Here is a 72,089-nt window from a genome sequence, read left to right as displayed (position 1 = left end):
TCGCGAAGAATTAGAAGCTGTTATCAAAAACCTCCCTACCAAAAAAAGCCCAGGACCAGATGGTTTCAATGCGGAATTCTACCAGAACTTCCAAGAAGACCTAATACCTATACTGCTTAATGTATTCCACAATATAGAAACAGAAGGGTCATTAGCTAATTCCTTTTATGAAGCTACAGTTACTCTGATACCAAAACCACACAAAGACTCAACCAGGAAAGAGAATTACAGGCAATCTCACTCATGAACATCTATGCAAAAATCCTCAACAAAATACTGGCAAACCGAATCCAAGAACACATCCGAAAAAATATCCATTATGATCAAGTAGGCTTCATTCCTGAGATGCAGGGCTGGATCAACATATGAAAATCTATCAATGTAATCCAGCATATAAATAAACTGAAAGAAAAAAACCATATGATCATCTCATTAGATGCTGAAAAAGCATTCGATAAAATTCAACACCCCTTTATGATAAAATGATTGGAGAGATTAGGGATACAAGGGTCATACCTAAATATAATAAAAGCTATATACAGCAAGCCGACAGCTGACATCAAATTAAACAGAGAGAAACTCAAAGCCTTCCCGCTTAACTCAGGAACACGACAAGGCTGTCCACTCTCGCCATACCTCTTCAATATAGTGCTTGAAGTTCTAGCAATAGCAATAAGACAACATAGTATGATCAAGGGGATTCGAATTGGAAAGGAAGAAGTTAAACTTTCATTATTCGCAGATGATATGATAGTGTACTTAAGCGACCCCAAAAACTCCACCAAAGAACTTTTACAGCTGATAAACAGCTTTAGTAATGTGGCAGGATACAAGATCAACTCCAAAAAATCAGTCGCCCTCTTATACACAAAGGATATGGAAGCAGAGAGGGAAATCAGAGAAGCTTCACAAATCACGATAGCCACAAACAGCATAAAATATCTTGGGGTAAATCTAACCAAGGAAGTGAAAGATCTATTTGACAAGAACTTTAAGGCATTGAAGAAAGAAATTGAAGAGGATACCAAAAAATGGAAGGACCTCCCTTGCTCTTGGATTGGGAGGATCAACATAGTAAAAATGGCAATTCTACCTAAGGCAATTTATAGATTCAATGCAATCCCCATCAAGGTCCCATCAAAATTCCTCACAGATCTGGAGAGGACAATAATCAACTTTATATGGAAAAACTAAAAACCCAGGAGAGCCAAAATAATCCTATACAATAAAGGATCTTCTGGAGGCATTACCATCCCTGACTTCAAACTCTATTACAGAGTTACAGTAATGAAAACAGTGTGGTACTGGCATAAAATCAGAGAAGTCGACCAATGGAATCGTATAGAAGACCGAATTTTAACCCACAAACCTATGAACACCTCATTTTTGATAAAGGAGCTAAAAGTATACAATGGAAGAAAGAAAGCATCTTCAACAAATGGTGCTGGCACAACTGGATGTCAACCTGTAGAACAATGAAAATGGACCCATATCTTTCACCATGCACAAAACTCAAGACCAAATGGATTAAAGTCCTCAATATCAGCCAGAACACACTGAAAAGGATAGAAGAGAAAGTGGGAAATACCCTACAACAGATGGGTACAGGAGATCGCTTCAAATGTATAACCCCAGAAGCACAGACATTAAGGGCAACATTGAATATATGGAACCTACTAAAACCAGAAGCTTATGTAAAGCAAAGGACACTGTCACTAAGACACAAAGGCAACCTACTGACTGGGAGAAGATCTTCACCAACCCCGCAACAGACAAAGGTCTTATCTCCAAAATATATAGAGAACTCAAGAAACTAGACTTTAAAATGTTAATTAACCCAATTAAAAAATGGGGCACTGATCTGAACAGAGAATTCTCAACAGAAGAAGTTCAAATGGCCAAAAGACACTTAAGGTCATGCTCAACATCCTTAGCAATCAGGGAAATGCAAATCAAAACAACATTGAGATATCATCTTACACCTGTCAGAATGGCTAAAGTCAAAAACAACAACGATAACCTTTGCTGGAGAGGCTGAGGAGGAAGGGGTACCCTCATCCATTGCTGGTGGGAATGCAATCTTGTGCAACCACTATGGAAGTCAGTGTTTCGGTTTCATAGGAAATTCTGGATCAACCTACCCCTGGACCCAGCAATACCACTCTTGGGAATATACCCAAGAGATACCCTATCATATGAAAAAAGCATTTGTTCAACTATGTTCATAGCAGTATTATTTATGATAGCCAGAACCTGGAAACAACCTAGATGCTCTTCAATGGAAGAATGGATGAAGAAAGTATGGAATATCTACACATTAGAGTACTACGCTGCGGTAAAAAAAAAATGAATTCTCGAATTTTGCATGCAAATGGATGGAAATAGAAAACACTATCCTGAGTGAGGTATCCCAGACCCAAAAAGATGAACATGGGATGTACTCACTCATAATTGGTTTCTAGCCATAAATAAGGGTCACAGAGTCTACAATAGGTGAATCTAAAGAAGCTAAGTAAGAAGGGGAACCCAAGGAAAAACATATAGTTATCTTCTTGGCTGAGGGAAGTAGACAAAATTGCCGGGGAGAAAATTGGGATCTTGGGGGTGGGGTGGGATGGGGGTAAGGGGATATGGGGAGAGAAAAGTTAGAAGGGAAGGAGGTCGGGCCTTGGGAAAACAGAAGGATTGTGATAAAGGAAGGTTGGACATGGGAGCACGGAACCACAATTCTTAGTTAAGGGATTCACTTTAGGGTTGGCAAGAGACCTGACCCTAGAGGGGCTCCCATGTGCCCAAGCCAAGGTCCCCAGTTAGTGCCTTGGGCAGTTGAGGATAGGGAACCTGAAATGACCCTATCCTAGAGCAATACTGATGAATATCTTGCATATCATCATAGAACCTTCATCTGGTGGTGGATGGAGATAGAGACAGAGACCCACACTGGAGTACTGGACTGAGCTCCAAAGGTCCCAATGAGGAGCAGAAGGAGGGAAAACATGAGCAAAGAAGTCGGGACCACGAGGGATGCACCCACCCACTGAGACAGTGGAGCTGATCTATTGGGAGCTCACCAAGGCCAGCTGGACTGTGACTGAAAAAGCAAGGGATAAAACTGGACTCTCTGAACATGGCAAACAATGTGGGCTGATGAGATGCAAAGGACAATGGCACGGGGGTTTGATCCTATGTAATGTGATGGCTTTGTGGGAGCCTAGCCAGTTTGGATGTTCACCTTCCTAGATATGGACGGAGGAGGGAGGTCCTAGGTCTTACCACGGGGCAGAAAACCCTGACTGCTCTTTGGACTGGAGAGGGAGGGGGAAAGGAGTGTGGGGAGGGGGAGAAGGTTGGGAGTAGGGGGCGTAGGGTGGGAGGAGGGGGAGGGAAATGGGAGGCTAGGAGTAGGTGGAACCTTTTTTTTTCTCCTTTTCTCAATAATAAAAAATAAAAAAAGAAGCAAAGCTACTGTTCCTAATTTCTATATGTCTTGGTGTTAGTTTTGTACATTTCCTTCTTTATTCAACATGGTTACCTATATGTGGTTTTACTTCTGAGTTTAACTTTTCACAAAATATCTATTGGCAGACACTATCCTCAAATGCCAGTGAGCTGTGGTAGTTTTGTGGAGACTCAATTAAAACTATGTATGAAAGTATCTTTAAAAACTCTGAAAGCATACAGTGAACAATTATAATGAGTCAACTTCAATTTCAATGAAGAAAACCTAAATGAGAATGAAAATAACCAAAGTAAAATAATTTATTGTCATGAATGTAAAATGTTTTAACTTAAGTATTATGTTATATTAAAAAGCATATTCTGACTAAAATGGCAAATATTGAATTGTGTTCTTTACATAACAAATCCTGTATTAATGCAAAATTTAAGATTTTATTTGAAGCAGATATATATTATTTTCCTCCAAACATTCTTTCCTCATTCTCTCTCAGGTAGAACCCCTCCATGACCCTGCTTTCAAGTATATTGGTTCTTTTTCTTTGGTTATTATTATATGTATGAATGTATGTATTTATTCAGGTATATACAGATATATACAATTAACAGCTACAGAGTCTGCTTTTGCTGTGTGGGTGTATATAGTTTAGGATTGATCACTGAAGATTTGTGGGATCCACTAGGTTGGGATAAGATTGTGGGGGGAGGCTACCACATGTGCTGCAGAAGTTGGATGAGACTGGAGGATTGGAGTTAGAAGACTACAGAGGTAAGGATCTGCAGCTGGCCTATAGGGCTGGGCACTCTGCACTGGGTAACCAATCAGGACATTCTTCCCTGGAAGAGTTTTCTCAGTCTTTCTTTCTCAGCAATCATTTATCCCCTTATAGCTCATTTTCTATGTGTGGTTACCCTCAACAATTTCCTCTTTTCACATTAAGATGTCAGTTGATATTGCCATTGTTTCCACAATTTCTAGGAGAGAATATATGACTGCAGATATTCTGGTATTATGGATTTTACAATCTTTCTGTTCCCTCTACTGAAAAGTTCTGTGTGCCATAGATGGAGGAGCTGAGCTACAGATATATCCAATGGGTATGGATTCCCCACAATTCATTGATTTCTGTATTGAATTCATTCGTGGTTTTCTGTGATGGCCTCCATTTATTGTAAAGAGAGGTTTCTTTGCTGAGGAGTGACAACTATACAGATCTGCAGCTGGAAAAATGAGATTTAGAATGTATTGTGGAGTTATGCTGTCTATAAAAATGATGCTAGTAGATTTCTTTCTATAAATCGTAAACTTGATAGTCCTTTGTGGTTGACTAGCCTTCCTGTACCATGGTTTCCCCTCCTGCTCATTGGGCATTCGGTCCAATTAAATAGCTGTTAGTTGCCACCAACATGTGAATCCCACTTATTGTTTCTTTATGCATATTACGTCATGATGGTAATTGTGATACGTTATAGGTGTTAGAGAGGGCACACTGTTTAATTATTTACAGCCTTTGGTAGCATGTGATGTGAAATTCCCTTCTGTATTCTGTGAATACCATTGCTAAATAAAGAAGCTGCTTTGGGCCTATTGCAGCCCAGAATAGAAAAGGCAGCAATTCAAAGGAGATAGAGGGAGAGAGTAGGCACAGTCAAGGAAAATCCATGTAGCTGCCAAATGAGACAGACACTGGGTACTGGTTGGAACTGTACCAATAGGTCACAAGCACGTGACAATACACAGAATAATAGAAATGGGTTAATTTTAGATATAAGAACTAGCCAATAAGAAGTGGGAGCTAATAGGCCAAGAAGTGTTGTAATAATACAATTTTTGTGTGATTATTTTGGGTCTGGGCAGCTGGAAAATAAATGAATATCTTTAGACCACAAAATGTTGTCCACTGTCTGGGGCATGGATCTACATATGACCTAAAAATGCTTAAAACAAGAAAGAGGGCTTCTATACCCACATAAATAGGGACAAAGCACAGTTTCCTGATAGTCAATTATTTTTTCAGATATTCTCTCTTGGCACTGATCCAGAGGCACTGCTTTCTTTAACAGAGGCCTTTCTGATTCAATATTAGTAGCAAAAACAACAACAACAACAACAAGAAAAATACCAAGAAAATAATTACCAAAAACAAACAAAACAAAACAAAAAACCCATCTGGCTTCTTTAAGAAATGGCAGCTTGCTGGTCCATGATAGTTGCATGTAAAACTCTGACTCTTTAAGGAGACCAAGCACTTATATAAGTTCTGGGTGAGCAAGGGGTTACAAATTGCTTAATGGTGAGACAGACCTGCTGTGACCCTGGATCTGGGTCAATGTGCATGGCTCTCAAAGGTAGTGAACATGCTTTCACCATTTTAAACTAGGCAGACAAAACAGGCAATGTTGTAGAGTTGATCCTAGACATGTCTCTTAGCTTTTTTTTTCTAAAAAAAAGTTTACTCCTAGTCAAAAAAATAAGTACAGATGCGCCCACAATAAAGACAAGTGCAGGTGTAAAAAGACCTCTAGATGGATCAAGGTGATGGAGAAACGTATATAGGCTAGGGAAAGAGGAGAAATAGTTATGAAAAGAAGTAAATATTTTTTTAAATAAAAAAAAAGTTTAGAAAAATTTTTTTCTACATGGGAAGCAGAAAAAAAAAATCTCCTGAGTAAATTGGGAGCATGGAGACATTGGGGGAGGGTTGGAAAAAAGGAGAAGAGGCAGGGAGGAGAGAAGAAAAAATGTAGAACTCAATAAAATCAATACATTTTTTTTAAAAAAATTGAACTATATAGTTTCTCTGTTCCCCTCCCTTCCTCTCCCTTACCTTTCTAACCCCTCCCATGGTCCCCATGTTCCCTATTTACTCAGGATATCCTATCTCTTTCTATTTTGCAAGTTGATTGGATCCATGTATATCTCTCTTAGGGTCCTCATTATAGTCTAGGTTTTCTAGAATTGTGAATAGGCTGATTTTTTTTGCTTTATGGCTAAAAGCCATTTATAACTGAGTACATATGATATGTATCTTTTCGAATCTGGGTTATCTCGCTAAATATGAGATATTCTAGATCTATCAATTTTACCGCAAATTTTAAGATGTCATTATTTTTTTTCTGCTGTGTAATACTCCATTGTATAAATGTGCCACATTTTTCTTATCCATTCTTCAGTGGAAGGGTATTTAGGTTGTTTCCAGGTTCTGACTATGACAAAATAATGCTGCTATGAATGTAGTTGAGCACATGTCCTTGTGGCACAACTGAGCATCCTTTGGGTATATCCCCAAAAGTGGTATTTCTGGGTCTTAAGGTAGATTGTTTCCTATTTATCTGTGAAATTGCCATACTGATATCAAAAGGAGCTGTAACAATTTGCACTCCTACCAGCAATGGAGGGGTGTTCCCTTTATCCCACATCCTCTCCAGCATATCAGTGTTTTTGATCATGGCCATTCTTACAGGTGTGAGATGGAATCTCAGAGTTGTTTTCATTTGTATTTCTCTGATGGCTAAGGATATTGAACATTCCTTAAGTGTCTTTCAGACATTTTAGATTCCTCTGTTAAGAGTTCTCTGTTTAGGTTTGTGCCCCATTTTTATTGGATTATTTGTTCATTGGATGATAGCCACGATAGCCAAAACAATCCTGTACAATAAAGAAACTTCTGGAGGCACCATAATCCATGACTTCAAACTCTACTACAGAGCGACAGTACAGAAAACATCCTGCTTTTGGCAACAAAACAAAACAAAATCAGACAGGAGGATCAATGGAACAAATTTGAAGATCAGGATATCAATCCAAATACGTATGAACATTTGATTTTTTTTTTTGGTTTTTCGAGACAGGATTTCTCTGTGGCTGTGGAGCCTGTCCTGGAACTAGCTCTGTAGACCAGGCTGGTCTCGAACTCACAGAGATCCGCCTGCCTCTGCCTCCTGAGTGCTGGGATTAAAGGTGTGCGCCACCATCGCCCGGCTTGAACACTTGATTTTTGATAAAGAAAAAAGATAAAATGAAGAAAGCATATTCCACAAATGGTGCGAAAATAGAGCCATATCTATTGCCATGCACAAAGCTCAAGTCCACATGAATCAGAGAGCTCAATGTAAAACCAACCATATTGAACCTCATAGAAAAAAAAGTGGGAAATACACTTGAACACATTGACATAGGAGACCACTTCCTAAATATAACCCCAGTAGCACAGACACTAAGAGAAACAATTAATAAATGGGATCTCCTGAAACTGAAAAGCTTCTGTAAAGAAAAGGACACAGTTAACAAGACAAAATGACAGCCTATACAATGTGAAAAGGTCTTCATTAATTGCACATCAAACAGAGGTCTGATCTCCAAAATATACAAAGAAGTCAAGATATTGGTCATCAAAAGAAAAAATAAACCAACAGTATATTTTTTTCTTTTGAAATCTATCCAGGTCCTCGGCCCACTTTTCAAATGAATCTTTTCATTTTTGACTGATTTTACCCCCAACATAACATTGTTTTATTAATTACCTGGGAATTTCATGAAATGTACCTCAATCACACTTGTTTCCCATTCCTCCCATATCTACCCTACCAGTCCTGTTTTCCCCTCAAATTTGTAGTGACCATATTCATGGTCCAACAACTACTAGTGGCCAGACCCTTAAAGAAAACTGACTTGCTTCCCACTCTTGCCCCCAAAACATATTTCTTAGAAATATATAAAAACTAACAAATAATCAAAAAGAAAAACAAAACACACAAAAAATACAAATCAGAACTAGGATTGATTTCTTGATTATTTAGAACTTCTAAACTTAAACCAACAAGAGACCAAAATCCAATGAGCATTTTACTGATCAAAGCTCTAGTATTACTATGCTCAAATTCTGGTATTATTTCTCATCCTTGTTCTTGTCCCAATGATAGTTTTCATTGCTGTCCTTTTGCTTACATTATTCTTATCATCCTTGTTGTGTATTGTACATTAATGCGTATTTATGTGTACATGAGTGTGCATGTACATATATGTGCTTGTGAATATGTGTGTGCAAGCATTGGGAGAGCCGATGTGATCCTTGAATATAAACTTTTAGTCGCATTTCACCTTGATTTCCTGGCAGGGTCTCAATGACCTACATCTTTCCAATTAGAGTAGTTTGTTCAGGCAAAAAGTACCTAGGGCCCTCCTTTTTCCATCTCACCAGCATTGAGTTCAGTTTCTACTGTGGGATTTTTACATTTCCATTAGTTAAGTAATTTAATGTCCTATTTCCTCAGACCTAAGTTGATGTATTTTTGAGACTTATTCTTCACTATCACACAGTTTGGCTTTAAAGTCATAGTTCTTCTGTCTCCAAATCCTAAGTATTAGTATTAAAAAGGCATCTCTACTACCAAAGTTTTCAAAGTGACCAATAAAAATAATGCACTACATACTATTTCTTCATATTACTTTTCTTTCTGTATGTTCAGTTTCTTACTGTACTGAAAGCCTGAATATGGTATTAATGAAAAAAATCTAGACTTCATGGCAGTAATCTTACATAAGTGCAAAATGTTTACTTATTTGGTAAAATTTATTTATAAATTTATTCAAAAGGAAATGTTCTGGATACTTTCATGTGATCCGTGGTTAAAGAACTGGGGATTTTATATTTATATACTTCTCTTGAGATTAGGAGGAAATAAATAAAATGTTTTATGTATAAAATGAAAGGTAAAAAGAAATAATTTTTACCAATACACAAAATTTTCAGAGAACAGAATTTCTTCTGATATCATCAACTCTGTTGGCCTATAGTTCTGGTGTGCAATGGCATGGAATAATGAAAATTTTAATAAATACTGAATTTAGCATTTTAAGATTCATATTTTTATTTATGAAATCTTAAGTATTTATGATTATCAGAATATTTCCTTGAGTATCCATGGATCCCTTATAGCTTACTACTTTCATGGAAAGAAAAAGAGATTGTGTTTATATAGGGTCAAGATTTAGATAAGAATCAGTGTCATGGAAGGGAGCAGTCTATGTTAAGTATAGAGTAGAAGACAGCAGATAATTGCACTTAGAAGAGAGAGACAGAAACATATTACTTCTATCATGTCTATTAAATTCTTAAATATTGGAACCCACAAATTTGTTCTTATCTTTCAACAAAAGAACTGGCCAATAAAGAAAAATGAGGGGTGGGAGAGATAGCACTGTGGTTAAGAGTACTGGCTACTCTATTAGAGGATGTGGTTTCAATTCCTTGCACTTATCTGGCAGCTCACAATTGTCTAACTCCAGTTCCAGGCGTCCTAATATCCTCACACAGGCATGCATTCAGGGAAAACACTAATGCATATAAGATAAAAATAAATAAATCTTGGGAAAAAGGGCAGAAGATATAGATAAAGAGGCTAATATTGAGAGCTCTAACTTATTTGCATGTTTTTTAGTAAGAAAATACATTTCACCATCAGTGGTGGCACACACTTTAATCCCAGAACTTGTGAGGCAGAAGCAGGCAGATCTCTGTGTTTGAGGTCAGCTAAATGAGTTCCATGACACCCAGGGTTGTTACACAGAACAGCATACATCTGAAAAGAAACACAAAAAAACAAAACAAAACAGCAAAAACAACAACAAAAGAGAAAATACATTTCACAAATATTTTTACAGAGCTAAGGGCATGGAATGTTGGGGAAATGTATCTACAAATAAGAAATACCAAAGGTTGTTGATAATAATTCAGAATCTGAGAATATAGGAAAGGCTCTTTGCACAGTGCAACTGGAAAGATGATATTCCTGTTACCTTGCAATCCTGGATGTTATAACTATAAATACATTAAGAAAATAAAGCTACCACCTTTTGGGGACCTAGCTACTACTAAGAAGGGCAATGGATATTGGGCACATTTTTATAGATGATTATAAAATCATGATTGATGGAGCCATTTGATGGAGGTGGGTCTTGTATCTATCTGTTGCTTTCATTGGTTAACTAATAAAGAAAACTGCTTGGCCTGATAGGACAGAAAATTAGGTAGGTGGAGTAAACAGAACGGAATGCTGAGAGAAAGAAGCCAAAACAGTCAATTGCCATGATTCTCCCACCAGACACAGACACAGGTTAAGATCTTTCCTGGTAAGGCACCTCATGGTATTACAGGGATATTAGAAATGGTTTAGATCAATATGTAAGAGCTAGCCAATAAGAAGTTAAAACTAATGGGCCAAACAGTGTTTAAAAGAATACAGTTTCCGTGTAATTATTTCGGGTAAAGCTAGCCATGTGGGTGGCCAGGTGCCAGGAACATAGCCCGCTGCTCATATGACAACAGAGTGGCACCCAACATGGTGGACTAAATCCACTTAAAAACCTGAGAAGGCTTAAAAATAAGAAAAAGAGAGTTTAACGCAGCTTTTTGCTGTTTGTGGGTGGCATGCCGCAGAGAGAAATTGTCCTGACTCAGCAGCAGGAAAAAACTGGCTGTTTTAAAATGACGGCTTTCTGGGATGTGCCACCAATGCGATCTCTGTCTGGCTCCTGCAGGAGACAGAGCTTTTGATTGGAGTATTTGGAGTAAAGTATTATGACTTGCTTGATGGCAATGTGGCCTGCTGTGTGCCTGGAACTGTATGTGGCTCAGGGGCACCAAATGGCTCTGAGGCAGGAGCCACTCAACTCCACCATGCTGAACTGTGCTGGTCTCAGGCAGGAACTACCATAATTACCATAATAACAGAGCAGTTAAGGTTTAGACGGCAGGGCACAGGTGCTACCTTATTACATCTGCATGGCACAACTTAAGTCTTTAAGAAGAGCTTAGCATTTTAAGAAGTGCTCCTGGATAAAAAAAAAAATTACAGGTTCACAATAGGACAGATTCAGACCACTAAATGGATCACAATGTTGGATGAGTGTAAGTAGTCTTGAAAGAGAGAAAAAAAATATAGAGAGAATAAAGTTAATGCCCTTAAAAAGGGGGGGAGGGGCTAAAGTCTTTAAAGAGACAGAGTACAGATAGTTATAGATTAAAAGAAATAAAGAAAAATAAGCCAGGTAAAAATGGAAAATTCACAGAGAGTCTGGATTATGGACATTGTGTTTTCTTTAAAATTTTTGACTGTGAAGGAGCTAAGTACAGAGAAACATTTCATTATTTGGGCTGCCAAGTGGAACTAGAACGGATATCATGAGGGTATGTCTTCAGAATTTGGGTCTAAGGATATGATGCTTTGGAAAGGGTCTTCTTTTGTTTTCACAGAGGATGAGACTCTGTGGATTGCGTCTATCCCAATATAGTATGATAGATCATGCTCTCCTGAAAGCTTGCTGTGAACACCTTCAAAAAATTACTTCACTCAACTGCCAACTGAGATGACCCTGGCACACAGGTTATACCATGAAAGACCTAATTAACAATGCCCCCATTCAGCAGGAAGCAGTTTGGAGAGAAAAAACTGTGCCCATGTTCCCAAATATTGTTTATAAATGTTCTTTTACATTTAAAGGGGGATATGATATAAGTATGAATAATTTACATTGGTATGGAATTTAAGGTCAATTTTGTTATGTGTATATGTGTTTCTGCTCTTTATTAAGGTATTGTGATTGTAAAGTTCATTTTAAAAATGTAATATATAATAGGAAATATAGGTTGTTAATGGATAATCATCGATAATAGTTAGGCTTGTAGTCATGTTAGATTTTCTAGGTGTATGGAGATATATTTCGATTAGATAGGCATTCTTCATATCTTTCAAAGACTGCAGAATATGGCATTTAAAATATTTTAATAACTTAGGATAACTTAGAACTTTTCATGACAATGAGACATGTCTGCTCCTGGCAGCACCAATCTACTTCAAGAGGAAGATTGGCATTGAAGAGGATCCTTATGGAGTTGGTTAGCCATTTGGGCAAGAAACTGCTCATGTCTGGACTGATGCATAAACTAGACACAGAGAATCCATCAGAGAGAGGACTTCTGAACTTGCCTAAAGGTGAGATGGTCTTTCGGGGTTCCTGATTTCTGAAAGAGTCTACGAGACATTCTGCAGGACACAGCAGAAAGTGACTGAACTGTCTTTGAAATTTCCTGCTTCATGGAAAAGTCTGCTGGATACTATGGGCCTGTAGGCTGAAGATGCATGCCCCAATGGTACAGAGGAATTTTGGGTGACTGTCCAGGCAGCGAGATGTCTCTGTCATTTCTAGAGTTTTCTTATTTCTTGTTTACTTAGGTAGTATTATATCATTCTGGAGTCTTTGATGGAGTTGAACAATGGATAGTTATAGTTTTCCTTAGTAATGATAAAAGATAAAGTAGATATAAATATTGTAACTGTAATTCTTGCTTGATAACTGTTTTGTTATATGTAATTTTACTATGTTAAAGTTAAAGCCTTCTTTTTTGTTTAAACAGAAAAAGGGGAAACGATGGAGGTGGGTCTTGTATCTATCTGTTGCTTTCATTGGTTAATTAATAAAGAAACTGCTTGGCCCTGATAGGTTAAAACATAGGTGGGAGGAGTAAACAGAACAGAATTCTGGGAGAAAGAAGCCGAGTCAGGTAGTTGCCATGATTCTCCCACTCCAGACAGACGCAGGTTAAGATCTTTCCTGGTAAGCCAGCTCGTGGTGCTATACAGAAAATTAGAAATGGGTTAGATCAATATGTAAGAGCTAGCCAATAAGAGGTTAAAACCAATGGGCCAAGCAGTGTTTAAAGGAATACAGTTTCCGTGTAATTATTTCTGGTAAAGCTAGCCGGGTGGCGGGACACAGCCCACCACCACCCATATTACAAGAGCCATTGTGAGACATCTTCATATATTTGAGAAGGCTGTAATTCCACTCCACAAATAATTATGAGCCACCAATTCTAGTCAAATTCTTAACCTTGATTCAATTAATTGTCTTATAGACATAGCTTTTATTTATTTGCTTGCTTATTTTATTATTAGTTTATTAGTTTAAAAAATACCAATTCAAATTTCCTTTCCCTCCCCTTCTCCCACTCCCTCCACACACACTCCCACTCTCCCCCTCAAATCCTAACAGAGGGCAAGGCATCCTGCACTGTGGCAAGTTCAAGGACCTCCCTACTATATCTAGGTTGAGAAAGGTATACATCCAACGAGGATAGAATCCCAAAGAGCCAATATATTCCATAGAGACAAATCACAGTGCCACTGTCAGTGGCCCCTCAGTATGCCCCAACTGTCAACCACATTTAGAGGGACTAGTTAGATCCCATGGTCATTCACACCCAGTCCAGTTGGAGTTGGTCAGCTCTCAATAGCTCAGGCAAACTATCTCAGTGGGTGAACCCCACATGGTCTTGACCTGCTTGCTCATATTTTCCCTTCTTCCACTCTTCAACTGGACCTTGGGACCTCAGTCCAGTGCTCTGATGTGGTTCTCTGACTATGTTTGTATCTCTTGTTGGACAAAGGATCTATGGTGATATTTGAGATAATCATCAATCTGACTACAGGGCAAGGCCAGTTCAGGCCTATTGCTTACGGTTTTAGCTGGGGTCATCCTTGTTGATTCCTGGGAATTTTCCTAGAGACAGGTTTCTTGCTAACCCGAAAATGGCTCCCTCAATCAAGATATCTCTTTCCTTGCTCTCATATATGTTATTCCTCCATCTCGTCTATCTCTTTCCCTCAAGTTCTCAAAACGCTTCCCTTTTCCTCTTCCTTCTACCCTTCGCCCCCTTGCTCCCAATTATGTAGGGTGATCTTGTCTGTTTCTGATTCCCAGGTGGGTCTATATATGTTTCTCTTTGGGTTTACCCTATTACTTAGGTTCTCTAAGATCATGAACTATAAGTTCAATATCATTTTTATGGCTAGTATCCACTTATGAATGATTACATACCATATTCACTTTTTTAAGGTCTGGGTTACCTCACTCAGGTTATTGTTTTCTTATTCTATCCATTTGCATGCAAAATTCAAGATGGTATTGTGTTGTACCTCTGAGTAGTACTCTAATGTATAAATATGCCACACTTTCTTTATCCATTCTTCAGTTTAGGAGCATCTAGGTTGTTTCCAGGTTCTAGGTATTTCAAATAATGCTGGTATGAACATAGTTGAAAAAATGCTTTTGTAGTATGATTAAGCATCTCTTTGGTATATTCCTAAGAGTGGTATTGGTGCATCTTGAGGTAAGTTGATTCCCAATTTTCTGAGAAACCACTACACTGATTCCCAATGTGATTACAGAAGTTTGCATTCCCACCAGCAATGGATGAGTGTTGCCCTTACTCCACATCCTCTCTATAGCATAGGCTATCATTGGTGTTTTCAATCTGCACCATTCTGACAGGTGTAAGATGGTATTTTGGAGTTGTTTTGATTTGCATTTCCCTGATAACCAAAGAAGTTGAACATGTCCTTAAGTATCTTTTGGCCATTTGAAATTCTTCTGTTGAGAATTCTCTGTCTAATACAGAACACAGATTTTAATTGGGTTATTTAGAATTTTAATGTCTAATTTTGTGAGTTCTTTATGCATTTTGGAGATTAGTCCCTGATCTGAATGGGGGGGGGGCGGCAGTGATGATATTTGCCATTTAGTAGGCTGCCTTTATGTCTATTTGACTCTGCCCTTTGCTTTACAAATGTTTCTCAGTTTCAGGAGGTCCCCTTTATTTATTGTTGCTCTTTTTGTCTGTGCTACACTGGTTATGTTTATGAAGTGGTCTCATGTGCCCATGCATTGAAGGCTACTTCCCCCTTTCTCTTCTACCAGTTTCAGTGTGGTTGGATTTATATTGAGGTCTTTAATACATTTGGTCTTGAGTTTTGTGCATGATGATAAGGATCTATTTATTCTCTTCTACACGCTGACGTTAAGTTATGCCAGCACCATTTGTTGAAGATGCTTTCTTTTTGTCATTTTATAATTTTAGCTTCTTTGACAAAAATCAGGTGTTCATAGGTATGTGGATTAATATACAGGTTTTTGTAGTAAGATGTAATGATTCTCTGAATTTCCTCAGCATCTGCTATTATGCCCCCTTTTCATTTCTGATTTTGTTAATTTGGATGTTCTCTCTGTGCCTTTTGATTTATTTAGATAAGGGTTTGTCAATCTTGTTGATTTTCTCAAAGAACTAGCTCTTTGTTTTAGCGATTCTTTGTATTGTTTTCTGTGTTTTTATTTTGTTGATTTCAGCCCTCAATTTGATTATTTCCTGTCTTTTAATCCTCCTGGGTGAGTCTGCTTCTTCTTTTTTTACTTCTTCCTTGACCAAGGGGTGATTCAGTAGTTGACTGTTCAATGTCCATGAGTTTATGGGCTTTCTTGGAGTAGAATTGTTGTTAAATTCTAACTTTGATCCCAGGAGATCCGATAAGACACAGGGAGTTACTCCATTTTTTTTTTTTTTGATGACTGCTTTGTTACCAAGTATGTGATCAATTTTAGAGAAGGTTCCATGATTGCTGAGAAAAAGATATATTCGTTTTTGTTTGGGTGTAATGTTTAAGAGATGTCTGTTAAGTCCATTTGATTCCTTACATCTGTTAGTTCTCTTATTTCTCTGTTAAGTTTATGTCTGGTTGACCTGTCCATTGATGAGAGAGGAGTGCTGAAATCTCCTGCTATTAGTGTGTGGGGTTTGATGTGTGCTTTGAGTTCTAGTCATGTTTCTTTTACATATGTGGATGCTTTTATATTGGAGGCATAGATATTCAAGGTTTAGACTTCATCTTGATGAATTGTTCCTGTCATGAGTATAAAGTGTCCTTCTCCATCTCTTCTGATTGATTTTTGTTTGAAATCAATATTATCAGATATTAGGATAGCTATACTTACTTGTTTTTAGGTCCATTTGATTTGAAAAACTTTCCCCAACCCTTTACTCTGAGGTAGTGTTTGCCTTTGAGGTTGAGTTGTGTTTCTCATGAACAGCAGAAGTTTGGATCCTGTTTTTGTATCCATTTTCTTAGCCTGTGTCTTTTTATAGGTGAATTGAATTTATTGAAATTAAGCGATATTAATGACCATTGGTTGTTAACTCCGATTATTTTTTGATAGTAGTATTTGTGTGTTTCACTTATTTGGGTTATGCTGGTGTGGGTTCTCAGAAATCTGTGTTATTGTGGGTATAGTTAGCTCCCTTGAGATGAGGTTTTTCTTCTAGTAATGTCTGTAAGGCTGGGTTTGTGAATATGCATTGAATAAATCTATTTTTGTCATGGAATATCTTGTTTTCTTCATCAATGGTGAAAGAAAACTTTACTGGATATAATAGTCTAGGCCTACATCCTTGGTCTCTTAGTGTCTGCAGCACACCTATGCAGGACCTTCTTACTTCTGTGGTTTCCATTTAGAAGTTGGGTGTAATTCAGAAAGGTTTCCCTTTATATGTTACTTGACCTTTTCCCTTTGAAGCTCTTAATATTCTTTCTTTAATCTGTATGTTTTGTGTTTTGATTATTAAATGGTGAGGGGATTTTAGTTTTGATCCAGTCTATTTGGTGTTCTGTAAGCTTCTTGTACATTCATAGGGATATCCTTCTTTAGGTTGGAAAAGTTTCTTCTATAATTTTGTTGAATTTATTTTCTGTGCCTTTGCTCTGGGGTTCTTCTCTTTTTACTACCCTATTAAATTAAGGTTTGGTCTTTTCATGTTGTCCCGATTTTGTGAATGTTTTGTGTTAAGAATTTGTTGGATTTAATGTTTTCTTTGACCATTGAGTCTATTTTCTCCATAGTATCTTCCGCACCTGAGATTCTTTCATCTATCTCTTGTATCCTGTGGGTTATACTTGTCCCTGTAGTTCCTCTTTGTTTGTTTACCCAGTTTTTCCATATCAAGTATTCTCTTGGTTTGTGTTTACTTTATTACCTCTGTTTCAATCTTCAAGTCTTGAACTGTTTCTTTTACATGTTTGAATGTTTGTTCTTGGTTTTCTTGGGTTTCTTTTATGCATTTATTTTCTTCCACCTTTTTGTTTGTGTTCTCTTCCATTACTTTAAGGGAGTTTTTCACTTCCTCTTTGAATGTCTCCATTTTCATAAAGTTATGTTTAAAGTTGTTTTCTTCTACTTCTTCTGTATTGGGATGATCAAATCTTCCTTTTGTGTGTCTGCTAGTTTCTGGTGTTACCATGTCACTTTTTAGGATGTTTGAGGAATTCTGGCATTGGTGTCTACACATCTCTTCCTTCAAATGAGGCCTGCAGTGTCTTGCTGTCTTGTTCCAATCCTTGCTGTGACTGTCTCTTAGGTCTCCTCAGTATTAGAACAAGCTGTGTTTCAGGGTTCCTCGGAGCTCATAGGCTCTTAGGATATCTCAGCTCAGTATTGGAGCATGCTGTGTTTCAGGGTTCCACAGAACTCTCAGGTGAATAGGCTGATTTGGGGACAAGATGGTTTGGGGGATAGCCCAGATGCAGGAATGTTACCTGCTGGCTGGATAGAAAACCAAGGGAGATGGTGACAGTCCCCTGGTTCTTTTATTTTTTTTTTCATTTTTTTTATTGAGAAAAGGAGAAAAAAAACAAGTTTCCACCTACTCCCAGCCTCCCATTTCCCTCCCCCTCCTCCCATCCTTCTCCCCCTCCTCCCACCCTTCTCCCCCTCCCCCCACTCCTTTCCCCCTCCCTCTCCAGTCCAAAGAGCAGTCAGGGTTTTCTGCCCTGTAGAATATCTTGCATATCATCATAGAACCTTCATCTGGTGATGGATGGAGATAGAGACAGAGACCCACACTGGAGCACTGGACTGAGCTCCCAAGGTCCCAATGAGGAGCAGAAGGAGGGAGAACATGAGCAAAGAAGTCAGGACCACGAGGGGAGCACCCACCCACTGAGACAGTGGAGCTGATCTATTGGGAGCTCACCAAGGCCAGCTGGACTGTGACTGAAAAAGCATGGGATGAAACTGGACTCTCTGAACATGGCGAACAATGAGGGCTGATGAGACGCAAAGGACAATGGCATGGGGTTTTGATCCTGCTTAATGTGCTGGCTTGGTGGGAGCCTAGGCAGTTTGGATGTTCACCTTCCTAGATATGGACGGAGGGCGAAGGACCTAGGACAGTCCCCTGGTTCTTATCCCACTGGTGAGGTCCCAGATAGTGGGGCATCCAGCTGTCTGGCCTTGTGGCCACTGACTCACCTCTTAGATACCCTCAGTATTAGATCAAGCTGTGTTCCAGGCTTCCATTGAGCTTTTAGGTGAACATGTAGGTGTGAGGGCAGGGTGGATTGGGGGATAGCCCAGTGGCAGGAATACTCCCTGTTAGATTGCTAGAAAAGCTGAGGGAGTTGGGGAAGGATATCTGTTTTTTTTTCCCATTGGTGAGGACTCAGAGAGTGGAGCTTCCAGCTGTCTGGCCCTGTGGCTTCTGACTCACCTCTTGGATGCAATCAGTATTGGAGCAAGCTACATTCCAGTGTTCCACAGAGCTCACAGGTGAACAGGTGAATGTGGGGGCAGGGTGAGTTGGGGGATAACCCAGCAGCAGGAATACTCCCTGATGGCTGGCTACAAAAGCTGAAAGAATTGAGGAGCGGCCCCTGGATTTTTTCCCACTGGAGAGGTCCTAGAGTAGGACATCCATCTGTCTGTACCTGCAGCTGTTGAATTACCTCCCAAGTCCCCTCAGTATTGGAGCAATCTGTGTTCCAGGGTTCCACTGAGCTTGTAGGTGAACAGGTGGGAGATATAGCTTTTTAGTGTGTGTGTGTGTGTGTGTGTGTGTGTGTGTGTGTGTAAATCCTGGTTTTCTTGTGTGCTATATGAAAGCAATATCACTGAGATATATGTCCATTTAAAGTCTATTTAGTTTTCATTTGTGTTCTCCACAATGTTTATATTTTAGAGAGTTTCATTTTATATGTCCCATCAACAATTATCTGAAAACAATCTTTGCAGATGTCTTCAAGTGTAATGATATCTGCTGCTGAACTGTGTTAATTACTTCAACTCCCCTTGTAAAGAGAGAGAATATTGGAAACAGAGGTCTGCCTATAGTCAGGAGATTTTGTGAACCTCAAGCAGAGTACAGGATCAAACAGACTAAAAATTGACAGTCTACCTCCATAAACTAGGAGAGAAGATTTGATAAAGTTGTCTTTCAGAACAAAGAGCAGGAATTAATCCTGCTGACAAATTAGCACTTCTGGTCTTAAATGTGAGAGCAGACATTTCTGTTATTTGTGTTTCTCATCATATGCCTTTTATTAAAATAGAAGTTCTGCTATAAAGAACACTCACTGATTCTTTGGAAAAAATTCTTTAGTCTGAGGTGAAGATAAATTTGACTTTGGTTTAGTATCTAACCAACAAAGAAGTTTCATGTTGAACATAAGAATGTGGTCATAATTTACCCAGTTTTTTCTATTGTTGAGGATGGATTCTCAACACAATTCAAGGGGTCTCTGCTTTGCACTGATGATGCAGAAACTAGGTCAGAGAAGTGGGGTTTGAGTTTAAAAGATGGAATATGTGAAGAGGATGACTTTGAAGGGTGTCTGCTAAAAATTAGAGAAGTCATTGGCTTCTGCTATTAACCTTCATTTCGTGGTATTTATTGACTTGGCTACCCTCAGACCACAGCCTAATATAGACTACAAAAGTAAAAGAAAAGGAAGAAACATGAATTGAAGACAGAACACTTATCACGACATCAAGATCCACTCCATAGTTAGAAAATAAAATGTGATTTGATTTTCCTGTGTACCCAATAAGACAAAGTCTTCTGAATCAAATAAATTCTAAATCAAAATCAATTATAAGTAATGTAAAGGTTTCAGCTAGGAATGAGGTTGTTCACAAAAAAAAAACTTAGTACATAGGAGGCAGGGACTGTTATACTGTTAAGTATTTAATAGTGAGTCCAATGCTAATACAGGATAGATTGTGATTTCTGGCTCAAGTATAAAAATAACAACAGCAATCTCAAGAGTTTAGGGGTCAAATATCATCTGATCAAGGCTGGAATGATAATGACCAGTATGATAAAATATCCCTAAAGGTTCATTCGAGGCAATCATATTCTGGCAGTAACCAAACTTTCCGTAACCGAACTTAAGACATACTTCACAAAATGTAAATAATGCAAGAAGGAAACTAGCAAACTATCCAGGGTACCTCACAAAGTAACCAGGGCTAGTGAGATCATGAGTCTAATGATTTTGCTAGACCAGCATGATTAAAAACTACTTATTTAAATATTTACTCTTTTACCCACAAATAAATGTATCTTTAACCTTTTCTTGAAGACCCTTTACTTTATAACAGACAGTATCACAGAAAATCACAGTTTGTCAAAATGGAGAAAGCAACACATCATAGTGCACACAGATCCAGTAAGGATACTTACAGCATAAATATATACCAATTACTATGCAGTTGTTACAGAGGAGGGGGCTGAAAGATTATGAGAGAAAGAGGATCAGGAAGTCTGTTGAGAGACAGTGTCTCTTAAAATCATAGGGAAGCTCCATACAAAACATATAAAAATATGGCTGTTTAAAGAGTATTTGAAGGATGGCAACAAAAATAATTATGGTATCATAAAAGGGGCAGTTTTATTGGTTCCCAGCCATAGACAAAATTATAATCAACTAAGGCCTGAAGAAGGGAGGAGAAGTATTATTCTTTCCCAGGAATGAATCCCCTAACTGATTATCCAATGCAAAGTGGTCAGCTGAAAATTGAAAGAAAAACAAGACACACAAAAATGACTCAGCAGGTGATATTTATATATTCATGTTTAAATATATGAGATAATTGTACATGTAACAATAATAATTAGAGAAAAGGGCTATTGGTTTGAGAGGTAGTATGTGGGTAGACAAGGAAGAAGTTGCAGGGAGAAAAGGGAAGGTCGGTTTTGTAGTTATATGTTAACATAAATACAAAAAAAAAGAAATAAAGTATGACCTGATATGCAAAGAGCATGAACATTTTACATTTGAGTGGGAGTAATGTTTCTAATATGACACAATGCTTGGCTTCACCTTTTGTTGGAAGAAGGCTGCTTGTTGGTTCCCAGCCACTTAGTCCTAAATTAATCACACAGAACCTATGTTACACTGTTTGGCCCATTAGATCTAGCTTCTTATTGGTTAACTCTTAAGTATTAATTTAACCAATTTCTAATAATCTGTTTATCACCATGTGGCTGTGGCTTACTGGGTAAAGTTCTGGCATCTTTCTCTGGTGGGGCTAAATGGCTTCTCTCCAATTCTGCTTCCTTTCTCCAAGATTCCAGTTTACTTCCCCCATCCCTGCTTACCTAAGTTCTGCCCTATCAACAGGTCAAGGTAGTTTCTGTATTCACCAGTGGTATTCACAGCATACAGAGGGAAATCCCCCATCAACATTTTACATTTGTGACCACATATTATTTTTACTAGGATTTGTTTCTAATCTTCTCATTAATAAATTATGTGATTGTTCTCTTTGTTGTATTTTATTTATTTTTATATTTCACTATATGATTTAAATATTCCTTAAGTATTTTTCAAACATCTTTCAATGAGTGTCTCCAAACTCCTTTCCTGTATCCTGTCTCCCTGTTATTCATGGGCAATTTCTACCAGTAGTTACACTGTAGAAAGAAAAGCTAAAAGACAAGCAGAAATAGAAACTGATGCATTGAATAGAGTGAGCAAACTGAATTTCTAACAGCAAAGATAAGGACAATAGCTTTTCTTCTTTCTAAGTATAAAGTTATACTTGGCTTTTGAGGCACTTCCTTGTTTATTCTTTTATTTTATTTTTTTTCCAAATGTTAGTATAAGGTCAAGCATCAGTGAGAGGATGTTGAGAGGGTACAATGTGTACTTAGAAACAATCTGTTATGTCAATATTCTGGGTGTTTTCATATAGTGAACTTGGAATCATTGTTCTGTGGTTGGATGAGTCCACAAGTAAATAAGTCCTTAATGTACTTCATCAATTAGATTACTATAAAATGGAATGAAAATATAAGAAGAATTGAAAGAAATGAAAGAAAACACGACGTGGACTTTTATTGTTGAAAATAAAGAGAGGTCGATTTGTAGTACAGGCTTTAATTTCAATGCTGTGAGCAATGATGAAATACCAACCCTCTTTTGTGATTACTTAGAGGCATGAGAGAGTAAGTCAATAAATGAGTTAGCTTTGTATTCCATAAAGCTTTCAGAAAACGAAATTATGTTGTGCATATGCTTATGATCAACCAAAAACATGGAAAAATTCCCGGGAGCATTTGCATTTAATAGAAGAGTACAGAAGAAAGAGATAATGTTAAAATCTGATCTCATTTGACCTCAGCCTGTATGAGTGAAGAAAATTGTTCGATGTTGTACAGAAAGCCAAAGCCACAGGGAAGTGTTAAGGTTGGAGAATCTGTCAAATTTGTCACTCAATTGAAAATTAAATAGTTTTTACTTTCCAGACTTTCATAGTCAGTTGATCTTGATAGTGAGTAAACAGTTGTTTGTGGTTAAGGGAATTATTATCTCTTTTGATGATGTATTGAGACCAAACTGTAGATATTAATTTGGGAATAATAAAATATAAAGATTCAAGGACATGTAAGGTAGCAAGTTGTCAAAATATTTTCTAAGGAAAAGGATTTTGATAAGCATGAGACAAAATTCATTACAATAAGATTTTTGATTAAAATGAAGTTCTGTAATCCACATTCTCTAAATCAATTCTATAAAAAGATAACTAGGTGAACCAAAAACATATAGATTTAAGAGGAAAAGCTGAAAAAATATATGAGTATTAACCCACGAAACTTTATAAATTTGGACACTGGAAATGTAAAAATTGTAGGGGAACAAAAGTTGAGTTAATACATTGTCCTACATAGAACAGGGAAGCAAAGAGGAAAGGAAAACTTTATAAAAAATGTAGATATTTGGGACATTGAGATAAACATTGCTTATAACACATATTCAAAATATATGAAGAAATCCTTAATATCATTAGTTAAAAATAAGCACATAAAATATTAGTGGGTAATAAATTGGACATAGGTCTATAGAACATATATTTTATAATAATTCTTCTGAAAATGTAAAACAAAACTGCATAGAAGCCATAACAAACATATTGCAATGTTTCTTTGAACAATGGCTCAGTATTCACAAAAATAGTGGTGGCATTTGAGAAACGTGACATCACACAGGTGTGCTCCTTTGTCTATATTGATCCTGAACATCAAACCAAGAGATATCACAGCTAAGTTCTTGATAAAAAAAAGTCAGTGAATCATCCATTTAGTTTGAAAAGTTCCACTATCAAAGGTTTAAAAAACTCAAGAAACTAGACTTCAAGAACTCAAAATATCCAATTAAGAAATGAGGTACAGATCTAAACTGAAAAATGTTAACAGAGGACTTTCAAATGGCTGAGAAACCTTAAAGAAATGTCTAGCATTCTAAGTCATCAGGGAAATGCAAATTAAAACTATTTTGAGATTCCATCCTATACCTAATAGAATTTCTAAAATAAAAACTAAAGTGATTGCTTATGCTGGAGAGGATGTAGAGCAAAAGGAATATTCCTCTTTTTTTCTGGCAGAAGTGCAAAATTGAACAGCCACTTTGCATAGCAATATGGTGATTTCTCAGAAAATTGGGAATATATATATATATATATATATATATATATATATATATATATATCAAGACCCATCTATGTTACTCTTGGTCATATGCCCAAAGGATGCTCCATCATCCTACAAGGACACTTTATTTATGTTTATAACAGCTTTATTCATAATACCTACAAAGCAGAAACAACCTAGATGTCCCTCAACTGAAGAACGGATAAAGAAAATGAGGAATATTTACATAATGGACTATCACTTACTTAGTTCTTAAAAATATGACATCATGAAATTTGCAGGCAAATTGATGGAAGTGGAAAAAAAAACATCATGAGTGAGGTAAACCAGACCCAGAATGACAAGCATGGTGTGTACGCACTTATAACTGGTTAGTACCTTTTAAGTAAATGATGAGCAAGCCACAATCCACAGACCAAGAGAGGGTAGGTAAAGAAAAGGGTTCTTGGGGGGTTAAGAGCTTTCCCTGAGAGGAGGAAGCAGAATATATTTTGAGAGTGTACCAAGGGCAGGTTGACACTGGAGGAGGAAGGATCAGGTTGGATTCAAGGAAGGGGAGAGTGTGGAAAGAATTGGTTGAAAATGGGGGCGGGGCATGTGGAAACGTGGTGAATTGGAAACTTCCTGGAATCTATGAGGGTGACCCTTTTGGGAACTCCTAGTAATGAAAAATCCAGACTCTGAACTCAGCATCTTTTCTAGCCAGGGAAGGCTTCACTGGTGGGAATGGGTTGTGTTTGGTTGTGCTGTTGCCAAGTGGGTCCCATGGAGATTCCTAAATAACTCAGGCTGATGCTAGGGCAGTGGGCTTCTCTCTGAAAAATGACATTAAGTACCCCACTATTGAGAGCAACATCCACACACCTCAGTGAATGGAGAAATGATTGACCTGGGCCTACATGGAGCCTTTTACCCCTAATTTCTAGTCTCTTTTGCATCCAAATTTACTCTACAGGCTATAGAAAGAGAATCCTGGACATCAAACCAGCCACAAAACCCTCAATCTACAATCTGTCCTTCTTGCAAGATATGCTGGGGCAATGGTAATGCAGAACTTGTGGGAGTGGCCAACCAATGTCTGGATGAATTTGAGGCCCACACCATAAGCTGCAAATCATGATATATACTGTATGGATGGCCAGGAATTTTGGAAATCCCAGATACCTAGGTTAGAACCAAACACACCTGGCTAAAAATTCAGTGAAGGGGTTCTTAATGATATTCTGGGATACTCATAGATTTGTTTTGTATGCAGTCATCATCAGAGATGTTTTCACTGCCAACAGATGGGGGTGGGTGCAGAGAATAACAGCCAGACATGCAGCGAGGGAGAGTGTCTCATTTGGAAGTACCCATCAGATTCCTCCTCTCGATGAACTGGGAGTTTCATGAAAGAGGGTAAGGAAAGATTGTAAGAGCCAGAGGGGATGGAGGACACAGGAGAACATGGCCCACTGAATCAGCCAGGCAGGGCTCACATAGACTAATTTGGCAATCATGGAGCCTGCATTGGTTTGTATCATATCCTCTGTTTATATGTCATGGCTGTTAGCTTGGTGTTTTTATGGGACTCCTAACAGTGGGAGAGGGTGTATCTCTGACTCTTCTGCCTGCTGTTGGGACTCTTTTCCTCTTACTGGGTTGCTTTGTTCATTCTCTCTATGAAGGCTTTGGCCTTGTCTTATTGAATCTTGTTTTCTCTTGTTTCATTGTTGTCTCTTGAAGGCCTGCTCTTTTATGAAGGGAATAGAGGGAAAGTAGATTTGAGGGAGAGGGGAGGTAAAGGGAAACTGGAATGAGTAGTGGGAGAGAAAACTGTGATTGTGGTGTGTTGTGTAAGATAAAAACATATTTTCAATAAAAATAGGTCAACACACAAAAAAATATCAACAATCTGCATTGATTATAAGGGATTCTCCAGTAATTCTTACTGAGTGGTAACAGAAAACAAAACTATATGAAGAACAAATTAAAACTAATGTCTATTTTACTATGATTTTAGAATTCTAGAATGTGGGAGAACACACTCATTCTATGAGTGTCACAAAACAGAAAATTTGAACTTGGAAAGGGATGGAGATAGTGTATGGAAGAAGAACTATGTGTGATCTAGGGACTCTGTTTTGTGATCCAAAGTGCACAGAATGGCACATAGTTTCATATTTCATTTCATTCTTTGCAAATGCTTTCATTTGTGAAAATAGTAGCCTGTCATTGATATATCAGGAAACATGTTTTTCTTTTTAGAAAATATTCCTTGACAATTTTGCAAACACACACTCAAACAAATACTTACTATTCCTTATCCAATATGATTCACATCTCCACGTGAAGTTTGATTAAACCCCTTCAAGCAACAAGTCTCTTTTACAGTGTCATTTATTTTAGCTTATTTGTGGCCCTATGAGTTTAATCAGGGCTATCCCTGTGAGTTAGCTTTGCAACTAACTCTTGGACCCTAAGGGCATCACTAGTAAGAGCAAGGGGAAATGCCAGGAATTTACCTACCGCAAAAAACCTATCAAGAGAACAGAGCGCAGGAAGAATGGGTACAATCCTATATACCAGGTCCTCATCCATGTCTCCTGTCAGATAAGCAAGGTCTAGAACAGGCCCCGTGTAGGAAACTACGTTGACTGTAAATAATTTCAACAATTGAAAAGTGGGGCTTCAGAAAACTGAAAAGCATTTGAAGAGATAAGGAAAAAGATGGATGAAGAGAAGGTACATCGAATGTGTGGGAATCTTAGACAGCTTTACAACTGAAGGTTGATAAATATTCACAAAACATGGAAAACTCAAAATACAGAGTCAGGAAAACAAATACTCCATTCAAAATGGGTCTGAAAATAAAGAGTTTTCTTATTTTTCTGCCTTTTCTTTTTTAATTTTTTTTATTACTTTATCAATAATACCAATCAAAATTTCCACGTCCTCCCCTCTTCCCACTTCCTTCCTGCTCCCGAACACAACATCCCTCCCTCCTCCCGCCAGTCATAAGATAGGGCAATTTACCTTGCCTTGTGAAAGTCTAAGGACCTCCCTCCTACATCTAGGCTTAGGAAGGTATGCATCCAAATGGAATAGGATCCAAAAGCCAGTATATGCAGTAGAGAAAAATCCCAGCACCATTATCATTAACTTCTCAGTCTGCCCAATTGTCAGCCAAATTCAAAGGGTCCAGTTCAATCCCGTGCTAGTTCAGTCCCAGTCCAGCTGGATTTAGTGAGCTCCCTTTAGCTCAGGCACACTGTCTCAGTGGGTGGACCAACCCCTCATGTTCCTGACTTCCTTGCTCATATTCTCCCTTCTTCTGCTCTTCAACTGGACCTGGGGAGCTCATTCCAGTAATCTGATGTGGGTCTCGCTGGGTGAAAGTTCTATGGTGATATTCAAGATAGTCATCAGTCTAACTACGAGACCAGGCCAGTTCAAGCACATTCTCCTCCACTGCCCAGGGTCCTAGCTGGGGTCAACCCCGTGGACTCCCAGGAACCAAGTCTCCTGCCAACCCCAAAATGTCTCCCTCAATTAAGATAGCTCCTTCCTTGCTACCATATCCAACCTTCCTCCATCTCAATATCCCACTCCTCCAAGCTTTCCCAATCCCTCCCCTTCTCCCCTCTCTCTCCCACTCTCCCCTTACTCCCTCCCCAACAACATGTTCCTAACTTATTCCTGGCGATCTTGTCTACATCCAGTTTCCATGAGGATCTATGTATGTTTTTCTCTGAGTTCAACTTGTTACTTAGCTTCTCTAGGATCACAAACAATAGGCTCAATGTCCTTTGTTTATGGCTAGAATTCCCTAATGAGTAAGTACATACCATATTCATATTTTTGGTTCTGGGTTATCTTTCTCAGGATAGGGTTTCCTACTTCCATCCATTTGCATGCAAAATTGAAAATGTCATTGTTTTTTACCACTGAGTAGTACTCTAATGTGTATATGTGCCACACTTTCCTTATCCATTCTTCCTTTGAAGGGCATCTAGGTTATTTCCAGGTTCTGGCTATTACAAATAATGCTGCTATGAACATAGTTGAATAAAAGCTTTTGTAGTATGATTGGGAATCTCTTTGGTATATTCCCAAGAGTGGTATTGCTGGATCTTGAGGTAGGTTTACTCCCAATTTTCTGAGAAACCACCACACTGATTCCCAAAGTGATTGAACATGTTTGCATTCTCACCAGCAAGGGATGAGTGTTCGCCTTACTCCACATCCTCTTCAGCATAGGTTGTCTTTGGTGTTTTTGATTTTAGCCATTCTGACAGGTATAAGATGGTATCTCAAAGTTGTTTTGATTTGCATTTCCCTGATCGCTAAGGAAGTTGAACATGTTCTTAAGTATCTTTTGGCCATTTGAACTTCTCCTGTTGAGAATTCTCTATCCTGGTCAGAACCTCATTTTTTAATTGGGTTATTTAAAATTTTATATCACTCGGGAGGCAGAGGCAGACGGATCTCTGTGAGTTTGAAGCCAGCCTGGTCTACAAGAGCTAGTTCCAGGACAGGAACCAAAAGCTATGGAGAAACCCTGTCTCGAAAAATCAAAAAAAAAAAATAATGTTTAGTTTCCTGAGTTATTTATATATTTTCAGATCAAACCTTTCTCTGATGTGGGGTTGGTGAAGATCTTTTCCCATTCAGTAGGTTGCCTTTTTGTCTTAATGACAGTGTCCTTTGCTTTACAGAAGCTTCTCCATTTCAGGAGGTCCCATGTGTTCATTGTTGCTCTTATTGTCTGTGCTACTGGGGTTCTTTGTAGGATGTGGGAAGTACTCTACAACATATGGGCACCGGAGATAACTTCCTACGCATATCCCCAGCAGCACAGACATTAAGGACAACATTGAATAAATGGGACCTCCTGAAACTGAGAAGCTTCTGTAAAGCAAAGGACACTGTCACTAAGAGCATGGAAGATCTTTACATTTTCTGGTATATTCTTCAATTTCTTTCTTTAAAGCCTTAAAGTTCTTGTGAAATAGATCTTTCACTTCCTTGGTTAATGTTACTCCAACTGACTTTATGCTATTTGTGGCTATTTTGAAAGTTGAAGTTTCTCTGATTTCCCTCTCAGCTTCTTTATATTTTGTATATACGAGGGCTACTGATTTTTTGGAATTGATCTTGTATCCTGACACATCACTGAAGATATTTACCAGCTGTAGAAATTCTCTTTTAGAGTTTTTGTGGTCACTTATGAGCACTATTATATCTGCAAATAACAAAAGTTTCAATTCTTCCTTTCCAATTCAAATCCACTTGATCTCCTTATGTTGTCTTATTGTTATTGCTAGAATTTCAAGCACTATGTTGTAGAGATATGGAAAAAGTGGACAGCTTTTTCCTGTTCCTGATTTTACTGGAATTGCTTTAAGTTTCTCTCCATTTAATTTGATGTTAGCTGCCCGCTGCTTGCTGTATATTTTTATTATATTTAGATTTCATCCATGTATCCCTAATATCTCTAAGACCTTTATCATAAATGGATATTGAATTTTGTCACATGCTTTTTCAGCATCTAATGAAATGATCATGTTTTTTTTTCTTTCAGTTTATTTATATGATGGTTTACATTGATAGATTTTCATATGTTGAACCAACCCTGCATCTCTGGGATGAAGCCTACTTCATCATAGTGGATGATTTCTTTGATGTGTTCTTTGATTCGGTTTGCCAGTATTTTGTTGAGAATTTTTCCATCGATGTTTATGAGTGAGATCTGTCTTTATATCTCTTTCTTGGTTGAGTCTTTGTGTGTTGTTGGTATCAGGGTAATTGTAACTTCATAAAAAGAGTTTGGCAATGACTCTTCTGTTTTTCTTATGTGGATCACAATAAGGAGTATAGGTATTAGTTCTTCTTCAAAGTTCTGGTAGAGTTCTACACTAAAACCATCTGAGCTTTTTTGATTGGGAGGTTTTTGATGACAGACAGCTCTTATTTCCTCATGACTTGGTCTATTTAAATTGTTCACCGGGTCTTGATTTAATTTTGGTATATGGTGTTTATATCCATTTCTTTTACATTTTCCAATTTTGTGGCATATAGGGTTTTGTAGTAAGACCTAAAGATTCTCTGAATTTCCTCAGTGTCTGATGTTATGCCCCCTTTTTATTTCTGATATTGTTAATTTGAGTGTTTTCTCTCCACCTTTTAATTACTTTGTATAAGTGTGTGTAAATCCTGTTGATTTTCTCAAAGAAAGAGCTCTTTTTTTCATTGATTCTTTGGATTGTTTTCTGTGTTTCTATTTTGTTGATTTCAGCCCTCAATTTGATTATTTCTAGTCTTTACTCTTCCTGGGTGAGTCTGCTTCTTTTTTTTTCTGGAGCTCACAGGTGTGCTGCTAAGTTTCTAATGTGAGCTTTCTCCATTTTCTTTATGTGGGCACTTAGTGCTATGAAATTTCCTCTTAGCACTGCTTTCATAGTGTCCTAAAGGTTTGGGTATGTTGTGTCTTCATTTTCATTGAATTCAAGGAAGACTTTAATTTCCTTCTTTTTGTCTTTCTTGACCCAGGGATGGTTCAGTAGTTGACTGTTCAGTTTTCATGAGTTTGTAGGCTTTCTGGGGGTGGTATTTTTGTTAAATTCTAACTTTACACCATGGTGATCTGATAACACAGGTGGTTACTACAATTTTTTTTTGTATCTGTGGGTGATTGCCTTGTTACCGAGTATGGATCAATCTTAGAAAAGGTTACATGAGATGCTGAGAAGAAGCTATATTCTTTGTTGTTTGGGTGGAATGTTTTATAGATGTCTGTTAAGTCCATTTGATTCATAACTTCTGTGAGTCCTCTTATTTATTTTTATTATTTATTTATTATTCTCTATTACGTTTCTGTCTGGTTGGCTGGTCTTTTGGTGAGATAGGAGTGTTGAAATATCATACTATTAGTGTGGGGTTTGGTGTGTGATTTGAATTCTAATAACTTTTCACAGAAAGAGAGAACATAACTCAAAACATCTTATAAAATGTCCCTTTGTACTAGTCATTTGGGACTATATAATATAAAATATTATAAAAATATAATATAAAAAGATAACAATAAAGAAAACCTTGAGAGAATGTAGAGAAAAAGGAACACTTAATCACACTTGGTGGGATTGCAAAACTGTAAAACTGCAAACCACTGTGGACAATTCCTTGAGAAGATGACAGTAAATCTAGCACATGGAACAATGATACCACTCTTTGTCACATGCTCAAAGAATTTGATTTAATATCCCACTAATAATTTCTCAGTAATGTTTAGCTGCTCTATTCACAATACCTAGGAAATGGAACAAACTGAGAAATGGATAATGAAAATGTGTTACCAATGCACTAGGAAATAAGATTTAGCTGCAAATAAACACGCAATCATGACCTTTAAACATAAATGAAAAAAGGAAATATTATACTGAGTGAGGCAACCCAGATCCAAAAAGAAAATAAAGAACCACAAAAAACACAGACATCATATTTTCTTTTTCATCTGCAGTTGCTGGCTCCAAATCAAGAGATAAGTATATAAAGTTGAGTAAAAAAAAAAAGAGAGCTATCAGAATGTGTAAACGGACTATGTATAAAGTGGGGTTTGAGGATTGGGAGGTAAATGACAACATAAAGGTTCTCTAAAAATGAAAACATAATCATAGTGTCAAGTTTCCAAGTTGGGTGAGGGAGATCTTTTAATACAATAAGGCATGGGGAGGGGGAGTGAAATAACATCAAACTTGTTTGGGCAAGCTTCAAAGAAATATATATATATATATATATATAAATATATATATATGTATGTGTGTGTGTGTGTGTGTGTGTTTGTGTGTGTGCATCAAGAAGAATCAAAATAAAAGGCTGTAAGTTTTGTGGGTGTATGCATACAAGATGTTTCATTCAGGGTAGGTAGGTGGGAGGGACTTGCGGAAGGAAAGAAAGAGGGAAAATGATGTAAGTTGATGACAACTGAAAACAATAAAATGCAATAAAACAGCACCTCATATCTAAAAAACACAGTTAAAAATTTGACATTTGTGTTGAAAGTTTCTAATATCACAGATGACTGAACTTCATATATTTTGCATCAAGACGATATGTTACTTGAGTGTGATTCATTTAAATCTTTTCAATATTAACCATGTTATTTTTCGCTCTGTTGAGGATTATTTACTTTTATTTTCATTACATATCTTGAAGATCATTTAAGATATTTCCATATATGCATAGTTTCAATTGAGTAACTCCCGACAGCACCCTTTCCTCAAAGCTATGACTTATGAAGCTAGTGTCTGCCAAATTAATTTTGTAAAAAGAAAAATAAATACAGAGAAAAGAAGAAGCAGAAGAAATTATAAGGAAGTGTATTGTTTTTCTCTGTGGGATGTGTGAACCTAAGAATCAACCATGTAAAATAAAGGACAAATAGCTTCATCTGTGTAAAGTTGTATTTGCCATGGAAGATATTGCCTGAGATTTCTCCTTCTAGAAAAACCTTAGTATAAAGTCTGTCATCATACTGAGAGAAGGATCTGAGAATGCAATGTGTCTTTAGATAAGGAACTTATGTGTAAATATCCTGGGTGTTTTAATTCTGAGACCATGGAATTCATAGTTACTACTCTGTGTAGAATACTGAATACAAGATCAAAATAAACCCTTAAGGTTCATCACCCATAAAAATGATATAGAATAAAAATCAGCATCATATGAAAGAAATGAAAAAATTGGAAAAAATGTTCATAAAACAGATGGAGGATTATATTTATAACAGATACTAATTTAAATTGTAAAATCTTTTGATTCCTTTAATTTTAAGATACTATATTATAACCAAACCAAATCTCCTTACATTTCTTCCTTCAGAAGCATTTCAAAGTTCCTCCTTTCTCTGACATTATTTGGGACTTCTTTAAAAATTAGTTGCTGTCATATTCAAAATGGTGAAAATTTGACGAATATGACTGTTATGTGAGTACAGATAGAAGAAAGGGAATTGGAGTGAATGAATTTGCTTAGTGTTCCATAAAGCTTTTCAGAATATGAAATCCTTAACTAGGTTTGTACATATGTTTATACTCAAGCAAAGACACAGGCAGTTTCTTGACACATTAATGTTAGAGAGGAAAGGAAGAAGGAAGTAGGAAGTATATAAAAACTGTCCTGATTTGACCTCCACCTGAAAGATGAGACAAATTGCCTAGGATTGAACATGATGCCAAAACCGCAGGGAACTGTTGATGTTGGGGCCTCTGAGGTTATTTGTCACTCAACTGAAAATAAAGAATATTCTCTTTTCAAACTCTCATGGTTCATTCAACTTTGTGCTCTAAACCTAAGTATGGTTTTCAAAAATAATTTGTATCTTTTTATAATACATTGGGAGAAAATGTATATATTAATTTGGGAATTTAAAAATACATTGTATAATGGTAAATGTAAAGGAGAGAGTTGTCAATGGGTATCTAGAAGATTCTTTGTATTGATTTTTATTATTATTTTTTATTATTGATTTGTTATTTTATTTATTATTTTATTATAATTGATTACTATTTTATTGATTTTCTCTGCTCCCCTGTATGCCTTTGCCCTCCCTTTCAACCCTCTCCAATGGTCCCCATACTCCCAAGCTCCCAATTTACTCGGGATATCTTATCTTTTACTGCTTCTCATATAGATTAGATCCATGTATGTCTCTCTTAGCATCCTCATTTTAGGACTCACTTCCTACCTTGGAATTCATATGCATGTAAAATCATTCAGTGATATAAGAGTCCACAAAATTGAAAGAGATGAAGGGGATGCATATTGGAGGGTTTAGAAGGAAGAAAGAAAGGAAAGCGGGGAATCTTGTAATTATGCTATAATCTCAACATTAAAAGAAATAGACATAATAATAGGATAGTAGTTAAAGAAAGTGTCATGAAGGGCTGACTGATTCTTTATAATGATGGAGTTAGTAATCATTTGTTCTCAACCGAAAATATCAAATTGCTAACCGTAGGTTATGCCACGTATCAGAGAGGGAAGCAACAGAGGACAAATCTTGATATGTATGGTTGTTCCTAGAAATGAATGATAGGATCCTATGGCTAAGCACAACACAGACCTTAGTTTTGATGTGCAAAGAGGTAAACTGGGCAGGGAGGGTCCTTGCTTTAGTAAATATAATCATATTTCCTAAATGCAGAGTCCCGTCCATTTGCACATTGTACAGTTTTTTTTATGAGTGCCATTATTTTAATAGACTGTTTCATTTAATTTGTTTTCTTTTGGTTAGTGATATCTGTATTTATTGCCAGTGGACATCTAGCAACTTTTTTTTCCTATTATAAATACAGTTAAACTTTGGTGATATCTCTTGTAGATCTATACAATAGCCATTAAATTCAGTATACTGGAAGAATAAAGTAGTCAATATATTGGTAGACTTAAAGGTAGCACAGGATATATCAATACCCTTCGAGGAAATCCTCGTCATGTTTTTCCATCTTATCTTCTAACAGTGTGGTTGCTTTGGCTCATATAGCCCAGGCCACACCTTAAAATTCATTTAACTGGGCTGGAGAGATGGATCAGAGGTTAAGAGCATTTCCTGCTCTTCCAAAGGTCCTGAGTTCAATTCCCAGCAACCACATGGTGGCTCACAATCATCTGTAATGGGGTCTGGTGCCCTCTTCTGGACTGCAGGCATACACACAGACAGAATGTTGTATACATAATCAATAAATAAATATTTAAAAAAACAAATAAAAAATTCATTTAACTGCACAGTGTTAGGATTAGATTCAGAATGTATTTTAAAGTATGTGCCATGGTTTTAAATGAATCATATATGACATATCTACATGCATTGTGACCTTTACCCACAAGTATAGCTCTGGAGGCAAAATGATTACTTAAATTCTCTCACAGGGACAGATCTTTCTTTCTGAGAGGAATGTTCAATTAATCATCCCAACAGAACCTGACCTTTAGCCTAATCTTATTAGTTTAGGGGTATGAGATCATACGCCGTTCAGCAGGGTGAAGTGAACATACTGGACAGATGCAGGCTGTTGTGGTGCAGAACCATTGGTTGATTCCAGGAGACTCCCTCTAACTAACTGTATAAAAAGCTTTTCAGTTCAGTTCCTTCACAACCAATACCCTTCTTTGATCTCCTGTGGAAGAGCAAAGGCAGGCACCACCATGGTAAAGTTTCTGCTGCTTGCTTTGGCATTTGGTCTGGCTCATGCTCAGGCTGAGGTAAATTCATTTGATCTGTGCACAGGTTTGATATTCTTCAATAGTTTAGTTCTGTGGGTGCGGGTGTCATTCAGTTTGTCCTTGCAAATACATATTCATGATATAACCTTTCTGACTTTCACTCAGATACAATTTTCCAGCCAGATTTCTCAAAAATCAAACGAAGAAAATAAAAAAAAAAACCAATGGATTGAATTTGCAGAGCATAGGAGACCAAATATGAGTAGTTCCAAAATGTCTCAAGTTCAAAATGTTATGTAAATTGAGTTATCATATTGTCCCAAGTTATTCTTCTTCCCCAGAAGCATAATTTTGAACTAACAAACAAACTCTTATTGATTTATATTTCTCATTAGCTTATGTATTTCCAAAGATTCGAATCAGAGATGAAAGTAACAACTCAAATTCCAGTGGCCTTTGTTGTTTTTTCAGCTTGAAGGAAAGTGGGTTACCACTGCCATCGCTGCTGACAATGTGGACAAGATAGAGGCAGGAGGACCACTGAGACTCTATGTTCGTGAAATTACTTGCACTGAGGCATGTAGTAAAATGGAAGTCACATTTTATGTCAAGTAAGCAAATTGTCAACAGTGTAACCTGAGCAGACTGCTTACGTTTCACAGATTTTTCTATTGTTAAGCGTATAGGTGAATGTTCTGTTTCTGGTCATGAAACTGAAAATCTCATCTTCAGAAATGCAATTTTGTTATTTCATGATGGGTTAGCTCTGGAGACCACAGGAAAGTAAAAATCTGTCTCCAATTCTATGAGCTTTTCCTGAGAAATTCTTCTGGCTGGAGGCCTGTGGCTGAATTTTATGCTCTAATATTAAAATCATGAGATTCTAAGGATCTCATTTCTAGTTAGCCAAAAGGTAGGTGTGAGCATTTGGGTCAATGTCATGCATGTTATATTATTCAGGCATAGGTGTCATAAAATATTCTTCCACAAACAGGTCAGAAAAATCTAATTTGCAAATCCATGCCTGGTATGGGAAGTACTTCTCTATATGTGTTGTTTTTATTAGTTAATGGATAAAGAATCTACCTTGGCCTGTGATAGGGCAGAATATAGCTAGGCGGGGAAAACTAAACTGAATGCTGGGAGAAAGAAGTCGGTGTCAAAGAGATATCATGTAGCCGCCAGAGGGAATAGACGTGAGTTGCCAGCCGGAACTTTGCCAGTAGGCCACGAGCCTCATGGAAAATATAAAATAATGGAATTTGGTTAATTATAGATGATAAAGTCATTAGCAATATGCTTAAGTGATTGGCCAAGTGGAGATTTAAATAATATAGTTTCTGTGTGATTATTTTGGGTCTGAACTGCCAGAAACATGTCTGTGATGCTCTAGTTTCAAAATTTTTTTTCTGACATTTAGATGACAATGTTCAATGAAAAGGTGCTTAACACTGTAAAAACTTAAAATGTTTATAACCATTATTTTTTTCTAGCCACAACTATTGTTTTTGGTTAGACACAAAAGCATTTAAAACACATTCATAAAATCTTGTGTACATATTTATTGTTGGAACAGTCAAAGAGAATGAACATATTGAAAATCATACTCCGTGAATACTGAAATTTGGATAAGGAATAAAATAGTCTTCATAACAATTGGGAAAATTGCTACAAATAAAGAAATTCATATGTATGATTGCAAACAGGATAATATTTTCTAAACAAACATTATGAAAAGTGAGGTAAACAGTTTCATCTCTTCTAGCTCTGAACACTGTTCATAGATATGAAAATATCTCATGTTCTGTAATATTTAATTAAATATTTAATATTAATTCAAAGGATAAATACAATAAACCATGATTCCTCTGTTTGATTTTCAGTGTGAATAACCAATGTTCTCAGACCCAAATCACTGGGTATAGGCAAGAAGATGGCAACTACAGAACCCAGTGTAAGTATGGGATCTTGGCACTTCCTCTATGAACAAAAGCATTGTGGGTGAGGGCATACATGCTGACACTTCAGCCACGGATAGATACATGGACCTAGAACAATTTTGGTTACTGGGAATGTTATCAGTCCTTCCAACCAACGGAGATATGATATGAAGTCAGAGTACATTGTAGGTCATCTGAAGTTTACATGGAGAAGTACACAATAAAGTAACGACACGAGTAATGCTAACAAAAAGTCTCCAAATAGTTTCCTGCATGAAAATTTACTTCTAAACAATATTCAGTGTCTTTTCTTTCATACAGTATTTTGGTTTGTTATTGGACAGGCCTGCCGCTCACTATTAGGTCTCGGTGGCCTCAAACATCTTTGCAAACTTCATGATTCAGTTCATCAAGTACTTATATTACAAGGATTATCTATCATCCTAGATTTATAGAGGATTTTAATTAACGATGATATAAGAAAGTTTCCCTTTCTTACATTTTATAAACATCATAACATTTAGATCACTGGATGATCAAATTGACTTTTGAAAAGCAGTTAGGGTAAAATCTGTTTAATAATTTCAAACTTACTACCCCAAATTTGAAAAAAAATGCTAAAATAATATCAACACTATTCAACTGAATTGTACACAGCATAACTTTTGGCTTGATTTTAAATGAAGAGAAGGCACATTCTTCTGGCAAAAATAATGCTTTTCTAACCTCACATGGATATTAAAAAGCAGTCCTGTAACAGAAAATGACCAGATCCTAAAATCCACTTATTTCTGTGAACCATTCTATCATTCATTGAGTATCTGTAAGTGAAAATATCATAGACACACACACATAAAACACACACACACACACACACACACACACACACACACACCAGAGAGTTTTTCATCTTACAAGTTGTAAGATGAAAACTTTTGTGCATATTTCTAATGAGTACAGTCTTTTTTGCATATGTATCCCTTTGCCCACCAGGTATTATTATGGTATGACACCAAAGTTTTACACTTTCAGGAAACTGACAAGTGGCCTTTTGTATCTGATTGAAATGGGAAGAATTACCCAACAGAGTGATCCCAGAGGTCTTGACACAGGAATTCAGAGAAAAGGGAAAGTGTCTGTACCTAGGATTCAGTACCAGGTTTAAAGAGTAAGAATGATTGGTTACCACATTATGATAGGATATGTAAAATGAATGACTACAAGAATACCTTTATACATGTGTGTCATATGATAGTGAATCAGAGAATATTGCAGAGTCAGGGTCAATATTAATGTTTAGTCAACAGGTAACATCCAACAAAGTAGAGAAATGGATGACACTGAGTTTTGAAATGTGTCTGTTATTGCAGTTGAAGGGGATAATGTATTTAAACCTGTGAGTGCAACAGAAGACAACATAGTCTTTACCGGTGCGAATGTGGATAGAGCCGGCCAGACAACAAACTTGATTTTTGTTGTTGGTAAGAATGGTAGTGGGTTTCCTGTAACAGTAACAAAAGTACGACCCTGTAAATGAGGATTAAGTCAGATTCACCCACCAAATACAGTATCCTGTTATTTCCAAACTCTTATCAACTAAATAACAGTCCATTTGTTTTGTGAGCCAATTTTTACATTATACTGTAATTCAAGTAGCATGGTCATTGAAGACTAGGGACGATGGCGGGGTGGGGGGTATTGGAAGAGTTGATGTTCGTGTTTCCTCACTGGAAAGAATAGAGTAAAATGGAGTATTTTCCCACAATTCAGACCATTTTGAGTTCATTTGTTCAAGTGTGTACTAAATTAAAACATGAACTCTAGAGTATAGATTTGGGAGAAAAGTGAAGCTTCCATTCATAGGCATCTGTGACTCTCTAGTGTTATGTTTTAGAAAGTGGGTAGGATTGAGATGAGTGAATTCTCTAGAGAAGTTTTTATTTTTAATTTTTTGATGCATCATGAAATGCTGAAAAGTGATCTCATACCGTCATTTAGACATTTTTAAATGTGTCCATGGAACTCTCAAAAATTATTATTGCCTATATTGACTCACCCAGGGTAGTTGAAATTAGAGCAGTTGGTATTTTTATTCTATGTAGTGGTGGGATACTAAAGACGCAATGTAAATTCTCCAGAATTCTACTGATCATGTCTCTGCCATTGGAATTCATGCAATGTAGGAAAAGGTCAACCTTTGACTCCTGAACAACATGAAAAACTTGAGGCATATGCTAAGGAACGTAGCATTCCACCAGAAAACTTTCAAGATGTTCTTGCTACAGGTAACCTTAATTAATATATTTGTCCATAGCATCCATAAATACATACATACATACATATGTATACGTATAACAATGGATATTCATAAATACATGTATGTGTATCTACATACTGAGTCTGTCTCTCTATGTATCTGTTTATGTATTGATGTATCTATTATTCTATGTATCTATCTACCTACTTATCTACTCAGTAAGATCTCTGAATGATGTTATATCTAGCTATATGTTATCTTTGAGTTGTTCTTTCCAGCAACATCCCCTGGGGAGCTGTTCTCGTATTCTTATGAGATCAGTTCTGTTAATCCTTACTCCATTCAACTACTTTTACAGATACTTGTCCTAAATAATGATCTTCTGTAGGTGAGTAGAAACAGAAGGCATGTCTAATCACCTTGATATTTGAGTGTATTTGTGCTTATTATTTAAAAAAAAATGGAGACAAGTATGGGACCAAGGGAAAAATGAATGCAAAATAAAGACAGGTTATTATTTGTCTTTTAAAAATGAAAATCTTACTGTGACAAAACCGAAGGATAGCATATGTTTATTTATAAAGCAGTTTGAAGGACATTTATTCATAATTGCTAATATTTTTGGTATAGAAGAATATTCCGTCATTAAAAGTGTGTCTTGACATTTGAGAAATCCTACTTTACTCATGACTGTGGCATATGATTTGTCACAGATATTGTATAAGCAGGTTGATCTTTTCAATAAATTCATTTAAACCTGTCAATATAAATTGTCGTATAAGATTAAAGAGTGTCATATTTCCTGTCAACAGAGCTCCTATAGAATTCAAAGCACAAGATATTGGTGATTTCTAGGGAAGAAACTGTTCATGGGCAATCCCTTCTCTATACTCTATATTGTTATATTTAATTTTGTATTCATACATTCCCAAGGATGAAAATTTTCCTGTCTGACTAACCATGTTTTAATATTTGCTTTCATGTCTGCAGAGATGACAACAGGATGAGAATTACACATCATGTCCTCTTTACCATGGAATTAGCATCACATACAAATCCCCATTTCTTTCTGAATAAATTTCCCCTTGACTATGAATTCAAGATACCACCATCCAAAGTCCTGACTTACTTTTCCTTTCTCTTTGTATGATCTATGAGCTGTTACTTTTTGAATGATTCAATAAAATGTTTCAAGAAGCAATGAGGACCTTGTGAAAAGGATTTCATTTAAAAACCACTTAAACCTTCACTAAGATAATTAAAATCACCACTCGGCTGTAAGAAATGATGTCTGTATTACTAGAACTTACTGTAATAATTGGAAACTTTACAATTCCTGGAGAGCCATGGGCAAGAACTCTGCTGTGGTAAATTGTGTGTTGTGCTCTTATTTACCTTCAGCTGAAAATTTGTTATTTGCAGATGAATGGTCATAAAACTTTAAAAGATTTCACACAACAAACTCTTTGGATCTGCCTCCATGTTACACATTATTTAAAATAAAGGGTAAAATATGTTTTCAATAGTTCATATGAGGAGATTGTCTCTTGTTAAATGACTTCAGTAAGTAAGCAAATGAATCAAGATATTCTCAATAATGTAAATCTGAGGAGTCATTCTCACTTGAAGAATAAGTTCATGAAAATTATAACAATCCCTATAAATATTCATATATTTATTACAATTTTCTGTTTGTGATACAATGATTCATTAGAATGTAGTTAGCTCTCAAAATAGAAAGCTATAGAAAAGGCAATGCAATTTTTTTTTATTTTCGAAGCAGGGTTTATCCGTAGCTTTTGGTTCCAGTCCTGGAACTAGCTCTTGTAGACCAGGCTGGCCTTGAACACACAGAGATCCGCCTGCCTCTGCCTCCCGAGTGCTGGGATTAAAGGCATGCACCACCACCGCCTGGCTTCTTTGAGAGCTTTAAACAAGGAAAAAGAAAAGATATTAGACAGTGTCGCTACATCCGGTCTCTCATCTAAAGATATAACCAAGTCAAGTACATTCAATATTCATAGGCAACAGATATGAATTAGAAAGAATGAAATAGTTTCTTGTTGACTAAAACATGTTATTTAACCTTTCTTCTGTTTCTTTAAAACACAGTGACGTCAGAACAAATACTGGACTAATGTTTGATAAAAGTTCTGTATATCCAATGTACATTTACATCACTTCACACAAATCTCAAAATAATTACTACTATACTTGTGTCCCATCTCTTCTTCCAATTTTTCCAAGTTCTTCAGGAATATTCGCATTTATTTAAAAGTATGTGTGAATGTGTGTGTGTGTGTGTGTGTGCCTGGATGTGTATTTAAAGAGAGGAGATTGATAGAGAAATTTATAGCCCATATGAGTCCATTTAGTATTTCTAATATGGATTCATGTTTAGTGCTGGACTCTTGGTCTTCAATTACTTACAACTTATGAGTGGTCTCATTTTAGAGGTAAAAGGAACATGGCTACTTCTTTTACTATCAGAAGTTGCTTTCTATGTTGCCAAGCTTTCAAATGGCATGAAAGTTCTTAAGCTCACCATTCACATCGTCATAACATAGCTAGTTTGCGCAATCTGAGAGGTAACTCAGTGGTGATTAGTTGAACTTTCATCCTGAGCTATAGAAGATTAATCATGCTTGGTTCCATAAACATGTCCAACTACCATTGTTGATTTCATCAACCAGTGTAATTTCTCTGAACATTCTGAATGTTAAGTTCTTAACCAAGACTTTAGAGATGATTTAAATATCGATCCTAGTTTGTAGTACTCTCATGTTGACCAAGATAATCTTCCTTCATCAATTTGTAGAGTGTATTATTATTTCTGCAGATATATTCTTATAATAGCCAGAAACCTCTCAAAGCAGTCAGTTTTGCAAGTTAAGAATTCCAGGAATTCTTATTTCTCTGTGTTCTCAGCAAAATAAACATGAAGAAAACAAATGACTTCTTTCCAAACCTGGATTATAGATCAAAAAAGCGTGTTCTCAGAAAGTGAAACACAAAGGTCTGAGAGACACTTAAAAGTGTTCAATATTCTTAGGCATTAGGGAAATAAAATTAAAACTATTTAGATATTTTGTCTTACTGGTGTCAGCATGGCCTAGCTCAATAAAAGAAATGATGCATGGAAAGGGCTGCACTTGGTCCAGGTATGTGGAAGTGAAAACTGATTCAGCTGCTGTCAAAATCAATGACGAGTATCCTAAAGATGACATCAGTCTTACCACAAGTCCTTCAAAGAAGAATTACAACCCAACTATCTTGACTTTTTTTTTTTCAAGAATCTACACAGATGACCCCAGCTAAGAATCTAAGCAATAGTGGAGAGGGTACCTTGCTGTGAGACAATGGTCTTCTACTCTGTAAAAATTTATCAGTTATATTGCTTTCATGAAATGCTGATTGGCCAATAGTCAGGCAGGAAGCATAGGAGGGGCAGCCAAGTAGGAAGTAGAGGTAGGGAAATGAGAACAGGAGAATTCTGGGAAGAGGAAGACTCAGTCTGCAGCTGACACCCAGATACAGAGGAAGCAAGATGAGAATGCTTCCTGATAACAGGTTTCAAGCAACGTGGCTAATGCACACATTAATTATAGGCCAATATAAGTTATAAGAGTTAGTAAGAAGCCTGAGCTAAGAGGAAACCAGCGAATGTTAATGTACATCTTTGTGTGCTTTTGGGGGGGACTGAAAGGCTATGGGACCAGGCAGGACAGAAACCTCTGTCAACAGTACCTGAATTGGCCTTCCCCTCTAATCAGATTGATGACTATCTTAATTGTCATCATAGAGCCTTCATCAGCACCTGATGGAAACAGATGCATAGATCCACAGCTAACCACTGGCATGAACTCCTGAAGTCCAGACATAGAGATGGAGGAGTGATATTCCGAGCAAATGGGCCAAGTCTATGATGGGGAAACCCACGGATATAGCTAACCTGAGCATGTAGGAGCTCACTGACTCTATACTTATAGCTGAGGAACCTACATAAGAACAAACTAGGCCCCGTGAATGTGGGTGACAGCTGTGTGGCTTGGGCAATTTGTGGGGCCACTAGAAGTGGAACCAGTATTTATCCTCATGCATAAACTGGCTCCTTGAAGCCGATTTTCTATGAATGGTTAGCTTGCTCAACCAGATATAGGGAAGAGAGCCTTGATCCTGCCTCAAATAATGTGACAATCTTTGTTGACTCCCCATGTACGGCATCACCCTCTCTGAAAAGTGGATAGGGGTGGGGAGAAGATGGAGCAAATGGAAGGATGAGAGGGAGAAGAAACTGTGATATGAATATAAAATAAGATGATTTTTAAAATAAAATAAAATAAATAATTAAACTCCAGTCATACTTGGGAGGGAAGAACTTTTCCCAACTGAACCATTCCCCTAGCCTATGTGGATGTGAGTTTTTATTAGCATTGATACAAAAAAACCAACAGAATGTAAAGAATCACCTCCAAATATGTTATATATAGCCAGTGTTAATTTAATCCCTATCAAAGAACACACATGCACTTGCATACACACACAGAGGCATGCATTCATGTATGCATATGAACATTCATGCACATACAGAAAAACATAACTGGGATCATAGTGTTAAAAAAAACTTAATAAAATACTAGAAAATGAATATACACCCATATCAAAGGAATTGTTCACAATGATTAAGATGGATTTATTCCAGGGATACAGGCTTGATTTAAAATACATAATTCTATAAATATAATGATCATACAACATAATTAAGGTAAGAAAGCACATGATTAATTCAATAGATGAAGAAAAAGCCAGTGATAAAATATATCATACTTTCAAGATAAAATCCCCAGGGAGAGTCGAAATGGAGAAAATATACTTCAAAATATTAAAGGCTATCTCTGAGAAACATACTTCAAAATCCATTCTACATGTAGAAAACTGGCAAGGAAACTGACTAAAATCTTGAAGAAGAGAGAGTGCCCACTCTCCCTATTCCTTTACAATGTCATGTTGGATTTCTTGCAGTGAGCAATAGAGAAAGGGAATGAAATTATAATCACACACATATGAACAGATGAATTCCAATCATCCCCATTTTCAAATGCCATGGTATTATACTTAACACATGGCTGCATTGTACCAGAAAACATGTAGCAAAGTCAACAATTTCAGCAGCATGACAAGCAAAGAATCAGCATACAAATGTTAACAACCCTTCTATCTACCAATAGCCAAGCAACCTTAGAAAGAGTTCATGTACGGAATATCATTTACAATAGTATGGAAGGAAAGAAAATATATTGGGTTAAACATAAATTAAAACAAGAAGGCAAATTTCTTTCTTTTAAAAAATTGTTTATCTGGGGAAGACTAGGTGGGCACTGGCAGTGGCACCAGAATTTATCGTTACTGCATGTACTGGCTTTTGGAGATCCTATTCTCTTTGGATGAAAACCTTCTTTGCTCAGCCTAGATATAGTAAGGAGCGCCTTGACCTTCCATAAAGCAATGTGCCTTACCCTCTCTGAGGAGTGGTCGGGGTGTGGGATGAAATGGTGTGGGAGGAGGGAAGGGAGTGGGAGAAGAAGAGGGAGTGTGGACTTGGATTTGGTAATTTTTAATAATCTAATAAATAAAAAATGCTTTTATTCAGCTATATATTTTCTGTTCCCCTCCCTTCCTCTACCCTCCTCTTCTACCATCTTTCATGATTCCCACTTTCCCTATTTACTTAGATCTTGTCTTTTTCTACTTCCCATGTAGATTAAATCCATGTATTTCTCTCTTAGGGTACTCTTTGTTGTCTAGGTTCTCTGGGATTGTGCATTGTAGGCTGCTTTTCTTTGCATTATGTTAAAAAGCCACTGTGAGTGAGTACAGATGATATTTGCCTTTCTGAGATTTTGTTACCTCACTCAGTATGATGTTTTCTAGATCCATCCATTTGTCTGAAAATTTCAAGATGTCATTATTTTTTTCTGCTGTGTAGTACTTCATGGTGTAAATGTACCACATTTTCCTTATCCATTCTTTGATTGAGGGGCATTTAGGTTGCTTCCAGGTTCTGGCTATGACAAATAATGCTGCTATGAAAAGTTGAGCATATGTCCTTGTGGTATGATTGAGCATACTTGGGTATATACCAAAAAGTTGCATGGATGGTTCTTGAGGTAAATTGTTTCCTAATTTTCTGAGAAATCACCATACTGATTTCCAAAGTGGCTATATCGTTTGCACTCCCACCAGTAATGGAGGAGTGTTCCATTTACCCCTTATCCTCTCCAGCATAAGTTGTCATCAATGTTTTTGATCATGGACATTCTTACAGATGAAATATGGAATCCCAGTGTTGTTTTGATTTGCATTTCTCTGATGGCTAAGGATGTTGAGCATTTCCTAAGTGTCTTTCACCCATTTTAGATTTATCTGTTGAGAGTTCTCTCTTTAGGTTTGTACCCGATTATTTTATTGGATATTTTGTTCTTTTGATGGCCAGTTTCTAGAATTCTTTGTTTATTTTGGAGATCAGTCCTCTGTATTATGTGGGGTTGGTGAAGGTCTTTTCCCATTCTTGTAGGCTGTTGTTTTGTCTTGTTGACCATGTCCTTTGCTTTACAAAAGATTTTCAGTTTTAGAAAGTTCCATTTATTAATTTTTTTCTCTTAGTGTCTGTGCTACTAGAGTCACATTTAGGAAGTGTTTGTGCCAATGCATTGAAGTGTACTTCCTACATTCTCTTCCATGAGGTTCAGCGTGTTTGGTTTTATACTGAGGTCTTTGATCCATTTGGACTTGAGTTTTGTGCATGGCGATAGACATGGATCTATCTTTATTCTTTTACATGTTGATATCCAGTTCTGCCAATACCATTTGTTAAAAAAGCTTTCTTTATTTTATATTTTCTATTTTTTTGCTTTTTTGTCAAAAATCAGGTGTTAGTAGATGTGTGGATTAATATCAGGGTCTTCGATTCAGTTGCATTAGTCCTCCTGTCAGTTTTTATGCCAATACCAGAATATTTTCAGTATTGTAGTTCTGTAGTAAAGTTTGAAGTCAGAGATTGTGATGTCTCCAGAAGTTCCTTTATTGTACATGATTGTTTCAGCTATCCTAGTTTTCTGATTTGATTTGTTTATTTATTCATTTATTTATTTATTTTTGCTTTTACATATGAAGTTGAGTAATGTTCTTTAGAGGTCTTTGAAGAATTTTGATGGGATTTTACAGGGCATTGCACTTAATCTGTAGATTGCTTTCGGTAAGATTGCCATTTGTTTTGTCCTCACTGTCCTTGTCTGCTTCTTGTTTTTTAGATAACCTATTATTCTTATTATTGATTTTATTGAACTATATATTTTCCCTGTTTTTCCTCCTTCCTCTTCCATTCCCATCCACCCCCTTCCATGGTCCCCATACCCCCAATTTACTCAGGAGATCTTTTCTTTTTCTAATTCCCATGTGGATTAGATCCATGCATGTACCTCTTAGCATCATCATTGTTGTTTAGGTTCTCTGGGGTTGTGAATTATATGCTGTTGTTTTTATTTATGTCTAAAACCTACTTATGAGGAAGTATATGTGATATTTGTCTTTCTAGGTCTCAGTTACCTCACTCAATATGATGTTTTCTAGATCCATTCATTTGCCTGCAAATTTCATGTTGTCATTTTTTTCTGCTGTGTAATACTCCATTGTGTAAATATACCATATTTTCCTTATCCATTCTTTGGTCAAGGGTCATTTAACTTGTTTCCAGGTTCTGGCTATGACAAACAATGCTGTTGTGAACATAGCTGAGCACATGTCCTTGTGGTACTTTTGAGAATCCTTTGGGTACATACCAAAAAGTGGTATTGCTGGGTATGGAGGAAGGTTGTTTCCTAATTTTCTAAAAAATTGCCATACTGACATTGAAAGTGGCTGTTCCAAAAATGCAGGAGTGTTCCCTTTGCCCCACAACCCCTTCAGCATAAGTTGTCATCAGTGTTTTCATCGTGGCCATTATTACACGTGTTAGATGAAATCTCAGTGTTGTATTGGTTTGCATTCCTCTGATGTTTAAGGATGTTGAACACTTTCTTAAGTGTCTTTCAGCCATTTTAGATTCTTCTGTTGAGAGTTCTCTGTTTAGGTCTGTACTTCATTTTTTAAAATTGGATTATTATTATTATTACTTTTGATGGCCGAATCTTTAGTTCTTTGTATATTTTTGAGATAAGACCTCTGTGTGATGTGTGGTTGGTGAAGATTTTTTCCCATTCTGTAGACTGCCATTTGGTCTTGTTGACCATGTCCTTTGATTTATAGAAGCTTTTCAGTTTCAGAAGGTCGCATATTAAATGTTTCTCTCAAGTTTCTGTGCTACTTGGGTTATATTTGGAAGTGGTCTCCTGTGTCAATGCATTCAAGTTTACTTCCCAATTTCTTTTCTATAAGGTTCAGTGTATTTGGTTTTATGTTGAGGTCTTTGATCCATTTGGACTTGAGTTTTGTGCATGTTAGTAGATATGGATCTATTTTTATTCCTTTACAAGTCAATATTCAGTTTGCCAGCACCATTTGTTAAATAAAATTTCTTTTTTTCTATTTTATATTTTATGCCTTTTTTGTCAAAAATCAGGTATTATTTGATGTGTGGCTTATTATCTCCATCTTCGAATCACTTCCATTGGTCCTTCTGTCTTTTTTTTATGTCTGTATGAGTTTTATTTTTTTCAGTACTGTTGTTGTATAGTAGAGTTTAAAGTCAGGGATTGTGATGCCTTCAGAAGTTCCTTTATTGTACATTATTGTCTTGGCTTCCATGGGTATTTTTTTTTTTGCTTTTTTATAAGAAGTTGAGTAGTGTTCTTTAAAGGTCTTTGAAGAATTTTTCTGGCTCTATTTTATAGGCTCAATGTCTTTTATTTATGGCTAGAAACCAATTATGAGTGAGTACATCCCATGTTAATCTTTTTGGTTCTGGGTAACCTCACTCAGGATAGTGTTTTCTATTTCTATTCATTTGCATGCAAAATTCAAGATGTCATTGTATTTTACCACTGAGTAGTAATCTAGTATGTATATATTCCACATTTTCTTCAACCATTCTTCCATTGAAGGGCATCTAGGATGTTTCCAGATTCTGGCTATTACAGATAATGCTGCTATGAACATAGTTGAACAAATGCTTTTGTAATATGATAGGGCATCTCTTGGGTATATACCCAAGAGTGGTATTGCTCGGTCCTGAGGTAGTTTGATCTTGAATTTCCTGAGAAATCGCCCCACTGATTCCCAATGTTTTGCATTCCCACCAACAATGGATGCGTTTACCCCTTACTCTACAACCTGTCCAGCAAAGTATATCATTGTTGTTTTTGATTTTAACCATTCTGACAGGTGTAAGATGGTATCTCAAAGTTGTTTTGATTTGCATTTCCCTGATCACTAAGGAGGTTGAGCATGACCTTAATTGTCTTTTGGCCATTTGAACTTCTTCCATTGAGAATTCTCTGTTCACTTCAATGACCCATTTTTTAATTGGGTTAATTAGCATTTTAAAGTCTAGTTTCTGGAGTTCTTTATATATTTTGGAGATCAGACCGTTGTCTGATTCAGGATTGGTGAAGATGTTCTCCCAGTCAGTAGGTTGCCGTTTTGTCTTGGTGACAGTGTCCTTTGCTTTACAGAAGCTTCTCCATTACAGGAGGTCCCTTTTATTCAAAGTTGCCCTTAATTTCTGTGATATTGGGGTTAAGCGTAGGAAGTGATCTCCTGTGCCCATATGTTGAAGAGTACTTCCCACTTTCTCTTCTATCAGGTTCAGTGTGTTCAGATTGATATTGAGGTCTTTGATCCATTTGGACTTGAGTTTTGTGCATGGTGATGGAGAGTGATCTATTTTCATTCCTCTACAGGTTGGTATCCAGTTATTCCAGCACCTTTTGTTGAAGATGCTTTCTTTCTTCCATTGTATACTTTTAGCTCCTTTATCGAAAATCAGGTGTTCATAGGATTGAGGGTTAAAATCCGAGTCTTGTATTTGATTCCATTGGTCGACTTCTCTATTATTTTGCCAATACCAAGCTGTTTTCATTACTGTAGATCTGTAATAGAGTTTGAAGTCAGGGATGGTAATGCCTGCAGACGATGCTTTATTGTATAAGATTGCATTGGCTATCCTGAGTTTTTTGTCATTCCATATAAGGTTGATTATTGACCTCTCAGAGTCTGTTGAGAATTTTGATGGGACCTTCATGGAGATTGCAATGAATCTATAAATTGCCTTTGGTAGAATTGCCATTTTTACTATGTTGATCCTCACAATCCAAGATCAAGGGAGATCCTTCCATTTTCTGGTATGTTCTTCAATTTCTTTCTTCAAAGACTTAAAGTTCTGGTCAAATAGATCCTTCACTTCCTTGGTCAGAGTTACCCCAAGATATTTTATGCTATTTGTGGCCAAAGTGAAAGGTGATGCCTCTCTGATTTCCCTCTCTGCTTCCTTTTCCTTCGTGTATAGGAGGGCAACTGATTTATTGGAGTTGATCTTCTATCCTGCCACATTACTAAAGGTGTTTATCAGCTGCAGGAGTTCTTTGGTGGAGTTTTTGGGGTTGGTTATGTACACTATCATATCATCTGCAAATAAGGAAAGTTTAACTTTTTACTTTCCAATTCGAATCCCCTTAATCCCCTTATGTTGTCTTATTGCTATTGCTAGAATTTCAAGCACTATTTTGAAGAGGTATGGAGAGAGTGGACAGCCTTGTCATGTTCCTGATTTTAGTGGGATGGCTTTGAGTTTTTCTCCGCTTAATTTAATGTTGGCTGTCGGCTTGCTGTAAATAGCTTTTATTATATTTAGGTATGACCATTGTATCCCTAATCTCTCCAAGACCTTTATCATAAAGTGGTGTTGAATTTTGTCAAATGCTTTTTCAGCATATAATGAAATGATCATATGTTTTTTTTCTTTCAGTTTATTTATATGATGGATTACATTGATAGATTTGTATATGTTGAACCAGCCCTGCATCTCAGGGATGAAGCCTACTTGATGATAATGGATAATTTTTCTAATGTTTTCTTGGATTCGGTTTGCCAGTATTTTATTGAGAATTTTTGCGTCCATGTTCATGAGTGAGATTGGTCTGTCGTTCTCTTTCTTGGTTATGTCTTTGTGAGGTTTTGGTATCAGGGTGACTGTAGCTTCATAAAAGGAATTTGGCAATGCCTCTTCTGTTTCTATATTGTGAAATATGTTAAGGAGTATAGGTATTAGCTCCTCTTGGAAGTTCTGGGAAAATTCTGCATTGAAACCATCTAATCCTGGGCTTTTTTGGAAGGGAGTTTTTTCATAAGAGCTTCTAATTCTTCGCAACTAATGGGTCTATTTAGATTGTTCACCTGGTCTTGGTTTAACTTTGGTATATGGTACTTATCTAAAAAAAATGTCCATTTTTTTGCATTTTCCAGTTTTGTGGCATACAGGCTTTTGTAGTAATATCTAATGATTCTCTGAATTTCCTGTGTCTGTGTTTATGTCCCCGTTTTCATTTCTGATCTTATTTATTTGCGTGTTCTCTCTCTGCCGTTTAATTACTTTGGATAGTGGTTTGTCGATCTTGTTGATTTTCTCCAAGAACCAACTTTTTACTTCATTGATTCTTTGGATTGTTTTCTGTGTTTCTATTTTGTTTATTTCAGCCCTGAGTTTGATTATTTCCAGTGTTATAATCTTCCTAGGTTAGTCTGCTTCTTTTTTTTCTAGAGCTTTCAGGTGTGTTGTTAAGTCCCCAATGTATGCTTTCTCCGTTTTCTTCAAGTGTGCACTTAGTGCTATGAACTTTCCTCTTGGCACTGCTCTCATTGTGTCCCATAGGTTTGAGTATGTTGAGTCTTTATTTTCATTGAATTCAAGAAAGACTTTAATTTCTTTCTTTATTTCTTCCTTGATGCAGGTGTGGTTCAGTAGTTGATTGTTCAGTTTCCATGAGTTTGTAGACTTTCTGGGGTTAGCATTGTTGTATTCTAACTTTAATCCATGGTTAACCGATAAGACACAGGTGGTTACTATTTTTTTTTTTGTAACTGTGGAAGTTTGCTTTGTTAACGAGTATGTGGTCAATTTTCAAGAAGGTTCCATGACCTGCAGAGAAGAAGGTATATTCTTTCCTATTTGGGTGGCATGTGTGTCAAGCAGAGTCTATAATTCAAATGCTATTCTTGGCAAGAGGAGCTTCAGAGCAGCTAATTAGGGATTTCAAAGCTTTGCTTGCAAGTAGCATTTTCTAAAAATGAAGGAAAAGGAACTGTTGTATGCAAAGATGCTCTTCTTTTGTTCACATATTTTATATTACAGAAAGATACTGACCAAGAATATACAGGTAGGGTTGGTTTCCTATTAAAATAAATCAGCTGTCTGGGGTAACCTGAACAATAGGATTGTCTCCTATCTTGGAATGCTAAGGACAACTATTTAGTCATAAACCATTGCCATATCAGAACAATGACAAAGATAATAGCTTTATGACAATTTAATCCAACTTCCTTCAATAAATGATGTTGTGGCCAAAATTAGGTTCCTCGAGCTTTCTTTGGTTATGTGAAGGTTAAGCCAGAACATAGGACCTCACACTCATTCAAACAATGTATATGTGAGTGTGTGTGTGTGTGTGTGTGTGTGTGTGTGTGCGTGTGTATGAATGTAAAATATGTCAACAGAGTTTTGTTGTAATTCTTCTTTGAAGGACTTATGGTAAAACGGATGTTAGGATCCTACCCACTGATGTTGATCACAGCAGAATCAGGTTTCACTTCCACCAACAAGGGCCAAGTGCAGCCATTTCTCGTGCTGATTTTGATCACAGTTGAATCATTTTTCACTCCCACCAACCAGGACCAAGTACAGCCCTTTCCCTGCATCATAGACAAAATCTCTAAGGAGATTCAAGTTTATTTCTGTGATGGCTAAAGACATTGAACACTTTGAAGTGTGTCTCAGATATTTATGCTTCACTCTCTGAGAACATGAATTTTAGTTTTATAATACATGTTTTGATATGGAGTCATATGTTTTCTTGGTATTAATTTTGCTGAGGAGATAGAAAGATGAGGATTCCTGCAGTGTAAACTTGTAAAACTGACACATTTGGAAGGCTTCAGGCTGTTATAAGAACATATCTGCAGGAACAATGCATTCTACAATTTGATGAAGGAAGATTATTCCTGGTCACCATGAGAGTACTACTAAATAAGATCAGTATTTAAATCATCTCTAGTAGTCGTGATTAAGAAATTACCATTCAGAATATACATAGAAATTACAATAGTTGGTGAAAAGAACAATGATAGAGGAATATGTTTATGGAATCAAGGATGATTTACATTCTACAGCTCAAGGTGTAAGTTTAACTAATCACCTCTGAGTTACCTCTCAGATTGTGCAAGCTTTACCCAAGTTAGCATAATGTGAATGGTGAGCTTTAGAACTTCTATGCCATTTGAAGTCTTGGCAGCTTAGAAAGCCACTTCTGATAGGACAAGATGTAGCCATATTCCCTTTACTTCCAATATGAGACTTATAGGTAATAAGTAATTGAAGCATAAAAGGACAGCACTGGGTACAAATGCATATTAGAAACTCTAAATGGACACAATTGCGTATAAATTTCTGTGTCAACCTCTTCTTTCTTAATACACACACATATTCACACATATATTGAAATGAATTTGTATATTCATGAAGAAGTTGGAGAAATTGCAAGAAGAGGACACAGGAATAGCACTAATTAGTAGGAGAACGAAGGTGGTGTGATGTAAATGTACACTGAATATACCAAATTTACAGAAGACGTTGGTCAATTATTTTTTTCTAAAGTAACATTGTTTTGCCAGTCACACAGTGAAAGTTTAAATAACAGGATTTTTCACAGAGAAATTATCATTGTTTCTTATTCATATCTCTTGTTTATGAATATTGAATGCACTTTGCTTTCTTTATATCTTAAGACTTCATTAAACTGTATGTAACAACATTTTCTAATATATTTTGTTTTTCCTTGTTCCAAGCCCTAAAAGAAGATTGCCTCTGCCTTTTGTAATTTGATAACTAACTACATCCTAAGTAATTGTTGCAATACAAAGAGAAAATTGTAACCAGCACATGCACATATGTAGGGCATGGTATCTATGGAATATCATTCTTAAGAAATTATTCTTCAAATGTAACTGAGTCATATGTACACTATTAAAGCATATCCTGATTCATTTGCTTACTGAAGTCATTTAGCAAAAAATAATCTCCTCAGATAGACTTTTGAAAACATATTTAATCCTCTCTTTTAAATAATGTGTAACATGGAGGCAGACCCAAAGAGATTTTTCTGTGAAATCTTATAGAGTGTTAGGACTGTTCAACCGCAAATCATAATTTTAAGCTGAAAGTAAGCATGAAGCACAATATAAAATTTATTTCTTCAGTGTTCTTAATCATGGATCTCCAGTAATTATCACATTTCATTTTTATCTATTTATTTACTAAAGATTTCTGCCTCCTCCCCGCCACTGCCTCCCATTCCCTCACCTCCCCCAATCAAGTCCCCCTCCCTCATCAGCTCCAAGAGCAGTCAGGGTTCCCTGCCCTGTAGGAAGCCCAAGGACCTCCCACCTCCTTCCAGGTCTAGTAAGGTGAGCATCCAAACAGCTTAGGCTCCCACAAAGCCAGTACGTGCAGTAGGATCAAAACCCAGTGCCATTTTTCTTGACTTCTCAGCAGTCCTGATTTAGTAATACTGATATCATTTGTTACACCAGAGTGGTTATTTTATTAGTTTAGTGAATATTTATGTGCTTTTTGAATGAGATCCTTTTCACAACATCTTTATTGCTTCTTGAAACACTTTATTTAATCATTAAGAAATATGAAGACCTTATAAATCATAAGAAGGGAAAGGAAATACAAGTCAGGAATTTGGTATAGGCTGCTCTGACTTCACAGGAGAAAAGACAATTCTTTTAAAAGAAATGGTGATTTATATATGACATTGATTCCATGGTCAAGAGGATACGATGTATCATTCTATTCCTCCTGTCATCTGTGCAGATAGACATGAAAGCAAAAATTAAAACATGATTGAACAGACAGTAAAGATTTCATCATTGAGAGTTCATGGATGCAAAAATATATATAACAATATAATGAGTATACATAAATGATGGTACACAAACAGGTCCTATCCTAGAAATCACCAATACCTTGTACTGTGGAAACTATAGAAGCACTGTCAACAGAAAATAATGATATTCTGTGCCCTTACATGAAAATTTATATTGAGTGGTTTCAAGGAATATGCTGAAAATATCAACATCATTTTACCATATCTGTGACAAATAATACCCCACAATCATAAGTAATATAAGATTTTTACAAATAGCAAGGCAGACTCTCTTGATGAAGTATTCTTCTATGTAAGCATATTAGCAATTGTGAATTAGATAAAATTCTTCATCTTTTTATAAATAAAGATATTTTATCCTTCATTTCTATCTCTGTAATATTTTCTCTTTTAAAAGACATATGGCCGGGCGGTGGTGGCGCACGCCTGTAATCCCAGCACTAGGGAGGCAGAGGCAGGCGGATCTCTGTGAGTTCGAGACCAGCCTGGTCTACAAGAGCTAGTTCCAGGACAGGCTCCAAAAACCACAGAGAAACCTTGTATCGAAAAAAAAAAAGACATATGATACCCAGTCTTGATTTTCCTAATTTTCAGTTTACATTTTCCTTGGTGACATAATTATCTCTAATTTTTTGTAATAAGCACAAATCATGGTCTCTGTTTCTTCTCACCTCCAGAAAGTCATTATTGAGGACAAATATCTGCAAAAGAATATGAATGGGGTAAGGATTGACAGAAACGTTTTCATAGTAATATAATAACAGATCCCCAAGGATTATTTCTGGAAATAGCAACTGAAAGATTGCATACGAATCCATATAATCTGAATCAGGGATCTTACTGAGTAGATATATAGGCAGATAGATAGATAGATAGATAGATAGATAGATAGATAGATAGAGTTAGATTCGTTTTATATATATATATATATATATACATTATGTATGTGTATATATTCATACATGGATATATGAGAGAGAGAGAGAGAGAGAGAGAGAGATAGATAGATAGATAGATAGATAGATAGAGAGAGAGAGAGAGAAAAAAAAATTCTGTGGCCAAAACAATATTCATTGGGGTTACCTGTAGCCAGAATTTCTCTAATGTTTTCTTTTGGAATGTTTTGTTCCTTAGCAAATTCTTCAAGTTTTTCATATTGTTCAGGAGTCAAAGGTTTACCTTTTCCTACAGTTTATTAATCACAGTGTCAAAGACATGTTCAAGAAATATGGAGAAATTATATTGCTTCTTTAGTATCCCTGCATCACATGCAATAGAAAGTCCCAACTGCTTCAAAAGATCTATCCTAGGTAGACCAATACAAACAGTAATAATTTTCCCCAAATTCCATTTTCAGTGTTTCATGATGTATGCAAAAATAAAGCAGCTTCTTTAGGGAATTCTCACATCTCAAGCCTATGTATTTTCAAAAATATAACACTAAAGAATCATGGATGCTTATCAATGGCAGCTTCACATTTCTCCTGAGTCTATACTCTAGAGTTCATGATTTCTTTAGTACACACCTGATCAAATGACACTCAAAATGTTTTAAATTTCAGACAAATAGTATTTAGTCTTTTCTTTCTAGTAAGGAAACATGAACATAAACACTTCCAGTAACATTCACCATCACCAATACTCTTCAATGACCATGCAACTCAAATTACAAAATAAGGTAAAAGTTGGTCCACACAACAAGCATATTGTCATTTAGTGGAGAGGAGTTTGGAAACACCACAATACTGTTTGGAGTGTGAATCTGACTTAATCTCGATTTTCAGTGTGCTACTTCTCTTACTACATCAGAAAACCCACTACCATTCTTACCAACAAGAAAAATCAGGTTAGTTGTCTGGCCAGCTCTATCCACATTCTTGCTAGTAAAGACTATGTTCTCTGGTGTCACATGCACAGGTTCATATCTGTTGTCACCTTCAACTGTAATAACAGAAATATTTCAAACCCAGTGCCACTCATTTTTCTACTTTGTTTGGCATCACCTGTTGACTAAACATCAATATTGATCCTGACTGTAGCAATCATCTCTGATTCACTATCATATAGCACATGTTGGCAAAGGTATTCTTGTAGTCATTCATTTTGCATATCCAATCATAATATGAGAACCAATCATTTCCACTCTTTAAAACTGATAGTGAATCCAAGGTTCATACACATTTCCTTTTCTCTGAATTCCTTGTGTCAAGACCTGTGGGATCACTCTGTTGGGTAATCCTTCCCCTTTCAACAGGATCTAAAAAGACACTTGTCAGTTTTCTGAACTGAAAACTTTCGTGTCATACCATATTAATACTTGGTGGGAGAATTGATACATATGCTAAAAAGAACATACTAATTAGACATCTGCACAAAAGTTTTATTCTTGTTAGATTATAGATAGAAAAGATTTAAGAATCAACATTTCATTTTAAGTTTACCAGACATTCATAGTGTGTATGTTCTCTCTCTGTGTGAGAGTTTTTCTGTTTGCATTCTCTCTCTGTCTCTCATCATCATCATCATCATCATCATCATCATCATCATCATCATCATCTCTCTCTCTCTCTCTCTCTCTCTCTCTCTCTCTCTCTCTCTCTCTCTGTGTGTGTGTGTGTGTGTGTGTAGATTTTTCTCTTAAAGACATTAAGTTATAAAAGTGGTTCATGGAAAAATAAAATGAATTTATTATCTAGTAAATTTCTATTACTTGACTACTTTATAATGGTAATGTAAACTTAAGAAAACAATAAAGTTGGCAGAAGAATGTGCCCTCCCTTCATTCAAGATCTAAACAAAGATCATCCTATGCATACTTCAGTCCAATATTTTTACTGTTATTTTAACAATGTTTACAAAATTGAAGGGGTTTGTCTGAAGTTTTTAAACAGATTTTCCCTAACTGCCTTTCAAAATTGAAGTTTATCATTTAATGATGTAAATTTTATGATCGCTACAAAGTAAGAGAATAGGAAACTTTAAAATAGGACCATTAATTTAAAGTTTCCCTGAATCCAGAATGACAGTTCAGGCTTGTAATATGAGTGCTTGTCAGCCTGAGGCAAGAAGTTTTCAATGATGTTTGAGGCCACTGAGACCTATCAGTGAGTATCAGGCCTGTCTGATGACAAACAGAGATATTGTATGAAATCAGCATTATTTGTCATAGCCAGAACCTAGAAACAACGTAATTAACCCTTTCAGAAGAATGGATAAGAAAAATATAGTACATTTATACAACGGAGTACTACATAGCAGGGAAAATGACATCTTGAAATTTGCAGGCAAATAAATGCATCTAGAAAATATTATATTGAGTGAGGTAACCCAGACCCAGAAAAACAAATATCATGTGTACTCACTCATAAGTGCTTTTTAGACACAAGGAAAAGAAAAACTACCCTACAATTCACAATGCCAGAAAACCTAGACAACAAAGAGGACCCTAAGAGAGACTGCCATAGATACAATCTACATGGGATATACAAAAAGACAAGATCTGAGTAAAATGGGTGCATGGACAACAAAGGAGAGGGTAGAAGGGGTTGGGCTAGGAAGGGAGGGGAGCAGAGAAAAATATATAGCCTAATAATAACAAATTTAAGAAAAGGAAAGACACTGAATATTATATAGAAATAAATTTTCATGCAGGAAACTATATGGAGACATTTTGTTAGCATCATTACTTACATCTTCAGGTTCAGTGTTCTTCTCCATGTAAACTTCAGATGACCTACATTCTACTCTGACTTTGTAGCATATCTCAGTTGGTTGGAAGAACTGATGAATTTCCAAGTAACTAATATTGTTCTAGGTCCATGTACCTATGAGTACCTGAAGTGTCAGCATGAATGTGCTCACTCAAAATGCTTCTGTTCGTAGAGGAAGCTCCCAGATCCCATACTTACACTGGGTTCTGTATTTGCCATCTTCTTGCCTATACCCAATGGCTTTGGTCTCTGAACATTGGCCATTTGCACTAAAAATCAAACAGAGGATCCCTGGTTTATACTTTATAACCTTTAATTCTTATTAAATATCTTTAAGTATTATAATGAACTTGATGATATAATAAAGTCTATGAACAGTGTACAGAGCTGTAACAGAAGTACCTATGCTTACCTCACTTCTCTTAATTCTTGTTTAGAAAATAGCTTCCTGTTTGTAATCATACACATGCCTTTTTTTATTTGTGGCAATTTTACCAAGTGCTATGAATTCTCTGATGGCTTCCTTATTCAAATTTCACTATTCACTGCGTATGGTTTTCAATATCTTAATTCTCATGTTCTAATCCAATGATAACATGTACATAGTTTCATATGCATGTGTTTTAAGTGATTTAATTGATAACCTAAAACTTACATTCATAGCTAGAAGAAAGAAATGGTTGTAAGTTGTGTAAGTTCTTATGCTGTTATGCAACCTTTCAATGAACATAATCATCTAAATGGCAAAAAGTCTTTTTGAAAGTAGAGCATCAAAGAAAGGGGTTTGCAAATTAGATTTGTCTAACTTGTTTGTGAAAGACTTTTTATGATGTCATTGACTAAATAATATAACATATATGATTATGAACCAAATGTTCACACTTACCCTTCAACTTACTAGAAATGAGATTCTTAGAGTCTCTTGCATCTAATATTAGAGCACAAAATTCAACCACAGTCCTCCAACCAAAAGGATTTCTAAGGAAACACTCAGGGAATTGAAGACAGTATCAAACATCCATGTAATACCCGGAGCTAACCCATCTCGGAATAAAATAATCACATTGCCAAAGATGAGGCCTTAAATTTCATGACCAGAAACAGAACATTCCCCTGGAAGTTTGACAACATAAATGCTGAGAAATGGAAATATTCTACTCAGTTTACATAGTTGACAATTTGCTTACTTGACATAAAATGTGACTCCCATTTGTCTACATGCTTCACTACAAGTAATTTCACGAATATAGAGTCTCAGAGGTCCTTCTTCCTCTATCTTGTCAACATTGTCAGCAGCGATGGCAGTGGTAACCCACTTTCCTTCAAGCTGAAAAAAACAACCAAGTCCCTGGGAATGTGAGTTGGTACTCGCGTCTCTTATCTGAATCTTTAGAAATACATAAGCTAACAAGAAATATAAAATAAAAAATATTTTGTTTATTAGTTAAAAATTATGTTTCTAGGGATGTAGAATAACACAGGGTAATATGATGACTCAATTTACATAGCATTTGGTACCAGTGACGTTTTGGAACTACTCATGTGCTGGCCTCTTAAGCTCTGAAATTCAACCCGTTGTATCCTTCTTTCAATTGTTTCATCCTAGAAAAATCTTATTTAAAAAGTGCACATGTGTGAAAGCCAGAAAGGTTATTTCATGAATATGGACTTGCACGGACAAACTGAATGAAACATCACATCCACAGAAATATGCTGTTGAAGAACATCAAACCTGTTCACAGACCAAATGAATTTACCTCAGCATAAGCGTGAGCCAGACCAAATGCCAAAGCCAGCAGCAGAAACTTTAACATGGTGGTACCTGCTTTTGCTCTTCGGTAGAAGCTCAAATTAAGATATTGCTGTGAAGGAACTGAACTGACAAAGCTTTTTATACAGTTAGTTAGAGGGAGTTTCATGGAATCAACCAATGCTTCTGTGCCACAACAACCTGCATCTGTCCAGTATTTGCTCTTTGGCCCTGGTGAATGGCACATTATCTCATATCCCTAAACTAATAAGATTAGGCTAAAGGTCGGGTTCTGTTGGGATGACGAATTGAGTGTTCCTGTCAGAAAGAAAGAACTATCCTTGTGAGAGCATTAAAGCAATTGTTTAGACTCCACAACTCTACTGGTGGGTAAATGTCAATATCCATATGCACATGTTGTATCTGATTCGTCTAATCAATGCTGCCTTTTAAAATACATTCTGAATCTAAGCATAACACTGTGCAGTTACATGAATTTCAAACTGTGGCCTGAGAAATATGAGTCAAAATAATCACATTCTTAGAAGATAAGATGATAAAACTAAAGAAGGTTTTCCTGTACGGATACTGATATATCCTGTGCTACCTTTAAGTCTTCTATATTGACTACTTTATTCTTCCAGCACATGGAATTCAAAGGCTATGGTACATAACTACAAGAGAATCACCAAAACTTGACTGTATAAGTAATAGAAAATAAATGCTACTAGCTGTCCACTGGGAATAAAAACAGGTCTCATTAATAAAAAGATGCCAAATCAGTATTTTGTTCTTCTGTGTAATACTCCACTGTGTAAATGAACCACATATTCTTTACCCATTCTTTAGTCAAAGGACATTTAGGCTGTTTCCAGGTTTTGGCTATGACAAAAATGTGATATGAACATAGCTGAGCACATATTTTTTGTTTGATTAAGCATTCTTTGAGTATATACCCAAAAATGCTATTGTTGAGTCTTGAGGTAATTTGTTTCTTAATTTTCTGAGTAATAACCATACTGATATCAAAAGAGGTTGTAGCAGTTTAAATACACACCAACAATGGAGGAATGTTCCCATTACCCAACATCCTCTCCATCATAAGTTTTCATTAGTGTTTTTTTTTTTTATTTTGGCCATTGTTACAGGTGGAAGATGGAATCTGAGAGTCATTTTAATTTGCATTTCTCTGAAGACTAACTATGTTGAGCACTTCCTAAGTGTCTCTCAGCCATTTTAAATTCCTCTGTTGAAAGTTCTCTGTTTAGGTCTGTATTCCATTTTTAACTGGGATTATTTGTTCTTTTGATGACCAATTTATTGAGTTCTTTGTGTATATTTGAGGCCAGCCTTCTATCCTATGTGGAGTTTGTGACAATCTTTTCCCATTTTGTAGGCTGCAGTTTTGTCTTGTTGACCGTGTCCTTTGCTTTAAAGAAGTTTCTCAGACTCAGGAGGCCCCATTTATTAATTTTTTTTCTCTTAGTGTCTGTGCTGCTGGGGTTACATTTAGGAAGCGGTCTCCTGTGTCAATGCGTTCTAGTGTACTTCCCACATTAGCCTCTATGGGATTCAGTATGGATAGTTTTATCCCTTTGGGCTTGAATTTTGTGCATGGCTGTAGGAGCAGGTCCCAGGTGGCTTACACCCGAATTAATCACACCGAAACTATGTGGTTTAAAACACTGCTTGGTGCATTAGCTCCAGTTTCTTATTGGCTAACTCTTACACTAACTTAATCCACTTCTAGTAACCTGTGTATCACCACTTAGCAGAGGCTTACTGGGTACAATTCCAAGCTTCTGTCTCTGGGGGCTCCATGGCGTTCCTCTGACTTTGCCTTCTTCCTCCAAGAATTCAGTTCTGTCTTGTTGCTGGGATTTTGATTGATATTGCGTTGAATCTGTCGAATGCTTTAGGTAAGATTGCCATTTTTACTATGTTAATACTATCTGCACAGAAACATGAAAGATATTTTCATTTTCTGGTGTCTTCTTCAATTTCCTACTTAAGAGATTCAAAGTTTTTGTCATGCAGGCCTTCCACTTGTTTGGTTATAGCTGCTCCAAGATATTTCATGCTATTTGTAGCTATTGTGAATGGTGACATTTTTCTGATTTTTTCTCAGTCCATTTATCTTCTGTGTAAATTAGGACTACTGATTTTTTTAACTTAATCTTGTATCCTGCTACATTGCTGAAGGTGTTTATGAGTTGTAGAAGGTTCTTGGTAGAATTCTTGAGTCCCTTATGTAGACTATCCTATCATTAGTAAATAGTGAGAGTTTGACTACTGCTTTTCTGATTTGTATCCTCTTGATCTTTTGTTGTCTTATTGTTCTAGTCAGAACCTCTTGAATAGATATGAAGAGAGAAGACAACATTGTCTTGTTTCTGATTTCAATGGTATCATTTTGAGTATCTCTCTATTTAGTTTGTGTTGGCTGTTGGATTGATGTATATTATTTATTTATTTATTTATTTATTTATTTATTTATTTATTATTTTTCGATATATTCCTTGTATCCTGTTCTCTCCAAGACCTTTTTTATGAAGGTATGTTGAATTTTGTGGAAGGCTTTTTCAGCATCGAATGAGATGATCATGTGGTTTTTATTCAGTTTGTATACATGTTGGATTACATTGACAGAGTTTCATATGTTGAACCATCCCTGCTTTTCTGGGATGAAGCCTACTTGGTCATGGGTGCATAATTTTTCTGATGTGTTCTTTGTCTTGTTTTGCCAGTATTTTATTGAGTATTTTTGCATCAATGTTCATGAGTGAGACTGTTCTGTAATTTTCTTTCTTAGTAATGTCCTGGTGTCGTTTTCGGTGTCAGAGTAGTCATAGCCTTAGAAAAGAGTTTGGCAATGTTACATCTGTTTTCATTGTGTGGAACAATATGAGAGTGTTGGTATTAGGTTTTTTTTGGCAAACTTGTTGATATCTGCACTGAAACCATCCAACCCTGTGCTGTTTTTGGTTGGGAGAACTTTGATGACTGTTTCTATTTCTTTAGCAATTATAGGTCTATTTAATGTGCTTGTCTGACCTTGATTTAACTTTGGTAAGTGATATTTATCCAGAATTTTGTCCATTACCTTTTGTTTTCCAATTTGGGGCAGTACATGTTTTCAAAGTATGACCTTATGATTCTCTGGATTTCCACCATGTCTGATATTATGTCCCCATTTTCCTTTCTGATTTTATTAATTTGGATATTCTCTCTATACCTTTTGGATAGTTTGGATAAAGTTTTGTCTATTTTGTTGATTTTCTGTTAGGACCAACACTTTGTCTCATTGATTATTTGTATTGTTTCCTTTGTTTCTATTTTGTGATTTCAGCTCTCAATTTGATTATTTCCTGCCAACTAGTCCTCTTGGGATAGTTTGCTTCTTTTTGTTCTAGAGCTTTCAGGTGTCCTGTTAACTTACTTCTGTGGGATTTGTTTCTGCTTCTTCGTGTAGGCATTTAGTGTTATGAACTTTCCACGTAACACGGCTTTCATTGTGTCACATAAGTTTTAATATGTTGTTTGGTGACTTTCATTGAATTTTAGGAAGTATTTAATTTCATCCTTTATTTTTTCCTTGACCCATTGACAATTCACGTGAGCATTGTTTAATTTCTGTGTGTTTGCCAGATTTTTTAATCCAGCGTTGCTGTTGAATTCTAATTTTAAGTGATCTTCATCTTATAAGATACATGGGATTATTCCAATATTTTTTTTTTATCTCGTGAGGTCTGCTTTGTGTGACCTAGTATGTGGTCAATTTTTGAGAAGGTTTCATGAGTTTCTGAGAAGAAGGTATATTATTGTATGTTTGAATGGAATGTTCTATAGGTATCTGCTAAGTCCATTTGAGTTCTAACATGTTTGTTCCCTTATTTCTATATTAATTTTCTTTCTGACAGACCTGTCCAGTGGTGGAATGGGGTGTCAAAGTCTCTCACTTTAGTGTGTTGGTTTTGTTGTATGACTTACACCTTAGTACTGTTTCTTTTACATATGAGGGTACCCTCATATTTGGGGCATAGATGTTTAGTATCCGGATTTCCTCTTGATGGATTTTTTCCCGTAACTAATATGAAATGTCCTTCTTTGTCTCTTTTGGTTTATTTTAGTCTGAGGTTTATTTTGTTAGATATTACAATAGCTACATCAGGTTGTTCCTTATTTCCATTTTATTGGAATTTTTTTCCAAATACTTTATTCTGAGGCAATGTCTGTCTTTGAGGTTGAGGTGGGTTTCTTGTATGCTGCAGAAGGATGGATTGTCTTTTCATATCCAATCTGCTAACCTGTGTCTTTTTATAAGTGAGTTGAATCCATATATATTGTGGGATATTAATGACCAGTGATTGCTAGTTACTTTTTTTAAAAAAAAAATTCATTGTTGGCAATGTTATTGTGTGTGTTTTCCCCTTCTTTGGGGTTTGTTTTGGGTGGATCATCTATTGACTGTGTTTTGTGGTTGTAGCTAACTTCCTTGGGTTGGAGTTTTCCTTCTACTATTTTGTGTAGTGATGGGTTTGTGGCTAGGTAATGGTTAAATTTGATTCTTTCATGGACTATCTTGTATTGTCTGTGTATGATGATTATAAATTTTCCTGGACATAGTAGTGTGGGATGGCATACATGGTCTCTTAATATCTCTCTCTTAACTCCTGACCAGGACATACTGGCTTTCATTGAGAAATCAGATGAAATTGTGATAGGTCTGCCTTCATATGTTACTTGGCCTTTTCCTTTGCAGCTCTTAATATTCTTCCTTTATTCTGCATGCTTAGTGTTTTGATTATGATGCGTAAGGGGATTCTTTTTATATCTAGTCTATTTGGTGATCTATATGCTTCTTGTACTTTCATAGGCATATCTTTCTTTGGGCTGGGAAAATTTTCTTCTATGATTTTGTTGAATACATTTTCTGTGATTTTCAGTTGGACTTCTCCTTCTTCTATCCCTATTATTCTTAAGTTTGGTCTTTTCATGGTGTCTCATATTTCATGTTAAGCTTTTGTAAGATTTAATGTTTACTTTGATCAATGAGTCTATTTCTTTTATAATGCATTCAGTGCTTGAGATTCTCTCTTCCATTTCTTGTATTCTGCTGTTTATGTTTCCATTTGTGGTTCCTGATCATTTCCTCATAATTTTCATTTTTAAAATTGCCTGGGTTTGTGTTTTCCTTATCTTTTCTATTTCCATTTTCAAGTCTTGAATCATTTGTTTCATCTCTTTGATTACTTTTTTCTTGCTTTTCTTTAAGAGATTTGTTGATTTCTTCCAATTATTTGCTTTTCTTTTCCTCTGTTTCTTTGAGGGAATTTCTCAATTCTTCTTTAAGGGCTGAAAACATTCTTCTACAGTTATATTTTAGGATGTTTTCTTCTGCTTCATTGACATTTGTGTGTTCGTCTTGCTGTTATAAGGCCAGTAGTTTTTGTTGGTGTTGTGTTGTTCTTTGTGGTGTTGAGTGTTGTCTATTCATCTTTTCCCGATTGATGTAACTGGGCTGTTTCTCTGGTGATCAATCTTTCAAGTGTCAGTAGATCAAATGCTCAGGTGGTAGCTCCTCATGGTACAGTCAGTGCCATGATTCCAGACCCCCAGAGGTCAGTTGGTGTTCCCAGAATTTGCCCAGCCTTCCTGGAAGTCACTCTGAAATCCTGAGGGTCATTTGGGCTGTTGCAATGGAGATTGCTTGCTTGGGGCTGCTCCCACTGAGGTTGCTGCCTTGGGCCTGCTCTAACAGAGGTTGCCAGCTCAAGCCTGCTCCTGTAGAGGTTGCTAGCTCAGGCCTGCTCCCAGGCAGGTTCTCGCTGACTCAAGTCCAGTCCACAGAGGTCTCTGACTTGGGCCTGTGGCTCCCTTTCACCTGCTCCTGTGGAGATCGCTTCCTTGGCCCTGCTCCAGCGGTGGTCACTGGCTCAGACCTGTTCCTCCGATGTCCCTGGCTTGGGCCTACTTCCATTGAGGACACTGACTTGGGTCTGCTCCCTCAGGGTCCCTGGCTTGTGTCAAATCCCGCAGAAGTCTCTGATGTTGGCCTGATCCCTCAGCGGTTGCTCTCTTGTACCTGCTTCTGTGAAAGTCATTGCGTCAGGCCTGCTCTTGTGGAGGATACTGCCTCAGTCCTGTTCTGATGGAGGTTGCTGGCTCGGGTCTTCTCCAACAGAGGTTGCTGGCTCAAATCTATTCCCACAGATGTCCCTGTCTTAGGCCTGCTAACTCAGAGGTCCCTGACTTGTGCCCAGTCATGCAGAGGTCTCTGGCTGGTCCTGCTCTCTCAGTGGTTGCTCCCTTGTACCTGCTCCTGTGGAGGTTGCTGCCTCAGTCCTGCTCAATTGGAAGTCACTGACTCAGGCCTGCTGTTGTGGAGGCTGTAGGCTCTGGATTTAATATTTTCTATAATGTTTGGATTCTTAATATTTTAAAATAATGTAAGCAATAATAAAAACGTAATATATGCTTCATTACATTAATTTAAACTGGTTAACTAAACATTGCTACAATTTATTTATACTTGCTCACACGGAAATATATGAAGATATGGTTATGACTTGTGTTTTAGAGATTGGATCATCATTCACATCCAAATACATGCTTCTCTTCAAATTTAGAAAAGCATAGATAATGCAATTCATATAAGAATATTTCTTAAAAATGGCTGACTATTGGAAAAGTATTAGGAAAAAGTTAATTCACTTTTAGTGTTCATGTGGTTTTTTTCCTGTTATCAGTGAATCAAAGTAAGTGAAGAAATCCACTTACATTCTTAATTCAAATTGATGATACACTTTTCTGTTTGTTGACCTTTTCAAACCAAATAGATCACTCATTTACTACTGTTTCTTAATAACTTTCCTACAGACTTACTTGACATGATGGTCAAAATCAATACTCACAGAAAAAAAGAATGTGTTAGAAATATCTTTGCCCATAAATCTCTCCTGTTCTAGTGATACTATCCTCCACATCCTACATTGTTTTCATGGCAGTATGGAAGACTTTCAGTTTTGTGAGGGTACAGTTGCCAATAATTTGCCTCCATTCTTTGGCAAATGGTATCCTGTTTGGAAAATCCTGACCAACACCTACAACTTGTAAGATATTGCCTATCTTTTCTTTCTTTTTTTTGCCTATGTTTTCTTCTAGTGTTTCTACTGTTTCAGGATTCAGATTGTGGTCTTGATCCTCATGTATATAATTTTTGTGCAAAGTGTTAGATTGGATTCAGTTTCATTGTACTGCAAGTAGATTCCCAGTTTTCTCAGCGGAATTCCTAGAAGATGCAGCCTTTTCTCCAGTGTAGGTGTTTTCCCTTTTCGTTTTTATTGATTTTTCTTGAGCTCTACATTTTTCTCTACTCCCTTCCCTGCCTCTCCCCTCCCCTTCAACCCTCTTCCAAGGTCCCCATGCTCCTAATTTACTAAGGAGATCTTGTCTTTTTCTATTTCCAATATAGCTTAGGTCTATGTATGTCTCTCAGTGTCCTCATTGTTGTCTACGTTCTCTGGGATTGTATTTTGTGGGCTATTTTTCTATGCTTTATGTTTAAAAAGCACTTATGACTGAGTACATGTGATAATTGTCTTTCTGTGTCTGAGTTACCTCACTCAAAATGATGTTTTCTAAGTGGATCCATTTTCCTGTAAAAGTCAAGATGTCATTATTTTTTTTCTGCTGTGTAGTACTCCACTGTGTAAATGTACCACATTTTCCTTATCCATTCTTTGGTCGAGTGTAGGCCCCTATTACTATATGGTATGGCAGCCAGGCTATAAAGTCATAGTCAGTATTTAAAGTGGTCAAGTTACCTTCCAGACAGGCTGGTGCTAACCTAACAAAAGGTCAGGATGTTGTTTATTTGTAATTTGGAGGATGCCTGATAGAGATGCTGATTTAAGCCCACGTGCCAGGTAGCAAACAGAGCAGATAGGTAGATGTGGACGTGACTAAAAGCCTGGTTACCTAGGATACAGAATGCTAATGTATTTACCCTTCAGTTTACATTTTGGTAAAAAGACTGGACAATAAAGCAGGAGGAATTCTTCAGGATCTGAACTCAAGACTTCATGAGGGACCACTGAGAATCCTCCTCCCATTAAAGCCATGGGGGTTGTATTCCCATGCCTCCATGCCAGTCCAGAGAGGCAAAGATAGTTTATGTTGGGGTCTGGTCAAGAGAAATAATTTATGGTCCGGGCTAGCACAGGACCCCTGTAGTGATAAGAGTGACGGGGCTGCGTCCCCGGCACCCGGCCACCCCACGGCTAGCTTAACCCAAAATAATTACACGGAAACTGTATTCTTTTAATCACTTCTTGGCCCATTTCTATCTAGCCTCTTCTAGGCTAATTCTCACATATTAAATTAGCCCATTTCTAATCATCTATGTTGCGCCTCTAGGTGCACTTGCTGGGAAGATTCTAGCCTATGTCCATCCTGGGTCAGAGCTTCATAGCGTGCATCTGCCCAGGAGCCAGGAGCATGGCGTCTCTCTGTGGTGTCTGCTCCTGAGAGGAGAGCTGTGGAGTCTGAGCTCACTTCCTCTTCCTCCCAGCGTTCTGTTCTGTTTACTCCTCCCACCTATCTTCTAACCAATAAAATGGGCCAAGGCAGTTCCATTATTAGCCAATGACCTTCCTCCATCAGACCCCGACCATCGAAGGACATTTAGGTTGATTCCAGGTTCTGGCTCTGACAAACAATGCTGCTATGAACATAGTTGAGCACATGTCCTTGTGGCATGATTGAGTATCCTTTGTAAATATACCCAAAATTGGTATTATTGGGTCTTGAGGAAGGCTGTTTCCCAATTTTCTGAGAAATTGCCACACTGACATCCAAAGAGGCTGTACCAGCGTGCATTCCCACCAGTAATGCAGAAGTGTTCCCTTTCCCCCACAACCTCTCCAGCATAAGTTGACTGTATAAGTAATAGTACAAAAATCATTAGATGTCCACTGGAAATAAATACAGGCATCATTAACTAAGGATGTTGAACATTTCTTTAACTGCCTTTCAGCCATTTCTTGATTCTTCTGTTTAGAGTTCTCTGTTTAAGTCTGTACTCCATTTTTATTGGATTATTTGTTCTTTTGATGACCAATTTCTAGAGTTCTTTGTATATTTTGGAGATCAGAACTCTGTCTGATGTGGGGTTAGTGAAGATCTTTTCCCGTTCTGCAGGCTGTCATTTTGTCTTGTTGACTGTGTCTTTGCTTTACAAAAGCTTTTCAGTTTCAGTAGGTACCATTTCTTAATTGTTTCTCTCAGTGTCTGTGCTGCTGTGCTTATATTTAGGAAGTGGTGTCCTGTGCCAATGTGTTCAAATGTACTTCCTACTTTCTCTTCTATAAGGTTCAGTGTTGCTGGCTTTATGTTGAGGTCTTTTATCCAATTGGACTTGAGTTTTGTGCATGGTGATAGATATGGGTCTATTCTTATTCTTGTACAGGTTGACATACAGTTATGCCAGCACAATTTGTTAAATATGCTTTCTTTTTTCCATTTTGTTGTAGTACGAGTGGCAAGGCTGTGTTCCAGGCACCCGGCTGCCCGCATTAGCTAGCTTATGCCCTGAAATAATTACATGGAAACTGTATTCTTTTAAACACTGCCTGGCCCATTAGTTTCAGCCTCTTAACCAATTTCTAATAATCTATGTAGCACCAAGAGGTGCGATTACCACGAAAGATCTTAACCTGCATCTGTCTGGAGTGGGAGAACAATGGCGACACCCTGATCCAGCTTCTTTCTCCCAGCATTCTGTTCTGTTTACTCCTCCCACCTATGTTTTAACCTATGAGGGCCAAGCAGTTTCTTTATTGCTTAACCAATGAAATCAACAGATTGATATATGACACTCCCACATCACCATTTTATATTTTTTTGCTTCTTTGGTGTTTTGACATTTCTTAAGGTCAATATTGCTGTAGTAACGAGTTATGTGTGCTATGATTTTTGCTGCAGGTCCCGAGCAGTGCGCATCAGGCAGCAGGTCGTGATAGCCGCCAGCCCCAGGCAGGGCCCAGCCATGCAGTGACGGGTTGGTCCTGGCTAGCCTGGTTGTGTGAGCAGGTGGCAGGTAGGAGGCACAGACACATTGTACAGAATAGAATCGGATATTCATTATGGAATGGGAAGGAAAAGGGGGAAAAGAGAGGTAAGAGAGAAGAGAGGGAGAGAAATGGAAGAGAGAAAAGAGAACAGAGAGAGAAAGAAAAGGGAGCTGGAAAGGGAACAGAGCAAGAAGCCAAGATGGCGAGAAAAGGAGGTGCTGCAAAAAGTGGGTGTGGCTTGTCTTTTAAAGTGATGAACAATCATAACAACTTGAATATGGGTTTTCTACTTGATTCTATTGGTGTATACATCTATTTTTGTACCTATACCAGATTGCAAGTTTTATTATTCTGTCTACATTTTAAGATTATGATAGAATTACATCACCATATGCTCTTTGTACTCTCTTCCATATTTATAGATCTTTTGCAGGAATTGTTCATACTAACATATTTTTGTCTGTTTTTTCCTATGTTTTCCAAATAGATAAAGATGGCCTGCTCGGTCTGTAAAATGTTAATTATGTGTTTACAAGCTGACCATTTGGTATTGAATAACCAATTACTCTACTCCTCCATGGAAGGATATCATCTCCAAGTCTTCATGTTCATTAGTTGCATGTGTGTGATATCTGTAGGGCTGAGGCCTCGTGATATTTCCCCAGTATCTACTTTGGCATCCATAGTGTTGTCTTCCTTGTTCTACTACTGTTGAGGCAGTCATATAGATGACACTTTGTGGGGGTGGCTTCTGATACTGATAGGATATAGAATCTCAGACCAAACATCATGGTCCTCTAGATCCTTCTATCTTTATGCCCTTTCATACACCTCTCATACCTGAACCTTAGGTATGGGAATGTTTTACAAATATCCATTGGAACTAGGCTCCTTATATTTGCCTTCTGATTGATTGTGGTTTTTCTATAATGGTCCAATGTTTTGAAAACAGAAGAATTTTGTTTTTCATAAGAGGTGAAAAGTGTAATTTTCTGTAGGTATAAGCACATAATTTTTTTCTGTGTGTGTGTGTGTGTGTGTGTGTGTGTGTGTGTGTGTGTGTGTGTATTTTGTTGGTTTTGCTCTTTGGCTGCTGCTATTGTTAGGGGCTATACCGGATTAAGAAAGTAGCAGTTATTTCACCATACATCACATCACTAGTCCTGAGTAGTTAGCTAGGTTTATCTTGCAAGATTATCACTTACACAATATTAATATAATCATTCTATGATTATTAAATTCCTTTTCATTTTATAGGATTTCTTCTTAAACATTCTCCTGACATTAGAAATTTAGCTTCTTCTTGTTGTTTATGCATAACCCACAATTGTTTCTCTTTTCATGCTATTGAAAATGGAATTCTGTCTATGACATCTTTCTAAGGTGATTTTGCTGTTGGTATATAGGAAGGGTGTTGATTTTTGTAATCTGATTCTTTCCTTATAATGCTGCTGACTTTGTTGACTCTACTACATGTGTTCTGGTACAATTTAGACATGTGTTACCATGTCATCTGAAAATGGCGATTATATAAATTCATCTTTTCATAAGTGTGTGATTATAATTTCCTTCGCTTTCTGTATTGCTCACAGTAAGGCATCCAACACTTCATTGTAGTGGAATGGGGAAAATGGGCAGCTTGTCTTCTTGAAGATTTCAGTGGGTTTCCTTGCTAGTTTTCTGCATAAATGATGCTGTTGACAGTATGTTTCTCAGATATAGCTTTTAATATTTTGAAGTATATTTCTTCCTTTCCTACTCTCTCTGGGAATGTTATCTTGAAAGGGTGATGGATTTTATCAAAGGCATTTTCTTCATCTATTGAGTTAATCACATGCTTTGTTACCTTAAGTACATTATATGATTTATTATATTCATAAAATTCTCTATGTTAAACCAAACCTGTACATATGTGCACAAATGTATGCACACATACATGAATGCATGAC

At 36.8% G+C, this 72,089-nt stretch overlaps 2 protein-coding genes across 2 annotated transcripts; one reads left to right on the top strand and one right to left on the bottom strand.

Annotated features, from left to right (window-relative positions):
* The first annotated feature begins 35,234 nt into the window (after positions 1-35,234).
* Positions 35,235-52,404, top strand: LOC121444677 (odorant-binding protein-like). Its single transcript, XM_041646582.1, has 6 exons — positions 35,235-35,291; positions 35,724-35,863; positions 37,136-37,206; positions 38,563-38,673; positions 39,376-39,477; positions 52,181-52,404. The coding sequence occupies exons 1-6, from the start codon at positions 35,235-35,237 to the stop codon at positions 52,402-52,404; spliced, it is 705 nt and encodes a 234-aa protein (XP_041502516.1).
* A 2,887-nt stretch (positions 52,405-55,291) lies between these two features.
* LOC121444676 (odorant-binding protein-like) lies at positions 55,292-60,131 on the bottom strand. The gene is made up of 6 exons (XM_041646581.1): positions 60,075-60,131; positions 59,505-59,644; positions 58,516-58,586; positions 56,438-56,548; positions 55,691-55,792; positions 55,292-55,308 (listed from the first exon to the last, which is right to left on the bottom strand). The coding sequence occupies exons 1-6, from the start codon at positions 60,129-60,131 to the stop codon at positions 55,292-55,294; spliced, it is 498 nt and encodes a 165-aa protein (XP_041502515.1).
* Between the last annotated feature and the right edge of the window lie 11,958 nt (positions 60,132-72,089).

This window comes from Microtus oregoni, unplaced genomic scaffold, assembly GCF_018167655.1.
Source record: "Microtus oregoni isolate MIOR12 unplaced genomic scaffold, Mior012 000137F_ref0000512, whole genome shotgun sequence".
Lineage (NCBI taxonomy): Eukaryota > Metazoa > Chordata > Mammalia > Rodentia > Cricetidae > Microtus > Microtus oregoni.
The sequence above is the reverse complement of the archived record's forward strand: the minus strand, read 5'-3'. Positions and strand labels throughout refer to the sequence as shown.

Coding starts and splice junctions, on each gene's coding strand:
- LOC121444677 (XM_041646582.1), top strand. CDS start 35,235: ATGGTAAAGTTTCTGCTGCTTGCTTTGGCATTTGGTCTGGCTCATGCT. Junction 35,864..37,135: donor GAAGTCACATTTTATGTCAA/GTAAGCAAATTG, acceptor TTTGATTTTCAG/TGTGAATAACCAATGTTCTC. Junction 37,207..38,562: donor TGGCAACTACAGAACCCAGT/GTAAGTATGGGA, acceptor CTGTTATTGCAG/TTGAAGGGGATAATGTATTT.
- LOC121444676 (XM_041646581.1), bottom strand. CDS start 60,131: ATGTTAAAGTTTCTGCTGCTGGCTTTGGCATTTGGTCTGGCTCACGCT. Junction 59,645..60,074: donor TGGCTCACGCTTATGCTGAG/GTAAATTCATTT, acceptor TGTTTTTTTCAG/CTTGAAGGAAAGTGGGTTAC. Junction 55,793..56,437: donor TAACCTGATTTTTCTTGTTG/GTAAGAATGGTA, acceptor AATAAACTGTAG/GAAAAGGTAAACCTTTGACT.